At 43.3% G+C, this 60,948-nt stretch overlaps 2 protein-coding genes across 3 annotated transcripts; one reads left to right on the top strand and one right to left on the bottom strand.

Annotated features, from left to right (window-relative positions):
- The first annotated feature begins 293 nt into the window (after positions 1-293).
- On the top strand, positions 294-6,725 carry LOC110530583 (solute carrier family 22 member 7). The gene is made up of 10 exons (XM_021613778.2): positions 294-1,015; positions 1,302-1,405; positions 2,084-2,238; positions 2,392-2,560; positions 2,659-2,782; positions 3,087-3,196; positions 3,427-3,641; positions 4,717-4,825; positions 5,113-5,325; positions 6,089-6,725. The coding sequence occupies exons 1-10, from the start codon at positions 632-634 to the stop codon at positions 6,174-6,176; spliced, it is 1,671 nt and encodes a 556-aa protein (XP_021469453.1). The 5' UTR covers positions 294-631; the 3' UTR covers positions 6,177-6,725.
- Positions 6,726-8,002: 1,277 nt separating this feature from the next.
- Positions 8,003-28,233, bottom strand: LOC110530572 (cysteine-rich protein 3). Of its 2 annotated transcripts, none has more exons than XM_036986901.1 (7): positions 28,095-28,233; positions 22,001-22,095; positions 15,681-15,738; positions 11,664-11,789; positions 10,361-10,435; positions 9,745-9,836; positions 8,003-8,566 (listed from the first exon to the last, which is right to left on the bottom strand). In XM_036986901.1, the coding sequence occupies exons 1-7, from the start codon at positions 28,135-28,137 to the stop codon at positions 8,429-8,431; spliced, it is 627 nt and encodes a 208-aa protein (XP_036842796.1). In that variant the 5' UTR covers positions 28,138-28,233; the 3' UTR covers positions 8,003-8,428. The 2 variants fall into 2 exon arrangements, with proteins under 2 accessions (XP_036842796.1, XP_021469441.2); XM_021613766.2 differs by having other exon boundaries at positions 8,005-8,566; positions 9,745-9,839.
- Between the last annotated feature and the right edge of the window lie 32,715 nt (positions 28,234-60,948).

Here is a 60,948-nt window from a genome sequence, read left to right as displayed (position 1 = left end):
TCTAGCCCTCGTCTCTTTTAGGCTTCGTCTCGTTTCAGTATATCTAGCCTTCGTCTCGTTTAGCATTCGTCTCATTTCAGGATATCTAGCCTTCTTCTATTTTTGCTTTTTTTTCTACAAACTTGTGTGGGAACTAGCCTGAGTGCCAGCCTGTTGGTACCATCATGCTATCAAGTCCTTGTCACCCACACATTGTCATGGTACAATGTACGTTTGGCTTGATAATGAGTGATGGAGTTGGCAAGAGCACAAACATCACGTACTATTCTCATTTTGAACTTAGAAATGGTAACATGTTATTGAATTCTAGAAAGTTTGAAATTGTGAAATATTCTTCAGTTGCTCAAGCAACTCCTTTCTGTCAATGTGTCACCAATTAATGTAGATGAAGGCATTCTTCCACAAACAAAAGAGGTTTAAGTGGTTTTGCACTGTCAAAGATTGATCAATTTCACATGGTTCACCTAACAATGAGACAATGGGACCAACAGACAACCTTTAGACTTGGTGAAAGATTATGACATATTTTTGGGGATTCAACGTTGGTGAATGAGAGAGGGATTGCTGTTGATTTTACGAGTCTGTGGACAAGAAGTCTGTGGACAAAAAGTCTGTGTGGACCAAGTGGAAGATGAAGATGAAGTTCGAACACCTACTCTCGGTGGTCAATGGATTTGGACGGTTCCAGATGATGATCATTATCATCAGCTTTATTGGTCGATTCACCCTGCCGTGTCACTTCCTGCTGAACAACTTCATAGCAGCCGTGCCCTCTCACCACTGTGACCTCAGCGCTCTGGATGATGGCCGCCTCTTTGGGAATCTGACCCAGGAGCAGAGACTGACTGTCAGCATTCCAGTACAGGAAGATGGGACTCCAAGCTTCTGTAAGATGTTCCCAGAGCCCCAGTTCCAGCTCCTTTCCAACTCCAATGACCGTGACCTAGTTACAGTCCCCTGTCAGAATGGATGGGCATATGACAACAGCACCTTCAAATCCACTCTGGCTACAGAGGTAAGTCTTACTGTCTCTTTGTCACAAGACTATAGAAGTCGAAAGTCCATGTTGTAGTCATTAAATGCCTCTTTCAATGAAAGGTCATGTTGTACTCATTGAATGTCATTATTTGACCACTACAGATGTTGCATATAATTTAAGTGTTATTTGTACTTTCAAAGCATATTTGAATATTGTTGCATTGCTAGCTACTCAATGAAAGTCTTTCACAAAAGGAAAGTAGAGAGGCCGTTCTCATTTATACATTGAAGGAGTTTATTCTTAATTCCACCTCTCTCATCAGTGGGACTTGGTGTGTGACCAGAAAGGGCTAAATAAGGCAACAACAACCATCTTCTTCATAGGAGTGATGTTCGGAGCTATGACCTTTGGAAGCCTGAGTGACAGGTAAGTTAACAGTCATTTATTAATTCACAGACAGTAGATTTTACAGTCACCTTTTTTAACCTAATCTCTTATGTATAGATGCATGTGTCAGAACTGCTATGGTAGTGTCTGTCAACAGACTATGGGATGCTACGATTGCCATTGATCATTTGGACAAATCGCGATTTTGCAGGTGTTAGTATGTTTTGGCCCATAGCCTTGTTTCTTTTTGACCATTTGAATAAAATACTTTTGCATTGAGGTACTTAATTGTTACCCAATAATGGTTTGATGTTGATATAAAAACTGCTGCATTTGGACTTAAATATTTTTAAATAAATCCAATCAAGAGGAATTTTGTTTTTGTATTCTTTCTACATAATAAGATAATCTTATCTTTCTAATTGAAAAAGGGGAACTGCCTCACGCTACAGAAACAGGAATGGCTACTGCCCTATGGGCCGTTCTGGCTCGGATAAGGCTACTGAATGTACAGATGTAGGATCGTAATTTGAGCCAGTTTGCTATAGAAAATAATCATGCAGCAACAGGAAATGTGAATGATTATGTAAATTAGAAATAATGGACATTTTTGTAGGGGTTGATAATTGTTTTGCGACATGGTGATCAAATTAAGATCCTACATCTGTATGTAGATGTTTCTGTTCACCTTCTCTTTACATGTCTTTTTTTCTCTAGGTTTGGTAGGAAGCCCATGCTCCTGGTGTCCTATATCTCTGGCATGCTGTTTGGTTTTGCCAGTGCTTTCTCCACTTCTTTCATCATGTTCGCTGTGCTCAGGTTCTTCACTGGGTTCGGTATCACCGGCATCGTTATCGTCTCATCAGTACTCAGTAATTATACACATGCACACAGGCTCACACACACACACCCACACTCAAATATGAAGCCCACCCACTAGACAAATAGAGATAACCCACGTTGCACCCCAGACACTATCCTCTCCTCATCTGGGGTTGTGTTGTGGTGTTGTCCCATCTCTTCAGGTGTGGAGTGGGTGGACATTGAGCACAGAAAGCTGGTGGGAGTGATTGACAGCCTGTCCTGGACGTTTGGTTACTGCATGATTCCAGCCATAGCCTACTGTGTGACCGACTGGAGACAGCTGACCATAGCGGTCACCTCACCTCTTGCTCTAGCCATACTCACCTGGAGGTTAGAGGGAGGGTCTGACTGATGGACTGACAAAAAAAGGAATGGACAGATAACCGTTGCTATGTAATTGTGAATGACATCTTTACCTCCTCCAATAGGTGGATTCCTGAATCAGCCAGGTGGCTCATAGCCAATGGGAAGTTTGAGAAAGCTAACTTTTATTTGCAACAATGTGCCCAGATGAACCAGAAGGAGGAGTTTGGATCCAAAATTACACCAGAGGTAAGCGAATATCAGGATCGGATCAGGATCAGGAATTTTAAGCAATATCGTAATTCCTTCGCCTTTCCTTCTAGCCTAGTCCCATATCTGTTTGTGCTGTCTTGCTAACTCCTATGGTCAGAGTTGGCAAGACAGCACAAACCGATCTGGGACCAGGTTACTTTCCCTCTGAAAGGCTGGGTGTGATTTTTGCATATTGCTTTACTTATCCAATAGGTTCAGATGTACACGAGTGCCTAGGTGGTTGAGTCTAAGGATTAGGGGTTGATTTGGGATTCAGCAACTCTATTTTTCTTCCCAACAGACTCTATCCAGTATCATTGTGACAGAGAGAAAAGACAGAACTCACTCCTACCTGGACTTGGTCAGGACACCAAAGATGAGGAGGCTGGCTCTACTAACAGGCATAGTGTGGTGAGTATCCCCTCAATCATGATGTCTGTTACAAGTCGCTTTAGTAGATGCATGTTCATCAAGTCTGGTTATACATAACAACGTAAGAGTAATGTAAGAATTTATTTATGAATTCAAGAAAATATCATGAAATGTCAACTTTTAGCTCAACTCAAACTGTCACGACACATGACATCAGTCTACACAGTTTAACAACACCAACAATGCCAACCTGATTTCTCCTACCGAAGGTATGGTGTGGCATCAACATTTTATGGCATTAGCTTCAACATCACTGGATTTGGACTCAATATCTATCTGACCCAGTTTGTGTACGGTGCCATAGAGCTGCCAGCCAAACTATCAGCGTACTACCTTCTGGATAAGGTGGGCAGGAGAAACACAGAAGTGGGATCTTTACTAGGAGCTGGAATCTGTCTCGCTATCAACATCTTCATACCCCGAGGTGAGTGCTTTTTTTTGTTGATTAGAAAAGTGAGCAACTCCGGTCCAGAAGGCAGTATTATCTTTTATAAACTGGGTGGTTTGAGCTCTGAATGCTGATTGGCTGACAGCCGTGATATATCAGACTGTATACCGTGGGTATGACAAAACCATTTATTTTTACTGCTCTAATTATGTTGGTAACCAGTTTATAATAGCAATAAAGCACCTCAGTGTTTGTGGTATATGGACAATAGGGTTGTATCCAGGATCTCCGCGTTGCATCGTGCTTCAGAACAGACCATAGCCGTGGTATGTTGGCCATATACCCCACCCCCTCGGGCCTTATTGCTTAAATATAGGAGTTATCATGTAAAAAACTGGGGTTTGCAGCAGGGGCTGCAGTGTGTGCAGGCTTTTTTTTCAGTGCAGCACTAACATACTACCTGATTCAACTAATAGCTCAATTGAAGACCATGCTTAGTTGAATCAGGTGTGTAGCTGGGGTGGAACATACCCTGGCACTTACTAGATCACGACTCTACAGGAGTTATCACGACTCTACAGTAGTTATCACGACTCTACAAGAAATATCACAACTCTACAAGAAATATCACAACACTACAGGAGTTATCGCGACTCTACAGGAGTTATCGCGACTCTACAGGAGTTTTCGCGACTCTACAGGAGTTATCGCGACTCTACAAGAATAACCACGACTCTACAGGAGTAACCACGACTCTACAGGAGTAACCACGACTCTACAAGAATAATCACGACTCTACAGGAATAATCACGACTCTACAGGAATAATCACGACTCTACAGGAATAATCACGACTCTACAGGAATAATCACGACTCTACAGGAGTAATCACGACTCTACAGGAATAATCACGACTCTACAGGAATAATCACGACTCTACAAGAGTAATAACAACTCCACAGGAGTATTCACAAATCTACAAGTGTCATCACATCTAGTACTGCTGAGATCTGTTCCAGTCTGTTTCAGTTATTCATGGACTCATCCTCAAGATTTAAATGAGGTGTGTAACTTTGAGTTAAAGGTCAAGTTGTTCCCATCCTCTCTTTCAGACATGTCTGTTTTAAGGACGGTGGTGGCGGTGTTGGGGAAGGGTTGCTCGGCAACATCCTTCACAACCGTTGTGTTGTATAGCTCTGAGCTGTTCCCTACTGTGGTCAGGTAAATGATTCTCCTCTCTACTCTCTCTTTAACAAAGGAATATTTAATGGGGATTTAGGGTAGTGGTTGCACTGCAGACTCAAAACCACATGCCCCTGGCGATGTGGGTTCTCACCTTGGCCACTTTCCTATCTATGCCCCTTTACTTTCAACTTTCCTGTGGAAATGTCATTAAGAATGGAAAAAATACAGAAAGAGATCAACATCAGGAGATTGGGATTCTGATTTAAAGTGTAACTAAAGACATGTCAAAACATGTGTTCTGTGTCTTTCTCTCTGTCTCTCAGGCAGAACGGCATGGGCTACAACTCATCCATGGGTCGTCTGGGAGTGTCTCTGGCCCCTCTGATCCTGCTGCTGGACGAGGTGTGGAGGGATCTTCCACAGGTCCTCCTCTGCTCCATAGCCCTGCTAGCTAGCCTGGTGGCCAGGATGCTGCCGGAGACACGGGGCCGCTGTCTACCAGAGACCATCCAGGACGTCGAGGACGGGCAGACAGGGTACGATATAGCCTCTGTGATACAGACACTTAAGGTTGGATGCAATAGAGAGCATTATAGAGCGGCGCACTTGACCGCTGACAATGTGCCCAATGTGCAGAAATCGTTCCACCATTGCGTGGTTGCTAAAATTCTAAAATACTGTCCTATAATTTCAGTTTGTGACATAACAAGCAATGTAGAGATTCATTGTACCATCTAAACCGCTGTGAAATATACTGCATTTTCAATAACCCAAAATATAGTATTTTCAACTTTTTAAAGCTGGTGTACAAAATCTAAAGTAAAAGGACGCCAAAACTAAACTAAGGAAAGGAAGCATAAACAATTGGGCACATAGAATGGATCTACCACTTATCAGACTTGCTTTCAATGAGAATGACAGGTTTTTAACATACATTTTTAAGTGAATTTGGTTGGGTTGCACACAGTGTATTGCACCTTTAAAGGCATTTTCCCCAACGTTTGGGGAGATCACATTCATGGTAAACCCTTCGCATGTCGGCTCAAGCGTAAATTACCTTTAAAAGTCTGTTGTTATGCGTTGCGTTATAGCCTACCTGGATTGAATCCCAGCCTTAGGCCGAGAACAAGGGACTTTATCTCCATATAATTTCAGGGTAACAATAAAGTTGCATAGTATAGATTTCAGTCAAAATGGTGAATTAATTTCTTTCTAAACATGATTATTGATAATTATGAATGTCATAGTAAATGTTTTATCAATGATTTGTATATCTATTTCTTTAATGTACCATTCTAGGAAAGGTTTGGCTGGATCCCAAGTTGTGGAAACAACAGATATCCCTCTCAAATCAAAGGACAATGATGAGGTGGAAAATGGATACTAAGATTCTTCCTGTATATATTTTTGATATGCCCAAATGTGCACCCTGTGGAATGCTTTTGACAACTTGTAGAGTCTATGCCCGATGTAACTCAATATTAGGAAGGTGTTCTTTAATGTTTTGTACACTCAGTGTGTTTGTTACACATCAAAAACAACCTTCAAACCTCTCACTGATCTTATAAAAAAAGATAAACGAAATACAAGAGAACAAAAGAGAAAGAGAGCCTGAAGTGTGAAGCATAATTCAAGTGTTACTCGTCACATACAAATGATGATTTACACTTAATTCCAATATTACATGATCTTATTTAGAAAAGACTCCTTTTCTGTTTCATATCAATGAGGAACAAGATTATCTTTGATAATGTATCATAACTCTTTGTGCATTATTCTTCACCATAACCATTGGCAAATGCATGCAATCAATCTTTAATATTGAATATGAGCCTATTGTTGTATACACATTTTATACAGTACCAGTCAAAAGTTTGGACACACCTACTCATTCAACGTTTTTTCTTTATTTATACTATTTTCTACAATGTAGAAAAGTAGTTAAGACATCACAACTATTAAATAATGCATATGGAATCATGTATTAACTACAAAAGTGTTAAACAAATCAATATTTTATACTTGATTCTTCAAAGTAGCCACCCTTTGCCTTGATTACAGCTTTGCACACTCTAGGCATTCTCTCAACCAGCTTCATGAGGTAGTCACCTGGAATGCATTTCAATTAACAGGTGTGCCTTGTTAAAAGTTAATTGAGGAATTTCTTTCCTTCTTAATGTGTTTGAGCCAATCAGTTGGTGGCGGCAGGGTAGCCTAGTGGTTAGAGCGTTGGACTAGTAACCGAAAGGTTGCAAGTTCAAATCCCCGAGCTGACAAGGTACAAATCTGTCATTCTGCCCCTGAACAGGCAGTTAACCCACTGTTCCTAGGCCGTCATTGAAAATAAGAATTTGTTCTTAACTAACTTGCCTAGTTAAATAAAGGTCAAATATATATATACAAATATTATGGCAAGAACAGCTCAAATAAGCAAAGAGAAACAACGACGTGGCATCATTACTTTAAAACATGAAGAACAGTTAATACATTTCAAGAACTTTGAAAGTTTCTTCAAGTGCAGTCACAAAAACCATCAAGCGCTATGATGAAACTGGCTCTCATGAGGACCTCCACAGGAAAGGAAGACTGCTGCAGAGGATAAGTTCATTAGAGTTAACAGCCTCAGAAATTTCAGCCCAAATAAATGCTTCACAGAGTTCAAGTAACAGACACATCTCAACAGACTGTGTGAATCAGGCCTTCATGGTAATATTGCTGCAAAGAAACCACTACTAAAGGACACCAATTATAAGAGAAGACTTGCTTAGGCCAAGAAACACGAGCAATGGACATTACACCGGTGGAAATCTGTCCTTTGGTTTGATGAGCCCAAATCAGATGCTGCATCAGGTAACCAGGCCTCCACAATCACCCGAGCTCAACCCAATTGAGATGGTTTGGGATGAGTTGGACCGCAGAGTGAAGGAAAAGCAGCCAACAAGTGCTCAGCATATGTGGAAACTCTTTCAAGACTGTTTGAAAAGCATTCCAGGTGAAGCTGGTTGAGAGAATGCCAAGAGTGTGAAAAGCTGTCATCAAGGCAAAGGGTGGCTACTTTGAAGAATCTAAAATCTAAAATATATTTTGATTTGTTTAACACTTTTTTTGGTTACTACATGATTCCATATGTGCCATTTCATCGTTTTGATGTCTTCACTATTATTCTACAATGTAGAAAATGTTAAAAATAAAGAAAAACCCTTGAATGAGTAGGTGTATCCAAACTTCTGACTGGTACTGTACACGCATATATTAAATATATATATATATATATATATATGTAAAAACACTTAAAGTGTGCCGGTATAATGCTATATAACTTTAGGTTGCAAACGTGATTTAAATATTCCTAAACATTATTACGTTAATACATTAGAATAAAATGCAGAATGTTTTTTGTAAATGTCCCTTCCATGTGTTATCATTTCTGTGATCATGAAAACAAATAAAGAAACATGACCTCATGTTGACCTGTGATCGCGTGGTCGGTTCCATCACAAGAACTTCAGTCACGCAATTCAGTAATTTCAATCAATTCAGTCACTGAAATTACCCAAATCAAACTGAAACCCCAAACCGAGGACATTTAACCAGAGTTTTCTATTGGCTATTAACATTCATCTCACTTTCAGTGTGTGGCTAGGACTGGCTGGGTATTTCAGTTTGCGCCATGCCTTCTTTCTCGTAGATGTAACAGCCCACGTTGCCAATGTTCACTCCTTTTGGTCCATACAGGATGCCGTAGCAAGGGACATGGCAGTAAGGTATCCCTTCATGCTGCAGCAAGGGAAACATCAGCAATGTCATATTATAGTTTTGAATCTGATAGATATTATTATTCAACATCCATTCTTTATCATGAGCCTGTCTCATGACCCTAGACTACAGATGTCAGAATAAGACATACATGAAGGGGTATTTAGCTCTTCTTAATTGCCCCTCAATAGAATACACTTCTATTGGTTTGATTCAGTCTGATTTAATTTACCAACATCAATGCATCTTCAGATTGTGTTATAAATCCATGTTTGCATCCTGAAGATGCAAGAGACTTTAATAATAAAATTTATAAAATCACCTTACTTGCACATTTCATTACAAAAATACTGATGCAAGTCTTAAAAGCACCCCTGGCTTCTGTCATCTACAGCAGTGGTTTCCAAACCTTTACACTAACCCCCCTCCTCACAGCTCTGCAGTGATCACTAGCTGGGACAGCCACAAAATCACAAAATCTGATTTTAATCCTAATCCTTACTTTAAAGGGATACTACGGGATTTTGGCATGGAGGCCCTTTATCTACCTTCCGGGAGTCAGATGAACTTGTGAATATTATTTTTATGTCTCAGCGTGCAATTTAAAGGAAGTTGCTAACTAGAGCTAGGGCAATTGCTAACTAGCATTAGCGCAATGACTGGAAGTCTATGGGTATCTGCTAGCTTACTAGTAGATACCCATAGACTTCCAGTCATTTCCAGGCTAGCATGCTAGTAGATACCCATAGACTTCCAGTCATTGCGCTAATGCTAGTTAGCATTGGCACACAAAATGACCTCTTACTTCCTTCATACTGGACATAGAGACATTAAAATGGTATCCACAAGTTCCCCTGACTCTGGGGAAGTAGATAAAGGGTCTCCTTGCCAAAATCTAGTATTCCTTTAATCTAGTATTCCTAAACTTAACCACACTGCCAACCCTAATGCCTAACCCCAACCTTAAATTAAGACCAAAAATAAAGTTTTTGTTTTCATGAATTATTTGGATAAAGCCAATTTTGACTTTGCACCATCTTGCAGAAATCAGTCAGTTCTGCCACCAGGGCAAGATTCATGACAATAAACGTCAACCTACCTTTTTAAAGCTAATTTCTTGCAATTGTACACATTTTGCTTGCCCCTCAGGTGAACCCCACCGTTTGGGAACCACTACAGTAATAATGTGGATATAATACCTCAGCATGTCCACCAGAGGTCAGTGTCTTCTTACACCTCTCACAGCGCAGGCACGGTCTGTGCCAGTTCCTACCCAGGGACATCACCTTCTCTGCTGCACATACAGACAAACACGTCACTACTACCACCTCATTCAGCTGGCATGTCAGGATCATTAATAAACAGTGCACATGGTTCTGTGTGGCTCAGTTGGTAAAAATGTGGTGATTGCAATGCTAAGGTCTCCAGAGTGGTGCAGCGGTCGAAGGCACTGCATCTCAGTGCTTTAGGCGTCACTACAGACACCCTGGTTTAAATCCAGGCTGTATCACAACCGACCATCATTGAGAGTCCCATAGGGCGGTGCAAAATTGGCCCAGCGTCATCCGGGTTTGGCCAGTGTAGGCTGTCATTGTAAATAAGAATTTGTTCTTAACTGACTTGCCGAGTTAAATAAAGGTTACACAAGGTTGTGGGTTCAATTCCCACCAAAAATATATGCACTCACTGTACTGTATGTTGCTTTGAAAATATAAACATCTGCTAAACTATCAGTACAAGTCCGTTGTAGTTGACAACATAGAAAATAAACATAAGAAAGCAAATGTTGAAAATAACAGTCTGACCAAAACATACCGAAATAGACCACTTTCTCACAGCCAGGACAGAGTGAGGTCTCTCCAGCAAATGTCCTGGTTGGAGGGGGAAGAACTGGGAAAAACAACAGTGACTGGAGGTTATTCATAAGTTCACCCCACATAAATTTATAAATTAACCTCACTTAAACTCAGAAGTTAACACCACAGAAACATGCAGATTGTATTCCTCCAACCAGACAGCAAATATAAGAACAGACACAAACTCAGCATACCAGTGACCAAGTCCAGCTGCTACTGTAAAATAAATGTAATCTCCTACTTTACAGAATGATTCAATATACACAACTTATCTATTCTAAGTGAACCACGCAGTTTGCAGATTGAATAGTAACGCAGTGTGATACATACTGTAGCAAAAAGTTTTTTTATCGTAATCGTAATAATGAGCAATCAGCAATGCTCCCACCCCTTCCGTCAAAATAATTGTAATCTTCAAAGGAAATGCTAATCACTAATTGTGGAGAAGATCTTTTAAAAAGATCTGTTGGTCAATCTTGAATCTTGTAATCAGAGATGGTTCTTTGAAGACATAGTCAGAGATAGACATCTCTTGTGCTGCAAATCACTTCAAAACCATTGGTCCTGATTTAGAGGGTTTATATCTTAGAAATGTATCTTAGATACAAGCCATCCTTTTATATAACTCAAAGTAATGTGTCAATTTTACTTGGAACATTACGTCCCCTGTCACATGTGAAGTGTCACTAACACAATTGGCTCGTCTGTAGGAAAAGCCTCATTAAGGCAAAATATTTCAGGAAGTGAGCCAATCAAAGCTGGCCAATGAAAATGCCTCATTCCTCCCCAGTGACAAACAGAGGGTCATTACAAGTGTGTGTATGTTTGTGTGTGAAACAAGACAGTCGTTACAACCATTTGATGGTGAGTAACCCTCTCTCTATTCCCTTTATGTTGCTATATTTAACCCTTAACGGTCATACTTGGAGCACTTGGCAAGGCCAGTTTATTTGAGCAGCCCTGATAAAAAGGACAGGTTCAAATCAAATCAAACTTTATTGGTACATGCGCCGAATACAAACATACCGTGAAATGCTTACTTACAAGCCCGTAACCAACAGTGTGTGTGTGCGCGAGGTTGCGAGAGCTAAGGAGGGTATTTGTTTTTCATCAAGACAATATGCTACTCTAAGCTCCCTTAATTAATAATACTACTACTCCCCTCGCTTTAGCCTGGTCCCAAATCGGTTTGTGCTGTCTTGCTCAGCTCCTGTGGACATTGTTTAGCATGACAAATAGATCTGGGATCTACTGTCCCTTGCCTTTGGGCTGGTTCCAGGTGACCTGCATGGTGGTCCATGGTGTGGTGGGGGATCCCTCGGAGGGGCAGTCGAAGGTGGGTTGAGGAGTCTCGTAGATGTAGGAGCCTACCCCTCCGATGTTCACACCTGGAGGAGAGGAGAGGAATTTGGTTGTCAGTGTGATTTATTTAAAAAAGGAAACGTTTTAAGCCCCAGTAGAGGTCCTACTGCATAACTCCCATCTTGGATGATAGACTGAAAACAGAGGAGGAAGAGGCCAAGGGGAAATGCCTGTTGTTTTTCAGTTGGGTTTGAGGTTCCTTTATCCAAACATCCAGAACCAAACCCCGCCCCCATCCAACCCAAACCACCAGAGACACACACATTCCAGACAAATTCCTTGTTTCTGTATGTATGTATGGACTGGGTCAACTCAACTGTAATGTAGGATTATCTCATTCTTTATGGATAATCTATGAAGCTACTCAAAATAATTTTATTTGATATGAGCGGAAGTTTGTCAGATGTGTAACCCTCTTTACATTTAACTTCCCCAGTCTGATGAACCTCCCCTATTGGCCCCTAACTGCTAGAACCCAGGTCCCATCTAGGAAATTAGATTACACTTTCTCTTCCAGGTGTTATGGCACCCCTACAACAACAATCATGTAATATGCAGGCCTGGTCATAATAGGTTGCTGGTTGCCTCTGTAGTCGGTTTTCAATAGAGTGAAACATTGCACTCAATAAACTGTGGTAGCTTTCAACAGTGTGTAGATATGTATATTTCTTTCAGTTCTTCAATAAGCCCTTGTGTTCTTACACTACTACACGATTAAAGCATCACATTGGGGAATAATCCAATTAAAATCTTAGTAGTGAAATCATGTCTGTGTTCTGTCCAAATGGCACGATATTCCATTTATAGTGCACCACCTTTAACCAGGGCCCATAGGGCTTTGGGCAAAAGTAGTGCACTATATAGGGAATAGGGTGCCAATTGGGATCTCATATTTACCCAGAATAATACCTATATTTCTGAGTACACCCCAGCTGTAGTCAGACAAAAATGTTATGAGCTTATAAAAATCTCCTTTTGTGGTTCTTTTGACTTTAAAAAAAGCGAAGTACCTCAGATTACATCAGAGTTCATTCACGCCTTCATAAACCCAAAGTTGTATGTATTTCTTCCATTGCGTAGAACAACATGATGTAATGTGGTGTGGTGTGATGTGTACACCATAATTATGAATCAACTTTTTTAATGGCACATACAAATCCTAGGATTTTGGTGTGGTTCAAATTTTTGTCAAAGGTTTAAGCAAATTGAAATTGAAGGAACTTTAAGAAATGAGGCCCACCTGGTTAGGAGTAATAATTGAATAGGCTATGGTCAGGCTGCATTACACCAGGGCAGGAGGTCATTATAGATATATAAATATCTGTCTGGGCTCTACACAGCACACTGAGGAGGTCAATGCACTTTGATGCATTGGAAATGCCTTGAAAAACCATATAGTATCTGTGTGATAAAATGGTCTAATGTTTTAAACACTGTTTTCTTAATCATTCAACTACTTTTATGGCTGTTTGTGTGAGTGGGGAAAGGAGTGCATTTGTGATACTGAATGAAGTGTGGTGGTGTTTAAGTGTGTGTGTGTGTGTGTGTGTGTGTGTGTCACGTTCGTTATAAGGATCGGACCAAGGTGCAGCGTGGTATACATACATTCCTATTTAAAGAATGCACACTGAACAAACTAACAAAATAACTAAACGAAACATGAAGCTATACAAACGAGTGCTGACAGGCAACTACACATAGACAGGCTCTCACAAACACCAAAGGGAAATGGCTACCTAAATATGATCCCCAATCAGAGACAACGATAAACAGCTGCCTCTGATTGGGAACCATGTCAGGCCACCATAAACATACAAATCACCTAGAGCTACAAAAACCCTAGACAATACAAAACCCCTAGACAATACAAAAAAATAGCATACCCACCCTAGTCACTCCCTGACCTAACCAAAATATAAAGAAAACAGAGATATCTCAGGTCAGGGCGTGAAAGTACCCCCCCCCCCCCCCTCCCCCCCCAAAGGTGCGGACTCCCAGCCGCAAACCTGAACCTATAGGGGAGGGTCTGTCTGGGCATCTACCCTTGGTGGCGGCTCTGGTTCTGGACGCCGTCCCCCTCTTTACGTTGATCTCTCCGCTTTTGTAGAACTGGACCGTGGATCATCGCCGGAGGCTCTGGACTGCAGATCATCGCTGGAGGCCCCAGACTGGGAACCATCTCTGTAGACCCCGGACTGGGGACCGTCGCTGGAGACCCCGGACTGGGGACCGTCGCTGGAGACCCCGGACTGGGGACCGTCGCTGGAGACCCCGGACTGGGGACCGTCACTGTAGAACCCCGGACTGGGGACCGTCGCTGTAGGCTCCGGACTGTGGCCCGTCGCTGGAGGTTCCAGACTGTGGCCCGTTGCTGGAGGTTCCAGACTGTGGCCCGTCGCTGGAGGTTCCGGACTGTGGCCCGTCGCTGGAGGTTCCGGACTGTGGCCCGTCGCTGGAGGTTCCGGACTGTGGCCCGTCGCTGGAGGTTCCGGACTGTGGCCCGTCGCTGGAGGTTCCGGACTGTGGCCCGTCGCTGGAGGTTCCGGACTGTGGCCCGTCTCTGGAGGTTCCGGACTGTGAAACGTCGCTGGAAGCTCTGGACTAGGAACTGTTGCTGGAAGCTCTGGACTGTGAAGGCGCACTGGAGGCCTGATGCGTGGTACCGGTACTGGTGGTACCTGGCTGATGACACGCACCTCAGGGCGAGTGCGGAGAGGAGGCACAGGATGTACTGGACTGTGGAGGCGCACTGGAGACCTGATGCATGGGACCGGTACAGGTGGCACCGGACTGATGACACGCACCTCAGGGCGAGTGCGGAGAGGACGCACAGGACGTACTGGACTGTGGAGGCGCACTAGAGACCTGATGCATGGGACCGGTACAGGTGGCACCAGGCTGATGACATGCACCTCAGGGCGAGGGCAGGGAACTGACTCAGGTGGCATCGGATAGCTAACACGCTCCTCAGGGTGAATGCCATGCATACTATGCCAAACCAACAGCTCTCTCTCTTCACTCTCCTGCAATTTGTCCAACAGCTCCTCAAAGGTTTCTAACTCTCCCTCCGTTCACTCTCCTCCAATTTGTCCAATAACTCGTCGGCAGTCTCTGACTCACCCCTCAACTTCGCCGACCACTCTGTGTGCCCCCCCAAAAAATTATTGGGGTTTCTGTGACCTACCTCGTTGGTATAACTCCTCGTAATGTCGCTGTTCCGCTTTCGCTGCCTCAATTTCATTCCTTCGGACGGCGATACTCCCCTGCCTGCGTCCAGTGTCCTGCTCCATCCAAAATCTCCTCCCAGGTCCATTCCTCCTGAACATGTTACTTGGTCCATTTGTGGTGGGATCTTCTGTCACGTTCATTATAAGGATCGGACCATGGCGCAGCGTGGTAGGCGTACATTCTTATTTAAAGAATGACACTGCACAAACTAACAAAATAACAAAATGAAACGTGACGCTATACAAACGAGTGCTGACAGGCAACTACACATAGACAAGATCCCACAAACACCAAAGGGAAATGGCTACCTAAATATGATCCCCAATCAGAGACAACGATAAACAGCTGCCTCTGATTGGGAACCATATCAGGCCACCATAAACATGCAAATCACCTAGACCTACAAAAACCCTAGACAATACAAAAACCCTAGACAATACAAAAACTAGTGTACCCACCCTAGTCACACCCTGACCTAACGAAAATATAAAGAAAACCGAGATATCTCGGGTCAGGGCGTGACAGTGTGTGTGTAACGGGTATAGGGTTATTTTTTTTAAATTCAGCAGCACTGTGTATCTAAGACAATTTCCCCCTCAGGGACAACAAATATTAACCTATATGTATGCTATTAGCCATTCTTCCTCGTCATATATTTGTGATGAGGCTTTTTAACAGTAATCTCTTACCTTTGGGTCCAAAGAGAGTTCCGTAGCATGGTTTGTGACAGTAGGGCAGTCCATCATGCTGAAAGATAGAGAATGTCTAATATTAACAAATAATCTATAATCAGAAGAAATAGCTGAATATGGTTCATTAATAAAAACAAATATACAATTTAAGTTCAACTTCAGCTGTAACTATTTACTGAAACAGTTCTATTTATTACATAAATAAACTGTTTACTGAAGCTGTTACTATTTACTGAAACAGTTCTACTTATTTCAGAAATAAACTGTTTACTGAAGCTGTTACTATTTACTGAAACAGTTCTACTTATTTCAGAAATAAACTGTTTACTGAAGTTGAAACTACTGAAACGGTTCACAATTCACTGAAACTGAACTTTACAGCCAGTCAGCGTCATTGTAAAGCATTGGGTTTAAACCAATCAGACAGAGGTTATATTTCAGGAATGTGACCGCTGACCGGTCACTGGAATTGTCACAAATCGCATCCTATATTCTGTTTATTGTGCACTGCATTTGACCTGGGCCCATTGGGCAGCAATTGTCTTTCAAATATATACAAATGCCTTCTCCTCCTGACCCCTTCAAGTTAATTATGGAGGAGCTCTCTCTGTCAGTCCTAAAATGGACTGGGCCGAGCAGAGCAGAGAGATCCTTCCAACTCAAATTCCTGTCAAACACCTCCCCAATTCAGACTTTAATTTGAACAAACTGCTTCCATATGCTCTAGCTAGCTCCCTCACATTTCGGGGCATGAACTGGGAATAAAGCAATATTTAGACAACTAACACCCTTCTGAGAGCAGAGATTTAGGATGCTGTGACCTCACCAGGCTCTTCAAGCTCTTCAATCTAAATGGCTGCATATGAAACCAACCATAGAGAGTAAGTCCCAAAAGGCACCCTATTGCATTACTTTTGACCAGGGCCCATGGGGTCAAAAGTAGTGCACTATTTAGTGAATAGGGTGCCTTTTATGACTCAACCTTAGAAACACGCAATGAATGTGACACACCTCTTTTCGGACCAACACTGGGTTATTGTGTGTGACACAGCTCAAACAGTACCTATGTGAATAAATGCACACACACTGTCGGACACAGCTCACTCTGAACACACAGGAATGATCTGTGTGTGTGTTTGTGTGCATACGTGCGAGATATGTGTGTGTGAGATATATGTGTTTCCTCAAGCAGAATAATATTTCATTACTTGACAAACTCCCGTATGCCACAAGAACAACAAAGTAAGACAAACCAAAACTCCAAAGAAGATTCTCCAAAAACACTGAAGTCTCTAATGAAATACCCTTTTGCTGCGTAAATAGCTTCAGATCATCCCAGTATGACATAAGGTTATTACATTGTCAGAAACAATGGTAACACTGTGTAGGTACATATTAAGAAATGGCATTTAGTGTGCAATTGTTTGCGGTTCAATTGCATTGATGTGGATACAGGGCTCTAAACTGCGATCTATTTGGTCGCATATGCAACAAAATATTTTGCTGTGTGACAAAAAAAAGATATATATATTTGTACATGTATTTTCTCATAATAATTGTTGTAATGAAAAGGCCTTGCTATACCATTGTTTTCCGAGCGTAGATTTGTTAGCGTCCTGCTTGCACCATTAATACAACGAAAACTAACCGTAGCGTGAAATTTAGAGAGCAAAAAAAAGCGTATTATTCCTAAATACGCACATGATTTTCATAGTGAATCACTGAATGTGTCACATATACGCACTGATAACTTCAAAGTTAAATCATCACTTCCTGCATAGCTATTTCAGGCTCTCTATATACGGACACTGAGGTCTGGAACATGGTGTCTAGGACAGCCTGTGACTCATGTTGTCCCATGTCTGATCATTTGAAATCATGTTTTTCTGGAGAGTGAACGTGCGTCCCAAATAGGATTCAACCTCTGATACCACAAGTATCCGTTACAGACCTGACAGTCTGTTGTGATGTCACACTTTGGCCCGTTCATTGTCACACTGTCACTGAGGGCGTTATGTCATGGAGCAGGCATTTTTCAATGTGATGAATGTGTTAGCATTGTAGGCTACAGGCTCTCTGACAAGGTCATTATAAATGTATACTTAGTCTTTTAACATCTACTTAACTTTAAAGATGCCAACATCAGGTGCCCATGACTTTTGGCATGTCTGTATTTTCAATGATCCCAACAGCCAGAAGTACTGAGAGTTCCCCGAATGAGAAACCCTTTCAGGAATGCAAAAACCATTGTCCCCTCTCTGTCCCTCCCTGATGAAAAAAATGTATTTGACCCCTGAGAGAGAGAAGGGGAGAATTTGTTATACTTTAAAATGACTCAAATCAAATGGAAACTGTGTATAAATGACAATGGACCTACATTCATACAGTTTCTTGACCGTGTCCAGCACGCTAGTAATCACAAAACAATGAAAGCTGGACAGTAAGGGAGCATAGAAAAAGTTGACGGTGAGGACCTTTTGGCAGACTGACACCCCTGAAGTAGACAGTATATGGGCTGGTGACAGTGAACTAGCAGTGCTTGTACATTATTCCATGTACTGTCCAGAAGGACCTGTGTAAGAACAATTACCTCTCAAAAGTCAAGCATGTGAACCCTTCCATCCACAAGTAACCCTTAAAGGTGCACTATGCAGAAATCAAATGTTAGTTTATGTGACAAAACAAGCAAGTATCGTGTAGATAATCATTGTACCATCTAAACCACTGTGATTTTTTTTTTTCATAACTAGAAATATTGTATTTTTAGCTGTTTGAAGCTGGTGTATGAAACCAAAAGTAAAAGATGCAAAAATGAATCTTAAGAAGAGGAAGCATAGAAATAGCGCACATAGAACAGATATACCGCTTCTTAGACTTGCTTCTTGAGAATGACAGATCCATAACTCATATTTCTATGTGAGTTTGGTCAGAAAAGGTTACATATTGCAATTTTAAAATTCAACTAGTCTTCAGATGAAAGGACAATGACAGTATGGAGGTTAAGACTACTAGACTAGAGAGTACAACCACAGCATGCCATGAATTCTGCTCCCTGTGAACTCTATCAGCAAGTATTTTTTTTATATGAAAAAGCTGTAGAAAAAAATTCTAGCCAAAGTCAGCATTTCAGAAAGACATACGAGACCATCAGAACATAAAAATAAATAATTAATTGTTCCCCGGCCCACTGAACCAACTGCCTGTTCCCTGGCCCACTGAACCAACTGTCTGTTCCCTGGCCCACTGAACCAACTGTCTGTTCCCTGGCCCACTGAACCAACTGCCTGTTCCCTAGTCCACTGAACTGTCTGTTCCCTGGCAAACTGAACCAACTGCCTGTTCCCTGGCCCACTGAACCAACTGTCTGTTCCCTGGCCCACTGAACCAACTGTCTGTTCCCTGGCCCACTGAACCAACTGTCTGTTCCCTGGCCCACTGAACCAACTGTCTGTTCCCTGGCCCACTGAACCAACTGCCTGTTCCCTGGCCCACTGAACCAACTGCCTGTTCCCTGGCCCACTGAACCAACTGCCTGTTCCCTGGCCCACTGAACCAACTGTCTGTTCCCTGGCCCACTGAACCAACTGCCTGTTCCCTGGCCCACTGAACCAACTGTCTGTTCCCTGGTAAACTGAACCAACTGTCTGTTCCCTGGCCCACTGAACCAACTGTCTGTTCCCTGGCCCACTGAACCAACTGTCTGTTCCCTGGCCCACTGAACCAACTGCCTGTTCCCTGGCCCACTGAACCAACTGTCTGTTCCCTGGCCCACTGAACCTACTGTCTGTTCCCTGGCAAACTGAACCAACTGTCTGTTCCCTGGCCCACTGAACCAACTACCCCATAGTCTCCAAACGAATGTACACTGAAACACTGAATCAAGGCTTGATTTTGTCACTTACTGGTCTGAAATGACCTGAATGAGTAGCCTCAGTCACAGGAGGCTGCTGAGGGGAGGATAGCTCATAATATTGGAGTGAATTGAATGGTATCAAACACATGAAAGCCATATGTTTGATGTGTTCGATACCATTCCATTAATTCCATTCCAGCCATTACTATGAGCCTGTCCTCCCCAAATAAGGTGCCTCCAGCCACATGTGGTCTCATTAGCCCTAGTATCAATCAACTCAAAGACTTGTTTGGGCCAGGACGATGACTTACCCCTGGGTTAGGGTATCAAACAGGCTTCCAAAACAACTATAGCCCTTTGACATTTATCCTACTCTGTGAGACTTGGAGAACACTAGTCAGGAGACCAACCATACCTGACCAGAATATTGGGCCTCTAACTATAATTCAGTTACTTGGAGTCTGTGATAAGTGAAAAATATAATTTAGAGTGCAGATTTAGATGAATGTGTTATATAGCCTTTCCAGACACTGGCTAGAATAATTCTGATCCCCTTCTGTAATTTTTGACAGCCACAGATAGAGGCCTAGTCGGGACTCAAACCCCCCCCCTGCCAGGGGGCATATGTGGTCCCCCACTGGCTCGACACTGCGTAGTTTTTATCCATTGTTTATTGATTGTTTTATTTATTGTCTTTTACTATTTTTAGTACAATAAACCCTCACTGGGGATCCGTGCACCAAGCTGAGTCTTCATTGTCCAGGCCCACCTGAGCGGCCTTCATTTTGAGCTTATTTTCAATCCTGTTATCTTTCTTTTGATATGTATATTTCTGGGATTTGCTTATTATTTTTCTGACTGTGGGGATGAGTCATCCTTGAACAGTTGCTGTTACTATGACTGTACAGTAAAGCTCCTTTCTTACATTTAACAGGATATACTGTGCATGACTAGGCAGAAATGTGGGGTCCTGAGAGATCATACAAGAGGATTACACTGTTAATACTACACTAGCAATAACATAACCCTACACTTTCTAGATACTAATGGAATTACTTTGTTTCAAATATCTGGGATCATATTCACAAAGATTATCAGATTGGGAGTGCTGATGTAGCCTCGGTTTTGATTTTAGATCTTAATTAAGGAAGATTACATGGACAGTGGGATCCTGATCCTAGATCAGCCCTCCTACTCTAAGACGCTTTATGAATACTGGCCCTGACTCTTACTAAAGTCTTAATACTTGCATTCCCCAACCCTTCGTTATTTCCATCCATCATCCTCAGTGTCATATTTGTCTTGAGGAAGAAGCACCCTGGTGAAACGAGAGACAAGTCCTCTTGACAGAGTTCCATTAAACATTCACTCGAATTAGAGACGTCCCCTGAGCTAACATTCCATTCCACTACTAGGCTGGCTAACTGCCATGCTCAGGGGAGGACACAGTGTGTTTGTGTGTGTGTGTCCCATGTCTGTGAGATGGGGGTGCAGTCAGATATACAAGCCCTAGATTCTGAACTTGAACGATTCAGCTCAGTGAGCTAGAAAATCTTTTGAGCGGGACAATGAAAGGTGGCAGGACACTGCCTGTGTTCTAAATGGCACCATATTCCCTATGTAGTGCCCTATATACACTAAGTTATTGTAAAAACAACAGGATTTTTTTGGTCAGTGTAGGGAATAGGGTACCATTTGGGACACAGACACAGTAGAAAGGATCTGGGTCACGATGCCTGGTGAGGGATCGGAGTGGACAAAGGAGGAGTGTCAGATTATTCTAAACCCACGCTTTGGTTCACAGACCAGCTACAATCAAAGGGACCCACAAAAACATAGCCGCTCAACAGTTTCATTCTTGAGATGATTGGAATTTCTAGGCCACTGAATTTCACAGCCACTGTTATCTGACTTCTAATGTAGATGCGCCACAGCAACTTTTCATTTGAGTTTATATATGGGCCTAAAAGCAACTCACTTAACTGACAACACCCCTTAGTTGTGATACAGTTTATGCTCAAATAGCTTTACATTGTATGGGGGTTAGTGGCCTGCCCTACTCCCTCCGTCCCCATGCAACCCCTTCCTTCTCTCCCATTCTCTTGAGTAGGAGAGCACATCCCTTCGCCCCCTACCTCCCTCCCTCCCTTTATTCTTGGGTAAGATAGCACACCCCTCTCTTTCTCTCTCTCTGTCTCTCTCTCTCACTCTCTCGTCCCGAGTGGCGCAGTGGTCTAAGGCTGTATCACAACCTGCCGTGATCGGGAGTCCCATAGGGCGGCGCACAATTGGCCAAGTATCGTCCGCGTTAGGGGAGGGTTTGGCCGGGGTAGGCCATCATTGTAAGTAAGAATTTGCTCTTAACTGACTTGTCTGGTTAAATAAAGTATAAATAAGTAAATAAAATCTCCCTCTCTGTAGATAGGATATTTGATTTGATTACGGTCACAGGCCTTCCTTTTACCTCAGCGTGGTTGCCAGCCGACAGGGTTTTGTTACAGCGTTTGCATTTCAGGCAGAACCGGTGCCAGTTCTTCCCCAGCGAGCTCACTTTCTCAGCTGCAGGACAGAAAGAGAGAGAAAATTACAACACAGTAAAAACAATGGAGTAGGCCTTGTTGTTTCCAGTAATTAACATATTTCTAGGCGTGCCTTGTAATATGCTATATTTGTTGCACTCGTGAGTGAGAATGCTGAACCAATATTACTCTGATGTGATTATAGTGCCCCATCAATTGAAAATGTATAGAGGACAGATTGGAGTGGAAGCAAGTCGTAAAGGTGCTACGCCTAGAATTTCCTCTATGTGGATGTAAGGTGAATTGCAACAGCACTAAGCTGCATTCAAAATCAATCTCCCTCTACCCCGGATCTCATTTCCCTGTAACATGGCGGAGACCCGTGATTGACTCGAGGTTGAGCCTTTCACAGCAATTTAGATGGTACAATGATTCCCTACACTACTACGTGCTTGTATCCTCACACAAACTGAAATTGAGCAAATGGTGTAGAATTTTTGAAACCAAGAAATGACAGAGCAATTTCTACAATGGCCATTTGACCCAATGTCCACTAGATAACACAGCTACAAAGTCAAAAAACACCTTTCCCATTTCTACAACAGATGCCACTCCGGCAGGAGAATCAATTACATAAATTACAGCCTTGCAGCCTTGCAGACCTTTGACATTCTAGTTGTCAATTTGTTGAGGTAATCTGAAGAAATTTCACCCCATGCTTCCTGAAGCACCTCCCACAAGTTGGATTGGCTTGATGGGCACTTCTTACAGTCAGAATGGTGGGTGTAGCTGGTGTATGCAGTCAGGAGCAGGAGAGCAGAGAATTGGGAGCAACGTAATTTTACTCAGAATAATGAATGGTGCAAGGTAAAACAATACACTTGCCCAAACACAAACACACGAACACCAACGTTTACGTACGGGCAAGAAACAGCACCCGTCGAAATAACCAGTCACCAACATTACAGAACATGACATTAAACAATCCCGCACAACACCAGTATTTAAACAGAGGGTTAAATACATGAACAATAATTAGGGGAATGAAAAACAGGTGTGTAGAAACAAAGACAAAACAAATGGAAAATGAAAAGTGGATCGGCGATGGCTAGTAGACCGGCGAACAAGGAGAGCCCGAACAAGGAGAGGAACAGTACCCCACCCCCCCAGGACTTCTCCTCGGGAATGGCCTCACAAACCGCGGACCCAGCTTGCGGAGGGGCAGGTTTCGAGAGCCAGACCCACTGCAGTGGTGGTCTGAGCCAGCTTTCTGATGCCTCACGGCCCGCTGAAGGTGCACATGAGCGGCGTCCCATGTCTCCTCTGAGCGCCTAAACCAGTCGTCCACTGCAAGAGCCTCGATCTGGCTCTGATGCCACGGCACCAGAACCGGCTGGTACCCCAGTACGCACTGGAAGGGGGAGAGGTTAGTGGAGGAGTGGCGGAGCGAGTTTTGGGCCATCTCTGACCAGGGTATGAACGCCGCCCACTCGCCCAGCCGGTCCTGGAAATAGGACCGCAGAAACCTATCCACATCCTGGTTCACTCTCTCCACCTGCCCGTTACTCTTGGGGTGAATACCTGAGGTAAGGCTTATCGAGACCCCCAGACGTTCCATGAATGCCCTCCAGATCCTTGACGTGAACTGGGAACCTCGATCAGATACTATGTCCTCAGGCACCCCGTAGTGCCAGAAGACGTGAGTGAACAGAGCCTCCGCAGTATGTAGGGCCGTAGGGAGACCGGGCAAAGGGAGGAGACGGCAGGACTTAGAAAACCGATCCACAACGACCAGGATCGTGATGTTACCCTGTGAGGGAGGAAGATCCGCCAGGAAGTCCACCAACAGGTGCGACCACGGCCGTTGTGGAACGAGTAAGGGTTGTAACGTCCCTCTGGGCAGGTGCCTAGGGGCCTTGAACTGAGCGCACACCAAGCAGGAGGAATCATAAACCCTCATGTCCTTAGCCAAGATGGGCCACCAGTACATCCCACTAAGACAGCGCACTGTCCGACCGATGCCCGGATGACCAGAGGAGGGTGACGTGTGAGCCCAATAGATCAAACGGTTGTGGACAGCAGACGGAACGTACAGACTTCCAGCTGGACACTGGAGGGGAGTGGGCTCTGCACGTATTGCCTGCTTGAAGTCCGTGTCCAGCTCCCACATTACCGGTGCCACCAGGCAAGAGGCCGGGAGTATGGGAGGGTGATCCATGGGCCGCTCCTCTGTGTCATACATCCGGGACAGTGCGTCTGCCTTAGCATTCTGGGAACCTGGTCTGTAGGACAGGGTGAAGACAAAACGGGTAAAGAACATGGCCCACCTTGCTTGACGAGGGTTCAGTCTCCTCGCCGCCCGGATGTACTCCAGATTGCGGTGGTCAGTCCAGATGAGAAAAGCGTGTTTATCCCCCTCAAGCCAATGTCTCCACGCCTTCAACGCCTTGACGACAGCCAACAACTCCCAGTCCCCCACATCATAGTTTCGCTCCGCTGGGCTGAGCTTTCTTCGAAAAGAAGGCACAGGGGCGGAGCTTTGGTGGCGTACCCAAGCGCTGAGAGAGCATGGCTCCTATCCCAGCCTCGGACGCGTCCACCTCCACTATGAACGCCAAAGAGGGATCCGGATGCGCCAGCACGGGAGCCGAGGTAAACAGAGCCCTCAGGTGACCAAAAGACCTGTCCGCCTCAGCCGATCACTGCAAACGCACCAGTCCCCCTTCACCAGTGAGGTAATAGGAGCCTCTACCTGACCAAAGCCCCGGATAAACCTCTGGTAGTAGTTGGCAAACCCTAGAAACCGCTGCATTTCCTTTACCGTGGTGGGAGTCGGCCAACTACCCACAGCTGAAATGCGGTCACTCTCCATCTCCACCCCTAATGTGGAAATGCGATACCCTAGGAAGGAGACGGCCTGCTGGAAGAGCAGGTCATGCTCAAACAGTCACCCAAGTACCCTGCGCACCAAGGACACGTGCTTGTGACACTTACGTACCATATGGTCAAGTTGCTCCCACAACGGCTCAATAGGGATGAGATCCGGTGACTGTGCTGACCACTCCATTATAGACAGAATACCAGCTGACTGCTTCTTCCCTAAATAGTTATTGCATAGTTTGGAGCTGTGCTTTGGACCATTGTACTGTTGTAGGAGGAAATTGGCTCCAATTAAGAGCCATCCACAGGGCATGGCATTGCAAAATATAGTGATAGCCTTCCTTCTTCAAGATCCCTTTAACCTGTACAAATCTCCCACTTGACTACCACCAAAGCACCCCCAGACCACCACATTGCCTCCACCATGCTTGACAGATGGCATCAAGCATCTTTTCATTTGTTCTGCATCTCACGAATGTTCTTTGTGATCCGAACCCCTCAAACTTAGATTTGTCTGTCCACAACATTTTTGTCCAATCTTCCACTGTCCAGTGTTCTTTTGCCCATCTTAATATTTTATTTTTATTGACCATTCTGAGATATGGCTTTTTCTTTGCAACTCTGCCTAGAAGTCCAGCATCCCGGAGTCGCCTCTTCACTGTTGACGTTGAGACTGGTGTTATGCGGGTACTATTTATTTAAGCTGCCAGTTGAGGACTTATGAGGCGTCTGTTTCTCAAACTAGACACTCTAATGTACCCCGTCCTCTTGCTCAGTTGTGCACCGGGGCCTCCCACTCCTCTTTCTATTCTGGTTCGAGACAGTTTGCTCTGTTCTGTGAAGGTAGCAGTACACAGCATTGTACGAGATCTTCAGTTTCTTGGAAATTTCTCACATGGAATAGCCTTCATTTCTCAGAACAAGAATATACTGATGAGTTTCAGAAGAAAGTTATTTGTTTCTGGCCATTTTGAGGCTGTAATCGAACCCACAAACGCTGATGCTCCAGATACTCAACTAGTCTAAAGAAGGCCAGTTTTACTGTTTCTTTAATCAACACAACAGTTTCAGCTGTGCTAACATAATTGCAAAAGGGTATTCTAATGATCAATTAGCCTTTTAAAATGATAAACTTGGATTAGCTAACACAACGTGCCATTGGAACACAGGAGTGATGGTTGCTGATAATGGGCCTCTGTACGGCTATGTAGATATTACATAAAAAAAATCTGCCGTTTCCAGCTACAATAGTCATTTACAACATTAACAATGTCTACATTGCATTTCAGATCAATGTTATGTTAATGGACAAAAAAAATAGTTTTTCTTTCAAAAACAAGGACATTTCTAAGTGACCCCAAACTTTTGAACGGTAGTGTATATTATGAAAATGTTCAGAAATTACAATGCAAAGATTTTTAATAAATATTATGTGTAGCACCTTTAAACCTTCAATGGTTGAACATTTTGCCATGTCCATTAGGTCTGTTTTGCCCTGTAGTCGCTGCCAGTTTGGAAGGCTTTGTTAAGGCCTTTACCTAGCAGCCAACCTGCTTGTACTAATCCCCTATAATTACACAAAAATACTATGAAATACAAACCCCTCCATTCATTCATCCATTTATTCATTAATTCATTCATTTGTTTATTTATTCCGATTATGGTAGCATCTACCGGTCAAAAGTTTTCGAACACCTACTTATTCAGTAACCTACTCAGGGTTACTCTTTATTTTTACTATTTTCTACATGAGAGACAGTTTCATCATAGCTCCTGATGGTTTTTGCAACTGCACACTTGAAGAAACTTTCAAAGTTCTTGAAATGTTCCGTATTGACTGACCTTCATGTCTTAAAGTAATAATGGACTGTCAAATCTATTTGCTTATTTGAGCTGTTCTTACCATAATATGGACTTGGTCTTTTACCAAATTGGGCTATCTTCTGTATATCAACACAACTGATTGGCTCAAACACATTAAGAAGGAAAGAAATTCCCCAAATTAACTTTTAAGAAGGCACACCTGTTAATTGAAATGTATTCCAGGTGACTGACTACCTCATGAAGCTGGTTGAGAGAATGCCAAGAGTGTGCAAAGCTGTCATCAAGACAAAGGGTGGCTATTTGAAGAATCTCCAATATAACACTTTTTTGGTTACTACATGATTCCATATGTGTTATTTCATAGTTTTGACGTCTTCACTATTATTCTAGAATGTAGAAAATAGTACAAATACAGAAAAACCCTTGAATGAGTTGGTGTTCTAAAACGTTTGACATGGTAGTGTATATCTCTATTTGGTACATTATACATAGGGTTTCCTTTTAGTTGTTTCACAGGGTAGGCTATAACCAACACAGACTTTGTACTCTACCCTCTCCCTGAAATGTTATTGGACATTTTGACCCCTCTCCCTCTGCCTATAACGGGTTACCACACTTCAGCATAAATAAGGTTTCAACTTGCAGACAATAAATCAAATGACAAAAGTGTATTTCAGCTCAGAGACAAGAGTGGGAACAACCAAGAGCTGCAGCCTGTAGCCTCCTTCCAGTGTTTTAACTTATATAACCCGTGTAACCTTGCCTATACGTTAAAGTAAATAAACATGTAAAGTATTAACTCATCCTCGTTGAATGTCTTGGAATAATAGTCAACATTTCAGAGACATCTGGTTAAGAATGTATGCATGCATTCCCTTAGCCTGGTTTTGAAAAGGTCACTTTAATTATGTTTTTCTATTGTCTTTTGATAATACATTATCTCATGATAACAAAGTCTACACGTTTAGCCTATTCTGACAGTTCTGCAACCCAAAGTCATCAGCCGGGACAACTTGGCATTCATGCAGCCCCCCGACACGCTCCGGGTCGCCTCAATGTCAAACTGTTCACATAACATATATTTTTCTCCTCTTCACAAAGGCATTTGCAAGACATACAGGGTTTGGATTCAGTTATATTCTATTATGTTCGTATCTGCACAAATTATCCCTACAATAACCATTTGAATGTTTTCTTTCAGTAAATTCTCATTTAATTATCGTAAATCATTACCATCACTCTTAAATATTTGCAATCCAAATTCTCTGATCATCTTCAATATTCAGATCATTTTTCATTGGCGCGGGCTATAAATTTACAAAAACTATTCCTTACCAAAAAACACATCTTTTGTGCATCTGGGGCACCTCGAAGTCATTCTTCAAAAAAGCTTTGTCCAGCTGACGATCTACTCCCACTCGAAAGACCTTAAAATTCTATCTGTGAGGCTGGCAGAATGATGCAGTACCTTCAACTCTGTTCAATTTCAAGTAAAGAGACTTCGGGGCTCCGCCTCCGAATGGGAGGTGTGGAGTAGGGTGAAGTTGACCCTAGAGGCTGATCTTGGGCCAGTGTTGCATTTTCCCCACTGATTGTTGATGTTAGGATTCCGGGAAGGAAGCTGATCCAAGATCTGTAGGCCTTCATAGGGGAAATGTCACCCCAGAGCAATGGGAGGTGTAGCCTACCGTGCCATCCTATTGAATGAACACACCCACTTTATTAAGAACAGGACATAGGAAACCTGTGGTACCCTGACATGAACCTGGGCCCACGGCAGCACTCACCAGAGCTGTTGTGTCCATGTATTTTGGAGGCCTACATGAGAAACATGTTTCCACCAGGGACAATGTAAAGGCATACCCTAACATCAACAATCAGAAACCCAGAATAAGCTACATGTATCGGTGAAACAAAAACATTTTACTGTGTCCACTTTTCCCAGTGTAAAGAGGCCCTACCCTCATCAACAGCTCTCGCAAACAAACTCAAATCAAGATGATACTACTGTCAGGCCAATCTTCCTCCAAGTAGCCTACACTCCGAACTGTGTATGTGGCTCTCTGTCCCCACTCAGTGGACAAAGCTATCCCCACACCACACAGGCTGTGTGGGATTAATACGATCATAGACTTCGTAAATTAGTTATAGGAGCATCAAATCGTCTTTATAAGGGTAGCTTAACGTTGGTATAGAATAATAAGCCTATGGAATTTCATGGGGTATATCATTTATTTGTTGAAATTACTATTAATCTTACAGACTGTGGTTTTACGTTATTCTCTCATTAACAAATATCTAGGCATATTGATATAAAAAATATAAAAATTATATTGTAATGACCTGACTAGATCATAAAGGAACAATTGTCCAGACAGAGGCTTGAGTTTACGAATTGACGGTTTATTAAACCAACTTTACACAGGATACTGTTTGGCCGTAGCCCACGCCAAATAAATGAAAGATAACCCACAAGCCAATTGTGACCTTCTCTTGTGAAGCCCAGATGTAAGAGAGAGAACAAAGGCTAAACCTGGTCTTAACTTCCAATGCTCCATCCCCCTGCCCAACCCCCCTCCACGCCACTCCGCCAACCGCCAGGATGCCCGGAATCAGAACATTCCAGGCATTCCCGTGATTGGCAGATAGCAGGCAGATAGCAGCTCTTTTTCTTATTCCAAATGTCTGAAATACGATCAGTCACTAGCGGGGTCTAGGCTTTGCCACCATATGTAGTCTGTTTCCGCCAAACATGGTCCTCACTCACTATTCCCCATCCCACCTCTGGCACAAAATGAGTTGGATGTTTCACTAGACTATTTAAAGGCACAGTCTGTTAGATGTCTACTAATTTCAAGTAATTCATGAAATATACTGTTGAAGTTGGAAGTTAACATACACTTTAGCCAAATACATTTAAACTCAGTTTTTCACAATTCCTGACATTTAATCTCAGTAAAAATTCCCTGTCTTAGGTCAGTTAGGATCACCACTTTATTTTAAGAATGTGAAATGTCAGAATAATAGTAGAGATAATGATTTATTTCAGCTTTTATTTCTTGCATCACATTCCCAGTGGGTCAAAAGTTTGCATACACTCAATTGGTATTTGGTAGCATTGCCTTTAAATTGTTTAACTTGGGTCAAATGTTTTGAATAGCCTTCCACAAGCTTCCCACAATAAGTTGGGTAAATTTTGTCCCAATCCTCCTGACAGAGCTGGTGTAACTGAGTCAGGTTTGTAGGCTTCCTTGCTCACACACGCTTTTAAGTTCTGCCTACAAATGTTCCATAGGATTGAGGTCAGGGCTTTGTGATGGCCACTCCAATACCTTGACCTTGTTGTCCTTAAGCCATTTTGCCACATCTTTGGAAGTATGCTTGGGGTTATTGTCCATTTGGAAGACCCATTTGCAACCAAGCTTTAACTTCCTGACTGATGTCTTGAGATGTTGCTTCAATATATCCACAATTTTCCTCTCTCATGATTCCATCTATTTAGTGAAGTGCACCAGTCCCTCCTGCAGCAAAACAACCCACAACATGATGCTGCCACTCCCGTGCTTCACGGTTGGGATGGTGTTCTTCGGCTTGCAAGTGCAACAGTTTAACTTTAGTCCATCCCCTCGCCCCGACCCGGGCTCCTCTGCACACACAGACAACTGACACCCATGAAGCATCCTTACCCATCTCTCCACAAAAGCCACAGCCCTTGCAGAGCAAGGGGAACAACTACTTCAGGTCTCAGAGTGAGTAACATCACCGATTGAAACACTATTAGCGCAAGGTCTCAGTTGAGTCATTGTTAAAACATTTTCACACTAATTTGCAAAGTCTGCTGTATTTAAGATACCTACCTGACTTGCCAGACTTTGTAGCCCTGTATTACTAAGTGGAGGCCTCAGCTGTGATGTGAAGTTTTGCCACTAAGTGGGGCTGTGGTACTGTGTTGTTTAGCCACTAAGTGGGGCTGTGGCTCTGTGTTGTTTAGCAACTAAGTGGGACTGTGGCTCTGTGTTGTTTAGCAACTAAGTGGGGCTGTGGCTCTGTTATGTTTAGCAACTAAGTGGGGCTGTGGCTCTGTGATGTTTAGCCACTAAGTGGGGCTGTGGCTCTGTGTTGTTTAGCAACTAAGTGGGGCTGTGGCTCTGTGATGTTTAGCCACTAAGTGGGGCTGTGGCTCTGTGTGGTTTTGCCAATAAGTGGGGCTGTGGCTCTGTGTGGTTTAGCAACTAAGTGGGGCTGTGGCTCTGTGTTGTTTAGCCACTAAGTGGGGCTGTGGCACTGTGTTGGTTAGCCACTAAGTGGGACTGTGGCTCTGTGTGGTTTTGAAACTAAGTGGGGCTGTGGCTCTGTGTTGGTTAGCCACTAAGTGGGGCTGTGGCTCTGTGTGGTTTTGAAACTAAGTGGGGCTGTGGCTCTGTGTTGTTTAACCACTAAGTGGGGCTGTGGCTCTGTGTTGTTTAGCCACTAAGTGAGGCTGTGGCTCTGTGTTGGTTAGCCACTAAGTGGGGCTGTGGCTCTGTGTGGTTTAGCCACTAAGGGGGGCTGTGGCTCTGTGTTGTTTAACCACTAAGTGGGGCTGTGGCTCTGTGTGGTTTTGAAACTAAGTGGGGCTGTGGCTCTGTGTTGGTTAGCCACTGGGTGGGGCTGTGGCTCTGTGTTGTTTAGCCACTAAGTGGGGCTGTGGCTCTGTGTTGTTTTGCCAAAAAGTGGGGCTGTGGTACTGTGTTGTTTAGCCACTAAGTGGGGCTGTGGCTCTGTGTTGTTTAACCACTAAGTGGGGCTGTGGCTCTGTGTGGTTTAGCCACTAAGTGGGGCTGTGGCTCTGTGTTGTTTAGCCACTAAGTGGGGCTGTGGCTCTGTGTGGTTTAGCCACCAAGTGGGGCTGTGGCTCTGTGTTGTTTAGCCACTAAGTGGGGCTGTGGCTCTGTGTTGTTTAGCCACTAAGTGGGGCTGTGGCTCTGTGTGGTTTAGCCACTAAGTGGGGCTGTGGCTCTGTGTTGTTTAGCCACTAAGTGGGGCTGTGGCTCTGTGTGGTTTAGCCACTAAGTGGGGCTGTGGCTCTGTGTTGTTTAGCCACTAAGTGGGGCTGTGGCTCTGTGTGGTTTTGCCACTAAGTGGGGCTGTGGCACTGTGGTTCATGCACCTTGCAGAAAAGTGAGCTGGGGATGATTACAAATCACTAATAACTCTCGTTACCGTTGACTCCCTCTGAGATCTGAACGGTTAGGATTGGTATATACCATAGGGTTACAACTATACCCAACTGTCCCTCTCTGTTATGTTTAAAATTAAACCATAGGACTCAAAACTAAATATATTGTAACGAATCCACAATACCACAATGCCCAGGCAAAAAGAAGAACAGAATACGATGGGTGAAAATAATTCATTGTATCCATTTTGATCAAAATATCTACATTCTAAATTAGGCCGACAATATTGGTATTCAAGGGGTTACATGGGCAGGGCCGGGGAGAGATGCAGGCCCATCTCACTGTGTTGCATTTCTATGCAGGAAGCAATGCCTTTTGTTTAGGTGACAAGGCAATTCGCCCCATGGAACGATAGAGTGGAAAAGAGAGAGATAGAGGTAAGAATGCTAAACAAGCTGATGCTGCATTGCAGAGCAGGGAAGCGAAGGGGCAGAGGAGGAGGCAACGAATGTTAGTATTGGGCTATGGCCAGGGATTCCCTGTGTGTTGCAGTGTTTCTCATCATTAGGTTTTTCTCCAGGTGGGGCGCAAAGGCCCCAAATCCACATCCTGCGCCTCTTTGACCAGAATTGTCAATTGAAACCCATTTAAGCCTAATTATTTTAGGCAGGGGGAAGGAGTTGGTGGGGGCCCACTCCTCCCTTCCAATGTATAATGTAGAATGGTAGGGGAGACACTGGTGTGTTGTCATCACAATGATTACACCCTGACCGAGTCTGTAATACCTACATGTTTCAAGCAGAACACCATAGACCCTGTGTCTAAGGAAGCGAAGGTACCTGCCTAAATTATTACCGCCCCGTAGCACTCACGTTTGGTAGCAATGAAATGCTTCGAAAGGCTGGTCATGGCTCACATCAACAGCATGATCATGCCGGATACCCTTGAACAGTGGTCACCAACCTTTTCTGGGTCAAGATCACTTTCCCAGTCAAAAAGCAAGTTGAGATCTACTGCTCAGATTCTTTTTTACATTAACCTCACACAAACAGTTTTGTAGGAAGGAGGTTTGGGCAGTAGGCCTAATACATTATCACAGAATATTGGCTATATGATTGGCCTGCCAATATTGTTAATCAGACCATATTCAATTTAAAAACTCCAGGTTTGATAACAAAATAGATCAGTTGGTTTAGCACTTGTAAGAGCATGAATTAAAAAAAGCATGAATTAAAAAAATAGCTTTTTTATGTTACTGGACTAATGGTACCTGCATCTGATGGTCAACGAGGTCAAATCACCACGTCAGTGATCTTCAGGTCGAAAATTCGGAGCTCTAGAAAGATGCCCGAGTTTCCGACTAGGAATTCCGAGTTGGATGACAGTTCAAAATGATTTTTCCCAACCGCCTCTCACAGTCCCTGCTCTCTCCTTCCTTTCCTCCAGTGAGACTGACCAGAGAGGGGGGACACCGTCTTCCACCTGATGGCGAAACTCGAGTCGCACCGCATCTGCCTCATGCACAAATTCATGTTGTTCCTATGACCAGAGAAAGTTAAATATTCCTTAATATTAAAATCGACACGACGAGCTGCTAATAAAAATAAAACGCAGGGCTATCGATACTTGGCTATTCAGTCATTGCAGCTGTAGCCCGAGCGGAAGTAGAAAAGCCAAAGGGTTGCGCAGGACTTTTGAATCAAGTGCACCTATGTGAGAATACCTATGTGAGAATTCTGTTCATTGACTACAGCTCAGCGTTCAACACCATAGTGCCCACAAAGCTCATCACTAAGCTAAGGACCCTGGGACTAAACACCTCCCTCTGAAACTGGATCCTGGACCTCAACACGGGGGCCCCTCATGGGTGCGTGCTTAGTCCCCTCCTGTACTCCCTGTTCACCCACGACTGCGTGGCCAAGCACAACTCCAACACCATCATTAAGTTTGCTGACGACACAACAGTGTTAGGTCTGGTAACCGACAACAATGAGAAAGCCTATAGGGAGGAGGTCAGAGACCTGGCAGTGTGGTGCCAGGACAACAACCTCTCCCTCAATGTGAGCAAGACAAAGGAGATGATCGTGGACTACAGGAAAAGGCGGGGCGAACAGGCCCCCATTAACATTGACGGGTCTGTATTGGAGCGGGTCGAGAATTTCAAGTTCCTTGGTGTCCACATCACCAACAAACTATCATGGTCCAAACACACCAAGACAGTCGTGAAGAGGACACAATAATACCTCTCCCCCCTCAGGAGACTGAAAAGATTTGGCATGGGTCCCCAGATCCGCAAAAAGTTCTACAGCAGCACCATGGAGAGCATGGTGCATCACCGCCTGGTATGGCAACTGCTCAACATCTGTGTCACGGCCGTCTTCCTGGAAGGATTAAGTGGACCAAAGTGCAACGTGGTTAGCGTAAATTTTCCTTTCTATTAGGATGTCGCCAACAAAAACAATAAACAATACAAAATGACCTTGAAGCTTACAGGGCTATAGTGCCACTAACAAAAATTGTGGGGACCCTCTCTGCGGGCCCCGGACTGGGGACCCTCTCTGCGGGCCCCGGACTGGGGACCCTCATTGCTGGCCCCGGACTGGGCACCCTCGCTGCGGGCCCCAGACTGGGCACCCTCGCTGCTTGCCCCAGACTGGGCACCCTCGCTGCGGGCCCCGGACTGGGCCCCCTTGCTGCAGGTCCCGGACTGGGCCCCTTTGCTGCGGGCCCCGGACTGGCCCATGGAGCAGGCACCGGACTGGGCACCCTCGCTGCGGGCCCCGGACTGGGCACCCTTGCTGGAGGCCCCGGACTGGCCCGTGGAGCAGGCACCGGACTCACCAGGCTGGGGAGACCTACTGGATGCCTGGTCCGTGGAGGAGGCACGGGATGAACCAGGCTGGGGAGACCTACTGGAGGCACAGGATAGACCGGGCTGTGGGGGAGCACTGGAGATCTGGTGCGTAGCCTTGGCACCACTCTTCCAGGCTGAATGCTCACTTCAGCCCGGCACCTCCAGAGCGCAGGCACAAGTCGAACCTGGCTGTGGGGGAGCACTGGAGCTTTGGTGCTTAGCACTTGCACCGCTCCTCTTGGCTGCATGACCACTTTAGCCCGGCACGTGCGGGGAGCTGGAACAGGCCGCACTGGGTTCTCCTGGCGAACTGGGGAAACCGTGCGTAGAGCCGGCTGCAGGACTCACCGGGCTGTGGAGGCACACTGGAGGTCTGGAGCACCAAGCTGGCACAAGACGTGCAGGGCTGGGGAGGTGCACAGGAGGCCTGGTGCGTGGGGCTGGCACAGTCTTCACCAGACGGCTAGCACGCACCTCAGGACGAGTATGGAGAGCTGACTCAGGCGACATGCTCCGGACACGCTCTGTAGGGCAAATGTCATCCCTCATGCACCAACACAGCAGCTCTCTCATAGCTCTCTCCTCCAATCTCCCCATCAACTCCTTCTCTGTCTCTGCTTCGCTCCCTACGCTCCCCTCCAATTTCACCCCGACTGGCTCTGGTTCCATCCTCGGCTCTGCCGACCATCCCGTGTGCCACCCCCCAAAAATGTTTTTGGGGCTGCCTCTCCTGGCCACGCTGCTTGGTCCTTTGGTGGTGGGAAGTTCTGTCACGGCCGTCTTCCTGGAAGGAATAAGTGGACCAAAGTGAGCGTACATGTTCCTTTTTATTAGGATGTCGCCAACAAAAACAATAAACAATACAAAACGACTGTGAAGCCTACAGGGCTATAGTGCCAATAACAAAAGTCAACTTCCCACAAATAACAAAGGGAAAAAGGCTACCTAAGTATGATTCCCAACCAGGGACAATGATAGACAGCTGTCCCTGATTGAGAACCATACCCGGTCAAAACAAAGAAATACAAAAACATAGAAAATATAACATAGAATGCCCACCCAAATCACACCCTGACCAAACCAAATTAGAGACATAAAAAGGCTCTCTCAAGTCAGGGCGTGACAATCTGACCATAAGGTGCTACAGAGGGTAGTGCGTACGGCCCAGTACATCACTGCGGCTAAGCTTCCTGCCATCCAGGACCTACAGTGAACACCATAATTCGTTGGACATTGACCATTTTTTTGTTATTTTGGTTCTGCACTCTAGCACTTTGAGTTTGAAAGGATACAATGACAATGAGGGTGAAGTGCAGACTGTCAGCTTTACTTTAAGGGTATTTTCATATATATCGGATGAACCATTTAGAAATGACAGCACCTTTTGTACATGGTCCCCCCATTTTAAGATACTACAAGTATTTGTTGAATTGGCTTCACAGATGTGTGTCGTTAGGCAGGTGTATTAATTTGTGTCGTTAGTGAATGCAGGAGAGCTGTTGATGAATAGTATTGATTCTACACTTTGCTATTGCCTTTGGAGGTTGTTGTTGGGGTGTGACAACATGAGGAAGACAGCAGTGTCGATGCAGATGAAGCTGGCCGTCATAAGGCTCAGAAATGAAAATCAATCAATCAGGAACATTGCAAAAACCCTGGGCATGTTCAAGTCAACAGTTTGGTTCTTCATTAACAAGAAAAAAATAACCCGTGAACTCAATTATGTCAAAAGACCCGGTAGACTGAGGAAGACCACTGTAGTGGATGACCGGAGAATACTCTCTATGGTGAAGAAAACCCCCCTGACAACAGCCCAACAGACCAAAAACACTCTCCTGGATGCAGGTGTAGCTGTGTCAAAGTCTACCATACGTAGAAGACTACACCAGCAGGACTACAGAGGGTACACTACAAGATGCAAACCACTGATGAGCCTGAAGAACATAAAGGCAAGATTACAGTTTCCTAAAAAGCACCTAAAAGAGCCCCAAGAGTTCTGTAAAAAAGTATTGTGGACTGATGAGACAAAGATTAAAATGTGCCAGAGTGATGTTAGGAGGAAAGTGTGGAGAGACATGCCCATGATCCAAAGCATACCACCTCATCCGTGAAACATGGTGGAGGGGGTATTATGGCTTGGGCCTGTATGGCTGCCAGTGGAACAGGCTCACTTGTCTTCATCGATGATGTGACTGCAGACAGAAGTAGAACAATGAATTCTGAAGTCTACAGAAATATTTTATCTGCTCAGATAAAACCAAATGCGTCCAAACTCATTGGATGGCACTTCATCATGCAACAAGACAATGACCCTAAACATACTGCTAGAGCCACGAAGGGGTTTTTGATGGCCAGAAAGTGGAAACTCCTTGACTGGCCGAGTCAATCATCGGATCTGAATTAAATTGAACATGCATTTTACATGCTGAAGAGGAGACTGAAGGCAATAAGTCCCCAAAACAAGCAGGAACTGAAAATGGCTGCAGTACAGGCCTGGCAGAGCATCACCAGGGAAGAAATCCAGAGACTTCAAGCAGTCATTGCATGCAAAGGATATGCAACCAAATATTAACAATGATTACTTTACTCTACATTATGTTAAACTGTCCAATGTCTTTTGATGCCCGAAAATGGAAGGGAACTATATACAAAAGCTTCTATAATTTCTAAATGGTTCATCCAATATGTATGAAAATACCCTCAAATTAAAGCTGACAGTCTGCACTTCACCCTCATTGTCATTGTATCCTTTCAAACACAAAGTGCTAGAGTGCAGAATCAAAATAACAAAAAAATGGTCACTGTCCAACGAATTATGGTGCTCACTGTATATACTAGGTGGTGTCAGAGGAAAGCCCAAAAAATGGTCAAAGACTCCAGCCACCCAAGTCATAGACTGTTCTCTGCTAAGGGCTTGTAAGTAAGCATTTCACGTTAAGGTCTACACCTGTCACATGAGCCAAAAACAACAAATAAAGTTTGATTTGATTCAACACAGCTCTCATGAAAAAGCCTTAATGGAAAGCAAAGTGGATCAGATGGACTGATTTTATAGTGTGTTATCCCCTTAACAATGTATATTTCCCCACAGAGCTTCTCATACTTCATAGTAGAGTTGTTCAAACCTCCTGGCAAAACTTTGCAATAAAAACAGAATGATTGCTCTGTACAGCCTCATTGTGTGAGAGAGAAATAGGCTCTCTTTTCGAAGAACATGAACCAGGATTGGAGAGACAGTTCCAGCTAGAGAAAGGTTTTCTAATATGTGTGTGAAGTGACATGAAGTTTTCAGACTGGGCTCATGGTAAAATTATTTGTCTATGGTAAAATGATTTGTCTTTGACAGGACCCCACATACTTTGAGTGGAGTTTCTGGAGCCACTGGGCTAGGAAGTTTTTGCTGTGGACTCTGTTGGGCAATGCTGTGGTCTTCAGACTAGCCAGTTTCTTTGTTCCTAAGGTATAATATACCAACTAAGGTGGAACATTTTTTTCCCCACATTTTTTTTTCTCTCCCAGACAATTTAGAACCAAAATATTGTAGTTTTTATGTTTTTTTTGTTTTTCCCTAACCACCAGTTCAGAATGACAGCCTATTAAAGGAGTGGACGTGGTCCTGGCCCATCTGGGCCTGTCATTGGCTGTTGCCCAACTGCATAAACCCACACTGTCCTACTGCTGCTGCTCTCCACCATCCACATCCCCCCACCGCAGGAGATACAGGAGAGTCACACCTCCTCTTCACTATTTTTCTCTCTCCGCCTCTCTCTTTCTCCCTCTCTCCACCCTCCACATCGCCCCACTGCTGCAGGTGAGTCACACAGACCGCAGCAGTTGTTTCCTAGTTTGATTTTACAGGTGGGAAGACAAAGGCCCCCAAAGCAATATCCAGGCCCTCTGGCATCAAAATGGTCAATTAGAAGGTTACTTTATTTAAGCAATAAGGCACAGGTGACCAGGTGAATCCAGTTGAAAGCTATGATCCCTTATTGATGTCACCTGTTAAATTCACTTCAGTCAGTGTAGAAGAAGGGGAGGCAACAGGTTAAAAGAAGGATTTTGAGACAATTGAGACATGGATTGTGTATGTGTGCCATTCACAGGGTGAATGGGCTAGACCAGGTATTCCCAAACTGGGGTATGCAATGCTGTCGTCGGGGGTACGCCAAATAAAAATGTGATACACATAAAAATATATATTTATATATATTTTTTAAAGTAAAAAAATATATAATAATCTTTACATATTCAAACAGTTCATTTTTATTTTCCAACAGGGCTGTACATTTGGGTGAGGTTTTTTTTCTCGCCCGAGTAGCCTCATTTCACTGTCATAAAATTAAACTATCTAGTGTTCAGGGAAATAACAACACAATGTCAAATACAGGTAGCCTAGTCAAATAATTAACACATTAACATTAACTGTTCACATTACCGTACTCTACACCATTTTCCAGATTATTATTTTTTTTAAGTAAGGCCCGCATCCATGGAGACACGTACCAGCTCTACTGGTAGTACTTCTACGAGTGGCACAGTGGTCTAAGACACTGCGACAAGAGGCATCATTAAAACTAAGTGCATGCTCTTCAACCGATTGCTGCCCGCACCCTCCCGCCCAACTAGCATCACTACTCTGGACGGTTCTGACCTAGAATATGTGGACAACTACAAATACCTAGGTGTCTGGTTATACTGTAAACTCTCCTTCCAGACTCACATTAAGAATCTCCAATCCAAAATGAAATCTACAATTGGCTTCCTATTTCGCAACAAAGCCTCCTTTACTCATGCCGCCAAACATACCCTCGTAAAACTGACTATACTACCGATCCTTGACTTTGGCGATGTTATTTACAAAATAGCCCCCAACACTCTACTCAGCAAACTGGATGTAGTCTATCACAGTGCCATCCATTTTATCACCAAAGCCCCATATACTACCCACCATTGCGACCTGTATGCTCTCGTTGGCTGGCCCTCACTGCATATCTGTCGCCAAACCCACTGGCTCCAGGTCATCTATAAGTATTTGCTAGGTAAAGCCTCGACTTATCTCAGCTCACTGGTCACCATAGCAACACCCACCCCGTAGCATGCGCTCCAGCAGGTATATTGCACTGGTCATCCCCAAAGCCAACACTTCCTTTGGCCACCTTTCCTTCCAGTTCTCTGCTGCTAATGACTGGAACGAATTGCAAAAATCTCTGAAGCTGGAGTCTTATATCTCCCTTTCTACCATTAAGCATCAGCGCTCAGAGCAGCTTACCGATCACTGTACCTGTACACAGCCAATCTGTAAATAGCACACCGACTACCTCATCCCCATATTATTACTTACCCTCTTGCTCTTTTGCACCCCAGTATCACTACTTGCACATAATCATCTGCACATCTATCACTCCAGTATTAATGCTAAATTGTAATTATTTTTTCACCTCTAGGGCCTATTTATTGCCTACCTCCCTACTCTTCCTCATTTGCACACACTGTACATAGAAAAATCTATTTTTTTTATTTTTTATTTTGTGTTATTGACTGTGAGTTTGTTTATGTGTAACTCTGTGTAGTTGTTTTTGTCGCACTGCTTTGCTTTAACTTGGCCAGGTCGCAGTTGAGAACTTGTTCTCAACTTGTTACATGGTTAAATAAAGGTAAAAAAATTAATAAAAAATGCAGTCCCTGGTTTGAATCCAGGCTGCATCACAACCAGCTGTTATTGGGAGTCCCATAGGGCGGCGCACAATTGGCCCAGCGTCGTCCAGGTTTGGCTGGGGTAGACCGTCACTGTAAATACGAATTTGTTCTTAAAACCGACTTTCCAAGTTAAATAAATAAATAAAATAAAAACTACCAGCAGTACTACACCTGAACCTGTTCACGACACAAGTTGTTCTGCTTCCACAAGCACATCCAATGCTAACATCAGTAATTCTACATTTGTTGTTTGCCCAGCTGGCATGGACACTGACAGTTGTGAAACTGATGTAGCCGAAGAGCTACTGCCCCCTTAGCCGGGAAAGCACTGAACAACAGACAGGGACGTTGGACCATCGAAGAGGTGCAAATATGATGAGAACTACATTGATTTGGGGTTCACTTATATTGGGAATAGTGCCTTTCCTCAGCCACAGTGGGTTACACAGTTGAAGTTGGAAGTTTACATATACCAAAATACATTTAAACAGTTCCTGACATTTAATCCTAGTAAAAATTCCCTATCTTAGGTTAGTTAGGATCACCACTTTATTTTAAGAATGTGAAATGTCAGAATAATAGTAGAGAGAATGATTTATTTCATATTTTATTTATTTCATTACATTCCCAGTGGGTCAGAGGTTTACATAGACTCAATTAGTATTTGGTAGCATAAATCCAGTTAGCGCCCCCTAATGCATATTACATTTTTTGGATGAAAAACGTTCCCGTTTTAAACAAGATATTTTGTCACGAAAAGATGCTCGACTATGCATATAATTGACAGCTTTGGAAAGAAAACACTCTGACGTTTCCAAAACTGCAAAGATATTGTCTGTGAGTGCCACAGAACTGATGTTACAGGCGAAACCCAGATAAAAAGCCAACCAGGAAGTGCCGCATTTTTTGAAACCGCCTCATGCCAATGACTCCTTATATGGCTGTGAATGAGCTACGAATGAGCTTACGTTTTCCACGTATTCCCCAAGGAGTCTACAGCATTGTGACGTCTTTTTATGCATTTCCATTGAAGAATAGCCGTAAGGGACCATATATAGCAAGTGGTCACATGGTGTCTCCCGCAGAAAATCTTGCGTAAAATACTAAGGTAGCCATTTTTCCAATCGCTTCTTATGAGAAACCAATTGCCTCGACATATGTTAAAAACACCTTGAGGATGGATCCTAAATAACGTTTGCTATGTTTCTGTCGATATTATTGGAGTTAATTTTGAAAAAAGTTTGCCGTTGTAGTGGTAGCATTTTACGCAAGATTTGTCAGCCAAGCATGATGAACAAACGGGAGCTATTTCGCCTACAAAAATAATATTTTTGGAAAAAAGGAACATTTGCTATCTAACTGGGAGTCTCCTGAGTGAAAGCATCCAAAGTTATTCAAAGGTAAATGATTTAATTTGGTTGCTTTTCTTATTTTTGTGAAAATGTTGCCTGCTGCCAGCAGAGCCTAGCATAGCATTATGCCATGATAAACTTACACAAATGCTTGTCTAGCATTGGCTGTAACGCATATTTTGAAAAACTGAGATGACAGTGTTGTTAACAAAAGGCTAAGCTTGTGTTTGAATGTATTTAATTCATTTCATTTGCGATTTTCATGAATAGGAAAAGTTTCTAGGGGTATTTATGTCCGCTGCGTTATGCTAATTCGTTTGAGGCTATGATTACGATCCCGGATCCGGGATTGCTCTTCGCAAGAGGTTTTAAGGAAGACATCCTCTTCTGGAAACCAGGACAACAGGATAGTTTATACTTTAAGTTCTGGACAGCTTTGTGACATCAAATGGACTTGGTGGACTTGGTGGTCAAGATGTGTTGGTATCTGTACTGATGGCACAAAAGCCATGACAGGGAGACATAGTGGACTGGTAACGTGCGTGCAAGCTGTTGCTCCTGACGCCACTTGGGTACACTGCAGCATCCACCGAGAGGCTTTTGCTGCCAAAGGAATGCCTGACAGCTTGAAAGACGTTTTGGACACAAAAGGGAAAATGGTTAACTTTGTTAACCGCTCTAGGGTACGGTAGCGTTCCACCTGACCAACATCCAGTGAAATCTCAGAGCGACAAATAAAAAAAAAACAGAAATACTGATTATAAAAATTCAGAAAACATACAAGCGTAATACATAGGTTTAAAGATAAACTTCTTGTGAATCCAATCATGGTGTCAGATTTCAAAAAGGCTTTATGGCGAAAGCATACCATGCGATTATTTGAGAACATCGCCCAGCAGACAAATCATTACAAACAGTAACCAGCCAAGTAGAAGAGTTACACAAGTCAGAAATAGAGAGAAAATGAATCACTTACCTTTGATGATCTTCAAATGGTTGCACTCAGAAGACATTAATTTACTCAATAAATGTTTGTTTTGTTCGATAAAGTCTCACTTTATATCCAAAACCTCAGTTTTGATCCCTCATTTTCTTCAGTAATCCACAGGTTCAAACGCAATCACAATAGGCAAACAAAAAATCTAAATTGTATCCGTAAAATTCATAGAAACATGTCAAACGATGTTTATATTCAAACCTTTTTAGCCTAAATAATCGATAATACTTCAACCGGACTGTAACGTCGTCAATATAAAAGGTAAACAAGAAAGGCACGCTCTCGGGACTTCCTGGATGGATTTTTCTCAGATTTTCACCTGCCAAATCAGTTCTGTTATACTCACAGACATTATTTTAACAGTTTTGGAAACGTTTGCGTGTCTTCTATACAAATCTACAAATTATATGCATATCCTTACTTTGGGCATGCTTTTCATCTGGATGTGAAAATAGTGCCCTCTACCCTAGAGAAGTTAAAGCAAGACCCCTCAACTCTTGTGTATTTTATGCACCATGCAATGATATGGGCAGTGACCATATAACGCGTTTACAACATACAGAAGTGGGCTGGTTATCAAGGGGCAAAGTATTGACACATTTTTTAAAATTGAGAGACGAGCTTAAAGTTTTCTTTACTGACCATCATTTTCACTTGTCTGACCGCTTGCGTGATCATGAGTTTCTCACACGACTAGCCTATTTGGGTGATGTTTTTTCTCGCCTGAATGATCTGAATCTAGGATTACAGGGACTCCCTGCAACTATATTCAATGTACGGGACAAAATTGAGGCTATGATTAAGAAGTTGTAGCTCTTCTCGGTCTGCATTAACAAGGACAACACACAGGTTTTTTCATCATTGTATGATGTTTTTGTATGCAATTGAACTCAAGCTTACGGGCAATATCAAATGTGATATATAGCGAAGCACCGAAGTAAATTGTCTGTGCAATTACGCAGGTACTTTCCAGAAACAGATTACACAAACAACTGGATTTGTTATCCTTTTCATGCCCTGCCTCCAGTCCACTTACCGATATCTGAACAAGAGAGCCTCATCGAAATTGCAACAAGCGGTTCTGTGAAAATGTTATTTAATCAGAAGCCACTGCTAGATTTCTGGATTGGACTGCGCTCAGAGTATCCTGCCTTGGAAAATCGTGCTGTTAAGACACTGATGCCCTTTGCAACCACGTACCTATGTGAGAGTGGATTCTCGGCCCTCACTTGCATGAAAACGAAATACAGGCACAGACTGTGGAAAATGATTTAAGACTGAGACTCTCTCCAATACGACCCAACATTGCAGAGTTATGTGCATCCTTTCAAGCACAACTGTCACGACTTCCGCCGAAGTCCGTCCCTCTCCTTGTTCGGGCGGCGTTTGGCGGTCGACGTCACCGGTCTTCTAGCCATCACCATTCCACTTTTCATTTTCTATTTGTTTTGTCTTTGTTTTCTACACACCCGGTTTCAATTCCCCCCATTACATGTTCATTATTTAACCCTCTGGTTTCCCCCATGTTTGTGTGTGTGTTTGTTTTATTGTTAGGCTGTACCTGACGGCTGGTATTATTGTTGCCGGGTTTTCTTGTTATTCCCGTTTATTTCGTGGTACCGGTATTTTTCCAGCACCATAGTATTGTGTTTGTACTGGTGTTTTCTTGAATTAAATACCTTGTCCGCGCATCTCAGCTCTCCTGCGCCTGACTCCTTTCACCAGTTACCCACAGCCTTGACAACAACCTTCTCATTAACCTGTGGTGAGTTATTCACAATTTTTGATGAACAAATAAAGTTTTATATGTAAGATAGCTAAATAAGGAGCAAAATTATTGATTTATTATTATTATTATTTGTGCCCTGGTCCTATAAGAGCTCTTTGTCACTTCCCACGAGCTGGGTTATGACAAAATCATGGACGGCCAGGGGCATTCGTATTGTGCCGCTAGAGGTGAAATTCTTGGATTTGCTCAAGACGGTGTTCCTAATATTTTGTGCACTCAGTGTACTGTACATCTACATTGTATTGCCCAAAACCACTCAACAAGTTCAAAAATAGACTCTGACCTGTCCAATGAAACAAAATTCATTAAAGAATCACACAGTACCCAAACACCCCCCTCTCTCTCACTCACTACACGCACGCACGCACACTAAACCTGTCCAATGAGCCAAAACTGATTAAATCCCACAGTACCCAAACACCCCCCCCCCCTCTCACACACACACACACACACACACACACACACACACACACACACACACACACACACACACACACACACACACACACACACACACACACACACACACAGTGCAGTAATTAGAATCAATAGAGCAGCTTTAAGTGATACAGTCTACCTTTTCTGCTTCTACTTTCTCTGTGTTGTCTGTTGCTGTCCCTCTTGTCTGCCCTCTTCTGTTGCTGTCTGTCTTGTCTGCCCTCTTCTGTGGCTGCCTCTCTGGTCTGTCCTCTTCTGTGGCTGCCTCTCTGGTCTGTCCTCTTCCGTGGCTGCCTCTCTGGTCTGCTCTCTTCTGTGGCTGCCTCTCTGTTCTCTCTCCATCTGCCCTCTTCTGTCACTTTCTCTGTGTCTTGTCTGTTGCTTTCTCAGGTTCTTGTTTGTTAATGTCTCCTTTGTCCATCCTCTTCTGTTATGGCCTGTTCTGTTCTTATGGTGTCTCTCTCCATCATATCACACTCTTCTGTTACTGTCTCAGTGTCTTATAGATGGTTTGAGGTTTTTAACTCATTGAAATTTGGAGCTATTGGAATTCGAACATTTTGTCCAATGTCCAGTGTGTATTTTACCGATGGTCCCTAACTAGCCTCATAGGGATATCCAAAGTCAACCCAAATTTACCACAGGCATTACTATCGGGTCGCGTGCAGCTGCACTCCGAATTGATGATTACTTGTGAGCCGTCATCTGTGGACATGTGGGCAGGATTGAAAAAACCCAACATTTGTTTACATTGTGATGCAGTCTCAAAGTTTAAAAAAAAATATATGTTTTGGACGAGATTGACTTTATTATCAAATTAACGTATTTACACTTTGTAGTCAATTTTGACAGTAGAGTAAATGTTTCTGACTCATATCGATGCCACATAGAAAAAGCCTAAATTAGAAGTTGTTTTTTAGGGGCATTTGCTCTTTAAAGTTACTGTATACTGACACGACCAGGGCTACTCAACTGTAAAGAAAATGTCAAGTATCCACATGAACTGATGAAACCAAGACTGAACTCTTTGTCCTGAATGCCAAGTGTCACACTTGCAAACTATTACAGACTACAAAGGGAAGCACAGCCAAGAGCTGCCCAGTGACACGAGCCTACCAGACGAGCTAAATTACTTCTATGCTCGCTTTGAGAAAAGTAACACTGAAACATGCATGAGAGCATCAGCTGTTCCGGACGAGTGTGTAATCACTCTCTCCGTAGCTGATGTGAGTAAGACCTTTAAACAGGTCAACATTCACAAGGCCGCAGGGCCAGACGGATTCCCAGGACATGGACTCCGAGCATGCTCTGACCAACTGGCAAGTGTCATCACTGACATTTTCAACCTGTCCCTGAGTCTGAAATGCCAACATGTTTCAAGCAGACCACCATAGTCCCTGTGCCCATGAACACTAAGGTAACCTGCCTAAATGACTACCAACCCGTGGCACTCACCTCTGTAGCCATGAAGTGCTTTGAAAGGCTGGTCATGGCACACATCAACACCTTTATCCCAGAATCCCTAGACCGACTCCAATTTGCATACCCCCCCCCCCCCCCCCCTCAACAGATCCACAGATGATGCAATCTCTATTGCACTCCACACTGCCCTTTCTCACTTGGACAAAAGGAACACCTATGTGAGAATGTTATTCATTGACTACAGCTCAGCGTTCAACACCATATTGCCCTCAAAGCTCATCACTAAGCTAAGCACCTGTATCCTGGACTTCCTGACGGGCCGCCCCCAGGTGGTAAGGGAAGGTAACAACACATCTGCCACGCTAATCCTCACACAGGGGCCCCTCGGGTGCATGCTCCCCTCCTGTACTCCCTGTTCACTCATGACTGCATTGCCAGGCACGACTCCAACACCATCATTAAATTAGCAGATGACACAACAGTGGTAGACCAACAACAATGATACAGCCTATAGGGAGGAGGTCAGAGTCCTGGCTGTGTGGTGCCAAGGCAACAACCTCTCCCTCACTGAGATCAAGACAAAGGAGATGATTGTGGACTACAGGAAAAGGAGGACCGAGCATGCCCCCATTCTCATTGACGGGGCGCTGTAGTGGAGCAGGTTGAGAGCTTCATGTTCCTTGGTGTCCACATCATCAACAAACTATCATGGTCCAAACACACCAAACATGCCTCTTCCCCCTCAGGAGACTGAAAAGATTTGGTATGGGTCCCCAGATCCTCAAAGTTCTGCAGCTGCACCGTCGAGAGCATCCTGACTGGTTGCATCACCGCCTAGTATAGGAACTGCTCGGCATCCAACCGTAAGGCACTACAGAGGGTAATGCTTACGGCCCAGTACATCACTGAGGCCAAGATGCCTGTCATCCAGAACCTACAGTGCATTCAGAAAGTATTCCGACCCTTTGACTTTTTCCACATTTTGTTATGTTACAGCCTTATTCTAAAAATTATTAAATAAAATCATGCCCTTATCAATCTACACACAATACCCCACAATAACAAACAATCAGCACTTAAATGGTAGAGTGGCCAGACAGAAGCCACTTGTCAATAAAAGGCACATGACAGTCTGCTTGGAGTTTGACAAAAGGCACCTAAAGACTCTCAGAACCTGAGAAACAAGATTCTCTGAACTGATGAAACCAAGACTGAACTCTTTGTACTGAATGCCAAGTGTCACATTTGGAGGAAACCTGGCACCATCCCTACGGTAAAGCATGGTGGTAGCAGCAGGGACTGGGGGAGTAGAGCAAAGTACAGATGAAAACCTGCTCCAGAGCCCTCAAGACCTCAGACTGGGGTGAAGGTTCACCTTCCAACAGGACAATGACCCTAAGCACACAGCCAAGACAACGCAGGAGTGGCTTCGGGACAAGTCTCTGAATGTCCTTGAGTGGCCTAGCCAGAGCCCAGACTTTAACTTGATCAAACATCTCTGGAGAGACCTTAAAAGGGTAGGGTAGCCTAGTGGTTAGAGCGTTGGACTAGGAACCCGAAGGTTGCGAGTTCAAACCCCCGAGCTGACAAGGTACAAATCTGTCGTTCTGCCCCTGAACAGGCAGTTAACCCACTGTTCCCAGGCCGTCATTGAAAATAAGAATTTGTTCTTAACTGACTTGCCTGGTTAAATAAAGGTAAAAAAAAAAAAAAAAAAAAAAAAAAAAATGGCTTTGCAGCGACGCTCCCCATACAACCAGTCCCCAAATTCAGAACAATCTCAAGAAAGCGTACAGTGTTATATAGAGCCATTATTGCATCGAACTCTCTTCCTTCTCATATTGCACAAATAAACAGCAAACCTGGTTTAAAGAAAACAGATAAAGCAACACCTTTACGGCACAAAGCCTTTCCACTATTTTACATAGATCGTTTGTGTGTAGTTATTGATATGTAGGCTACGAGTGCCTTTTTAAAATAGTAGTTTTGTCTGTGTGCGTGTCTATTTGTCTATTATAGATGTAGTTCTGACCGTGTGCTTGTCTATTAACATTCTGTAAAATGTCATGTTGTGCGGCTATGGAATCCTGACCTGTTCACCGGACGTGCTACCTGTCCCATACCTGCTGTTTTCAACTCTCTAGAGACAGCAGGAGTGGTAGAGATACTCTTAATGATCGGCTATGAAAAGCCAACTGACATTTACTCCTGAGGTGCTGACTTGCTGCACCCTCGACAACTACTGTGATTATTATTATTTGACCATGCTGGTCATTTATGAACATTTGAACATCTTGGCCATGTTCTGTTATAATCTCCACCCGGCACAGCCAGAAGAGGACTGGCCACCTCTCATAGCCTGGTTCCTCTCTAGGTTTCTTCCTAGGTTTTGGCCTTTCTAGGGAGTTTTTCCTAGCCACCGCGCTTCTACACCTGCATTGCTTGTTGTTTGTGGTTTTAGGCTGGGTTTCTGTACAGCACTTTGAGGTATCAGCTGATGTACGAAGGGCTATATAAATACATTTGATTTGATTTTATGTTTCATATTTTGTGTGGACCCCAGGAAGAGTAATTGCTGCTTTCACAGCAGCTAATGGTGACCCTAATAAAATACAAAATACCAGAACCATGCAACAATTTCTTAGATTTTACTGAGTTACAGGCCACACAAGGAAATCAATCAATTGAAATAACTAAATTAGGCCCTAATCTATGGATTTCATATGACTGTGCCGGGGCGCAGCCATAGGTGGGAGCCAAGCCAAGCCCACCAACTGGGAAGCAAGGATAATCCAATCAGGACCTCCCACAAAAGGGCTTTATTACAGACCGAAATACTCCTCAGCCCCCCTCAGACAATCTCGCAGGTTGAGAAGCCGGATGTGGAGGTCCTGGGCTGACGTGGTTATACGTGGTCTGCGGTTGTGAAGCCGGTTGGATGTACTGCCAAATTCTCTAGAAAAATTAACATTCAACTATTTTGCAACAGCTCTGTTGGACATTCCTGCAGTCAGCATGCCAATTGCACTCTCCCTCAAAACTTGACATATCTGTGGCATTTTGTTATGTGACAAAACTGCAAATTTTAGAGTGGTCTTTTATTGTCCCCAGCACAAGCTGCCCCTGTGTAATGATCATGCTGTTAAATCAGCTTCTTGGTATGCCACACCTGTCAGGTGGAATGATTAACTTGGCAAAGAAGAAATGCTCACTAACAGGGATGTAAACATTTGAGAGAAATAAGCTTTTTGTGGAAAATTCCTGGGATCTTTTATTTCGGCTCAACACTTTACATGTTGCGTTTTATATTCTTGTTCAGTATAGAGAAAGGGCCTCATTGCCAAAATCCTGAAGTATCTCTTTAACTGTGTTAGGAGAAAGGAGATAAAGTTTCCTTCTCTACATGTGGAGAAATTAGAATTAAATCAACATTTTAATAAAAGACATAGAAATTGTCTCTGGATGCGCAGTAGTCATCAAATATAATCAGCCACTGTAAAATGTGGTGTATATTTCTAAACTACTGGATATGAAAAGCTGGGTTGAGGCAACAAATGTTTCCCTATATTCTGCAGGAGAATAGTACTAGCTATGGGCTCATGGTGTTTTACATCACCTTGAAGCACCTTCCAAACAGCAAGTGCACTACACAAGCCGCACTCATGCCTGATATTACTTTACTATTCTTCCATAGAAAAGACACTGGTGTGTTTCTTTCTTGATGTGTTTGGACCATGATAGTTTGTTGGTGATGTGGACACCAAGGAACTAGAAACTCTCGACCCGTTCCACTACAGCCCCGTCGATGTGAATGGGGGCCTGTTCGTCCCTGTAGTCCATGATCATATACTTAGGTTGGAGTCACTAAAACTCGCTTTTCAACCACTCCACAAATTTCTTGTTAACAAACAATCGTTTTGGCAAGTCGGTTAGGACATCTACTTCGTGCATGACACAAGTCATTTTTCCAACAATTGTTTACAGACAGATTGTTTAACTTCTAACTCACTATCACAATTCCAGTGGGTCAGAAGTTTACATATACTAAGTCGACTGTGCCTTTAAACAGCTTGGAAAATTCCAGAAAATGATGGCATGGCTTTAGAAGCTTCTGATGGGCTAATTAGCATCATTTGAGTTGGAGTTGTACCTGTGGATGTATTTCAAGGCCTACCTTCAAACGCAGTGCCTCTTTGCTTGACATCATGATAAAATCATAATAAATCAGCCAAGACCTCAGAAAGAAAAATTGTAGACCTCCACAAGTCTGGTTCAAGTCTGTGAGCAATTTCCAAATGCCTGAAGGTACCACATCTGTACAAACAATAAACATCATGGGACCATGTAGCCGTCATACGGAAGAAGATGCGTTCTGTCTCCTAGAGATGAACGTACTTTGGTGCGAAAAGTGCAAATCAATCCCAGAACAAAAGCAAAGGACCTTGTGAAGATGCTGGAGGAAACAGGTGCAAAAGTATCTACATCCACAGTAAAATGAGTCCTATATCGACATAACCTGAAAGGCAGCTCAGCAAGGAAGAAGCCACTGCTGCACAACCACCATAAAAAAGCCAGACTACGGTTTGCAACTGCACATGGGGTCAAAGATCGTACTTTTTGGAGAAATGTCCTCTAGTCTGATGAAACAAAAATATAACTGTTTGGCCATAATGACCGTCATTATGTTTAGAGGAAAAAGGGGGAGGCTTGCAAGCCAAAGAACATCAACCCAACCGTGACGCACGGGGGTGGAAGTATCATGCTGTGGGGTGCTTTGCTGCAGGAGGGACTGGTGCACTTCACTAAGTAGATGGCGTCATGAGGGAGGAAAATTTGTGGATATATTGAAGCAACATCTGAAGACATCAGTCAGGAAGTTAAAGCTTGGTCGCAAATGGGTCTTCCAAATGGACAATGACCCCAAGCATACTTCCAAAGTTGTGGCAAAATGGCTTAAGGACAACAAAGTCAAGGTATTGGAGTGGCCATCACAAAGCCCTGACCTAAATCCTATAGAAAATGTGTGGGCAGAACTGAAAAAGTGTGTGTGAGCAAGGAGGCCTACAAACCTGACTGTTACAACAGCTCTGTCAGGAGGAATGGGACAAAATTCACCCAACTTATTGTGGGAAGCTTGTGGAAGGCTACCTGAAACATTTGACCAAAGTTGATCAATTTAAAGGCAATGCTACCAAATACTAATTGAGTGTATGTAAATTTCTGACCAACTGGGAATGTGATGCAAGAAATAAAAGCTGAAATAAAAAATAATTCTCTCTACTATTTTTCTGACATTTCACATTCTTAAAATAAAGTGGTGATCCTAACTGACCTAAGACAGGGAATTTTACTGAGATTAAATGTCAGGAGCTGTGAAAAACTGAGTTTAAAATATTTGGCTACGGTGTATGTAAACTTCGACTTCAACTGTAGGTGTTCTTTTTGTCGGAAGGGAAAGGGCAGTGTGGAGTGCGATTGAGATTGCGTCATCTGTGGATCTGTTGGGACAGTTTGCTAATTGGAGTGGGTCTAGGTTTTCCAGGATGATGGTGTTGACGTGACCCATGAGCAGCCTTTCAAAGCATTTCATGGCTACCGATGTGAGTGCTACAGGGCGGTAGTCATTTAAGCAGGTTACCTTCGCTTTCTTGGTCACAGGGACTACGGTGGTCTGCTTGAAACATGTAGGTGTTACAGACTTGGTCAGGGAGAGGTTGAAAGTGTCTGTGAAGACACTTGTCAGTTGGTCAGCGCATGCTTTGAGTACACGTCCTGGTAATCCGTCTGGCCCTGCGGCCTTGTGAATGTTGACCTGTTCGTTAAAGGTCTTGCTCACATCGGCTACAGAGAACTGGTGCTCATGTCTGGTGGGGTAAGTGTGTGTGTCAAAGCTGTGTGTAAGTTGACTAGGCAAACCATTTGGAATTTAACACATTAATGTTTCTTATAAAAGCAAGAAGTGACGCAGTCAGTCTCTCCTCAACTCTTAGCTAAGAGAGACTGGTTTTCATAGTATTGATATTAGCCGTATGATTCCAGTGAAGAGCAACATGTGCTGCTCTGTTCTGGGCCAGCTGCAGCTTAACTAGGTCTTTCCTTGCAGCACTCGGTCACACGACTGAACAATAATCAAGATAAGACAAAACTAGAGCCTGCAGGACTTTCTTTTTGGAGTGTGATGTCAAAAAAGCTCTTTGCTACAGACAGAACTCTCCCCATCTTTACAAACATTTATACAAACATCTATATGTTTTGACTATGACAGTATACAATCTAAAGTAACACAAAGTAATTTAGTATCAACTTGTTCAACAGCCACTCCATCCATTACCAGATTCAGCTGAGGTATAGATTTGCACCAAATACAATGCTCTTAGTTTTAGAGATTTTCAGGACCAGTTTATTACTGGCCACCCATTCCAAAACAGACTGCAATTATTAGGGTTTCAGGGACTTCATTAGTGGTGGTTAATGGTGCGTAAATGGTTGAATAATCAGCATAGATGGACACACATGCTTTGTTTAATGCCAGGGGCAGGTTATTGGTAAAAAATAGAAAGGAGTAGAGGGCCTAGAGAGCTGCCCTGCGGGATACCACACTTTACATGTTTGACATTAGAGAAGCTTTCACTAAAGTGGAGAAGGTGGAAAGCTTCAAGTTCCTGACACACTGAAATCGTCCACCCATACAGACAGTGTGGTGTTGAAGGCGCAACAGTGCCTCTTCAACCTCAGGAGGCGGAAGAAATTTGGCTTGGCACCTAAAACTTTTACAGATGCACAATTGAGAGCATCCTGTCGGGCTGTATCACCGCCTGGTACGGCAACTGCACCGCCTGCAACCGCAGGGCTCTCCAGAGGGTGGTGCGGTCTGCTCAACACGTCACCGGGGGCAAACTAGCTGCCCTCCAGGACACCTACAGCACCTGATGTCACAGAAAGGCCAAAAAGATCATCAAGGACAACAACCACACGAGCCACTGCCTGTTCACCCCGCTATCATCCAGACGGCGAGGTCAGTACAGGTGCATCAAAGCTGGGACAGCTTCTGTCTCAAGGCCATCAGACTACGTAAATAGCAATCACTAGCACGTTAGTGGCTGCAGCCTATATGCATAGACTTGAAATCACTAGCCACTTTAATAAATTGAACACTTGTCACTTTAAAAATGTGTACATATTTTGCATTACTCATCTCATACTGTATGTCCAGTATATACTGTATTCTATTCTACTGTATCTTAGTCTATGCCGTTCTGACATTGCTTGTCCATATATTTATATATTCTTAATTCCATTCCTTTACTTAGATTTGTGTATATTGGGTATATGTTGAGAAATTGTTAGATATTACTTGTTAGATATTACTGCACTGTCAGAGCTAGAAACACAAGTTTTTCGTTGCTACACCCGCAATAACTTCTGCTAAACACGTGTATGTGACCAAAAAAATCAGATTTGATAAAGAAAAGCAACTGCATTCTAATAGAGAGATAACTCTGAATCCATGATATGGCAGAGGTTGAAAAGCCATAACACATACGTTTTTTTCAACAACAGGTCGTGGTCAATAATATCAAAGGCTGCACTGAAATATAACAGTTTGCTAAGAGCTGGCAGCAAGCTGATAGTTCTGCTGTTAGAACCAGTAAAAGCCTCTTTACCACTCTTGGGTAGCGGAATTACTTTGGCTTCCCTCCAGGCCTGAGGACAAAGACTTTCCTCTAGGCTCTGATTAAAGATATGACAGATAGGAATGCCTATAGAGTCAGCTACCTTCCTTAATAGTATTCCATCTAATTTGTCAATGCCAGGAGGTTTGTCATTATTTGTCAATAACAGTCATATCATACTGAAACATGGTGTCAGAAGTGGGATCGTTTCAGTGCTTGGTTCAGATGCTTTGGGTCGATGCAGACCCTCAGCTTCTCTGGTTTTTTCACTATGACCATATTGCTGATCCAGTCAGTTGGTTCAGTCACAGATGTCATGTGGCCATTGGCCTCATACTTGTCCAGCTGGGCCTTCACAGCCACTTTCATTGCAATGGGAAAATTGTGAGGAGCACACTGGACTGGAGTGATGCTCTCATCCACTTCAAAGTGTACCTCCCCAGGCACAGATTCAACGGGCATGTTGAATACATCGTCATATCTGCTGAGTAGTTGTTCTTTGGACAGGGGTACATGCTGGACATGATCCACAATGTGCAGGTCATTTGGTACAGTGAACTGTATCAGTCCCAGGTATTCACATGTAGAGCCTGAGAGGAGAGGATGTTGACTGGTTTTCACAATCTCAAACTCCAGCTTGTGTTTGCGTCCCCGAATAACACATTCAGTCTCAAAGGTGCCCATAGAGCTCATTAGCTCTCCTGAGTACAGGTTTAGTCTAGTATCGCTGGGCAATAGATGTGTGTCAGGTGCCAGATTGATTTTCTCTTTGTAGCTCATTATGTTGCATGTAGCACCGGAATCCAGTTGACATTGTTGTTGCTTGTTGTGTAATCGTAGTGTCACAAACCATTTCTTCCCTCTTGAGTGTACAGCCCCAATGGATTCATGCATGTAAATGTCACTTTCATTGTTCAGCTCTGAACATTGAGTGACATCATCAACACAGTGAATCTTGCCCTCAATCACCCTTCTTTTGCTATTGAGACACACTTTTGCAAAGTGATTATTAGTTCCACAAGCTCTGCATGGTTTTCCGTAGGCAGGGCAGTGCTCTTTGCCACGTGTGTATGTATTCCCACAGTATTTACATGCTACGGGGCTCACTGTGTTCACCGTTCGTGGTGAATTACTCTGCCTCGATTGGTTTTGTCTGAATGTCTGCCTAGCAACAGCGTGAAGAGTATCAACGTCGGAGCATGGGTTTTCGATTTCCATTGCTCTCATTCTCATGTCAATGACTTCAGCAGTGCGGCACATTTCGATGGCAGTTACTAATGTTAAGCCTCTCTCTCTCAGTAGACACCGGCGCGTATCCTCATTTGCAATTCCCAGTACTATTTTGTCACAAATCAATTCATCTTTCAATCCCCCGTATTCTCAAGTGCCGGATTTTTCTCTCAAATGGGTTACAAAGTTGTGTACTGACTCACCCTCTTCCTGTTTGCAGCCTCCGAAAGCGAACTGACGTAAATGACGTTTCTGGCAGGTTTGAAGTAATCCTCCAATGCATCCAATATAGCCTTTGCATCACACTGTTGTCGTGCTGTGAGGGTGAGATTGTGCCGGTACATATGCCTGCATTCGCTGCCCATTAAACTCCTCAGAGTTGCAGCTTGTACCTCGTTGGGTTTCTCATGTAGACCGGTCGCCAGCACATAGTCCTCGAATTCATCCTTGAAGTTGTCCCAATTAGTATTCCAGTCCCCTGTGAGAACCATGGGATTTGGTGGCAGAATGTTCGCTGCCATAGCAATGGAGTAGGATATTTCTTTGCCTGCAGTCATTGAGGTAGGTAGTGATGCTAGCTAGCCAGCTAACAACGAGTTGATCAGTGTTGTGAGTAGGAAACGACGTGTGTTCGCATATGGATCGTAACTGCGCCTATCCTTTACTTAGCTACAAAAATAGCAAACGTGTGTTTTCCGAGCCACTTCTGATACCATGTTTCAGTATGATATGTTGGATAAATGAATAAAGACAGACACCAATGTCAAGTTCAATAGCCTTGGTTGTGCATTGTACAAATCCCTACACCTGGAGTCCGGGGAACAGTCCGGCTAGTCGAATACCTATCAACTAGACTCCGTGACAATTGTTGCCGCCTCTCCCACACTAACATGACCAAATTCAAATTTACAATGCTTTTCTTTCATTCTAGTTTTTTTATACATGAGTACAATGGCTCCCTGTTCGTTGTTGGCATTTCCTGCCTAAGTTTGCCCACTTTGCCAATGAAGTAATCATTAAAATAATTGCTAAAATCAAATGGTTTTGTAATGAATAGGCCATCTGATTCAATGAAAATGGAGTTCAATTAGTCTTTCTGCCCATAATTTAATTTAAAGTACTCCAAAGTTTATATCATTGATATTGTCTTCATAATACAGGTTCTTCTTTTTGTGGAGTTTAGTCAAATCATTTCTCAATTTCAAGTAAATCAGCCAGTCAGATGTGCAGCCAGACTTATTAGCCACTCCTTTTGCCCCATCTCTTTCAACCATACAGTTTTTCAATTCCTCATCAATTCATGGAGCCTTAATTGTTCTAACAGTCCGTTATCAATAATTGGAAGAAGCATTTTCATAAATTCATCAAGTGAAGCATCTGGATGCTCCCTATTAATTATATCAGACCAACACATGTTTTACATCATCCACATAGGAGACACAGCATAATGTTTTGTATGTTCTCTTATACACTATTTTAGGCCCATCTTTTGGAACTTTGGCTTTCCTGGATATAGCCACTGTATCCAATGGGTACGCATACAGCTTTAGAACAAAATTATAAAAATATATTTTTCCTGTAGTGTTTGTAAGCACCCTGGTAGTTAGATTAATAACCTGAACCAGATTACTGATTACAGATTACAGAGAACTGCAAACTGTTATTCTGGTCCTGGACCTTTCTGGTCAGGTCATCCATTCTTTTGCTAGTTGACTCCACCAGTATTTGTATCAGAGCTCAAGGTAAGACCCAGATGCAGAATGTCGAGGTAAGACCCAGATGCAGAATGTCGAAGTAACAATATTTATTGTGGAAACCGGGGCAGGCAAAGACAGGTCAAGGCAGGCAGGGATCGAAAATCCAGAGTAAGGCAAAGGTACAGGACGGCAGGCGGGACAGGGTCAGGACAGGCAACGGTCAAAAACCAGTAGGACGATGTAAGAGAGGCTGGGAAACAATAGGAGCTGACAGGAAAAATGCTGGTAAGCTTGAACTAACATGACGATCTGGCAACAAACAGACAGAGAACACAGGTATAAATACACAGGGGATAATCGGGAGATGGGCGAAACCTGGAGGGGGGTGGAGACAAGCACAAGGACAGGTGAAACAGATCAGGGCGTGACAGTACCCCCCCCCCCCCCCCCCCCCCCAGATCCAAGATGTCTTTAGCGGGAACCCAGCACCTCTCCCCCGAGCCATAACCCTCCCAGTCAACCAGGTACTGGAAACCCCTGCCCCGTCATCTAACCCTCAGGAGGCGTCTCACTGAGTACGCTGGCTGGCCCTCGATGACCCGGGGGGGAGTTTACATTCCAATCTCGCACACTACAGTGCAGAGGCAGCGTATTTTACGACTGCCATAAAACAGCCGACTTCCCACTCTCCTCTCTACGAGAGAGAGAACACAGTGTAGAGCTGGCCCACAGTAACCTGATCCTTCAGATCATCACAGGAGTGTTGTGACACTAGCTACTAAGAAACTTTTCAATGTACTTTCAAAACTATCCAAAACAACACATTTTCCATAACAACAAACCAAGCTCTCCCTTGTTCAGTGTTTATATTTTTATTCAGGGTACTTCCTCAGAGTTAGATGAACTCGTGGATACCATTTTTATGTCTCTGTGTCCAGTATAAAGGAAGTTGAAAGTAGTTTCGTGAGCCAATGCTGACTAGCGTTCGCGCAACGACAGGAAGTCTATGTGCCTCTACATCAAGGGCCTCATTGCCAAAATCCCGAAGTATCCCTTTAACCATGTTACACAGTGATTGCAGTCTCTCCCCCAATCACTCTCTCCCCCAATTAATCACCTTCTGATGAGCTTAACGTGCAATAAATATCAATAATGGCTCTCTCACTGCAATTATAACATCATGATGATCACCATCCACTCCTTCCAGATGTTTCTCTCTCTCTGTCTCTCTCTCTCTCTCTTTCTCTCTCTCTCTCTCTCTCTCTCTCTCTCTCTCATGATTTGATTCATCATTGAATTGCCATTGGGGATTAATCCTTGGTTCCTTGTTTGTTTGTTTTGTAATATGCAGATTTACTTTCACACACAGGACTATCATACACACAGCACCAGATTGGGTAGGTAGGGGTGATGAGACGTGATGTCTCTGCATCTTCAAAGGGAAGCAACCAAATTCCTGCAGTGTTTGTCTTCAAAGAGAGAATGAGTGTTGTCAATGAACAGTAGTCCTCAAACTTGTTATAGTCCCGTGCCCCTTCAAACATTCAACCTCCAGCTGCATATCCCCTCTAGCACCAGGGTCAGCATACTCTCACATGTTGTTTTTTGCCATCATTGTAAGACTGCCACACACACATTATACAATATATTTATTAAAAACCTCTTAGGGCTAGGCATCCCGTCAGTGGGACACCTGTCGACAACTAACAATTATGGAAATTAAACATTGAGGTACTGTACATACAAGTGTCTTAGGTTGGGTATAATTTGTGGAACGTTCCAACAGGAATCTGTTCCAAAAATTTTGTAAAGTACAATGTTGCCAACAAACAACGCATACAAAGTAGCACGATCAATTCACCTAGCTAACTAGCTACCGAATAGGCATCAACTTGCCACATAACGTATTCTTAATGTTTGTCCATTGGCTACCAAAGTGAGGACAGACATTTTTCGGAATAAATGTGTTGAGTTAAAAACTTACTGAAATAGCCCACTCTCTACCCGGTATCTTATTCGGCGATACAACTTTGAATGCGTTGTTTGTTGACAACCTTGTTTTTACTAAGTTTTTGGAACATATTCCTTTTGGAACGTTCCACAAATTGTACCCACCCGTGTCTTATATCGGTTAAAAGCTTAAATCCTTGTTAATCTAACTGCGTTGTCCGATTTACAAAATGCTTTACAGCGAAAGCATGCCATGCAATTGTTTGAGGACGGCGCCCCACATCAAAATATTTTTCAACTAGCACAGGCTTCGTAAAATCACAAAGAGCGATTAAATATTCACTTACTTTTTGAAAATCTTCTCTGATTTGCAATCCCAATGGTCCCAGCTACAACATGCATGGTTGATTTGTTAGATAAAATCCTTCTTTATATCCCAAAAAGTCAATGGAATAATTTTTTTTAAATTTTTTTTTTTATGTGAATCACGTTTTTATTTGGCGTACCCCCAACAGCATTGCACATACCAATGGGGGTACGTGTACCTCAGTTTGGGAATACCTGTCCTAGAAGAATAGCTACTGCTATGTCTCTCTCTTGTTACAATCAAAACAAAAACAAAACAACTCTTATACCTTTTGCAAAATACACACATTGTGTCACATTTAGCAGGGTGCAACATACCGACACTGAACATTGCAGGTAGAAATGTCATGAATAGAGCTGACACGATTCCATATTCTACATGTCACTGGGGTATGTATGTATGTCTGTCCTTCGGAGTATTTGAAAAGTTACAATGTTGTGCTCTCCTGAACACAGCCCTACTATTTCTTATTGGACACCTCGTTTCACTGGCAGAGGAGGCATAAATGCCAGCAAACCGGGGACATTCCCAGAACATTAGCTAAGATTCACATTAAGTTAAATACATTTAAAGAATGTTGCTGAAAACAACATTTTATAAAATAAAACAAATGTTTTGTTTTGAATTAATTATCATTGGAATGTTCTCCTAACGTTCACTAAAATGTTGATACATCTGTAACAATCACCACAGAATATTCCCCAAAAGTTCTAATTAGGTTTCCAGGTTATAACACAATGTACCAGTAATGTGTTCCCAGCAAACCAAAATTGGTTCTGTGAAAGTTTCCAGAATATTTGTTAGGTTGTGGCAAATGTTTTCATAACACAAAAACTGTCCAGTCGTGCTGATGATTGTTTAATGTTTGCACAAAACTTTTGCCTGATGTTGCAAGAACATTGCCAGAACACGTTTTGTGTGTTCTTTAAAGTTTCCCAGAATGTTTCATTAGGTTGTGGGAACATCACAAAATATTTGTTCCCAAAAAACAAAAACGGTCCAGGTGGGGATGATTCTTACTAAATGTATTTTAGGATGCAAGAAACATTCACCTGGTGTTACAAGAACGTTTTGAGAAACACATTTAATCTGTTCTTTAAAGGTCCCCAGAATGTTTCTTTAGGTTGTAGTATCCCAATACACTTCAACTGTGCAGTTGTGTTGACATTCTGATAATGTTGAGTTTAAAGTTTCCCAGAACATTTAAGTAGGTTGTGGGAACAGTGTGGATACATTACAAGAGAGAGGTTCCCAAAACACAATATATGCTCAGTTGTGATGACAACTTAGTTAACCCACTGTTCCTAGGCCGTCATTGAAAATAAGAATTTGTTCTTAACTGACGTGCCTAGTTAAATAAAGATAAAATAAAAAATGTTTCAAGAATCTTATTGTGATATTCACGAAGGTTGCACAGAACATTCCCATAATGTTGCATAATGTTCCACAGTTTTTAAGTAAGTCTGTTTTTCTGACGTTCATAGCATATTTGTTTTAGGTTTAACTTGTATTCTTGTGTAAAATACAGTGTTACGAGTACACAGCATATGAAGAGGGTGGGAAC

Source organism: Oncorhynchus mykiss, chromosome 1, assembly GCF_013265735.2.
Source record: "Oncorhynchus mykiss isolate Arlee chromosome 1, USDA_OmykA_1.1, whole genome shotgun sequence".
Taxonomy (NCBI): domain Eukaryota; kingdom Metazoa; phylum Chordata; class Actinopteri; order Salmoniformes; family Salmonidae; genus Oncorhynchus; species Oncorhynchus mykiss.
The sequence above is the reverse complement of the archived record's forward strand: the minus strand, read 5'-3'. Positions and strand labels throughout refer to the sequence as shown.

What these genes read in the sequence shown, in the direction of transcription:
- LOC110530583 (XM_021613778.2), top strand. Translation starts at nt 632, where the DNA reads ATGAAGATGAAGTTCGAACACCTACTCTCGGTGGTCAATGGATTTGGA. An exon ending in TATCGTCTCATCAGTACTCA is followed by an intron (nt 2,239 to 2,391) that starts GTAATTATACAC and finishes CCATCTCTTCAG; the next exon opens with GTGTGGAGTGGGTGGACATT. An exon ending in CTACTAACAGGCATAGTGTG is followed by an intron (nt 3,197 to 3,426) that starts GTGAGTATCCCC and finishes CTCCTACCGAAG; the next exon opens with GTATGGTGTGGCATCAACAT.
- LOC110530572 (XM_021613766.2), bottom strand. Translation starts at nt 28,137, where the DNA reads ATGACTTCGAGGTGCCCCAGATGCACAAAAGATGTGTTTTTTG. An exon ending in AACTCTCTTTGGACCCAAAG is followed by an intron (nt 11,790 to 15,680) that starts GTAAGAGATTAC and finishes CCTCTCCTCCAG; the next exon opens with GTGTGAACATCGGAGGGGTA. An exon ending in TGAGAAAGTGGTCTATTTCG is followed by an intron (nt 9,840 to 10,360) that starts GTATGTTTTGGT and finishes CTGTATGTGCAG; the next exon opens with CAGAGAAGGTGATGTCCCTG.